General features: G+C 39.5%; 3 protein-coding genes and 1 long non-coding RNA gene across 4 annotated transcripts in view; 2 read left to right on the top strand and 2 right to left on the bottom strand.

Moving 5' to 3' along the window:
- The first annotated feature begins 19,282 nt into the window (after positions 1-19,282).
- Positions 19,283-20,578, top strand: LOC115693690 ((-)-germacrene D synthase-like). Its single transcript, XM_030620738.2, has 4 exons — positions 19,283-19,328; positions 19,557-19,695; positions 19,781-20,029; positions 20,128-20,578. The coding sequence occupies exons 2-4, from the start codon at positions 19,594-19,596 to the stop codon at positions 20,419-20,421; spliced, it is 645 nt and encodes a 214-aa protein (XP_030476598.1). The 5' UTR covers positions 19,283-19,328; positions 19,557-19,593; the 3' UTR covers positions 20,422-20,578.
- Positions 20,579-24,087: 3,509 nt separating this feature from the next.
- On the bottom strand, positions 24,088-26,954 carry LOC115693691 (chalcone--flavanone isomerase-like). Its single transcript, XM_030620739.2, has 4 exons — positions 26,809-26,954; positions 26,517-26,675; positions 24,578-24,804; positions 24,088-24,385 (listed from the first exon to the last, which is right to left on the bottom strand). Exons 1-4 carry the CDS (start codon positions 26,918-26,920, stop codon positions 24,194-24,196), a joined length of 690 nt encoding a protein of 229 aa, XP_030476599.2. The 5' UTR covers positions 26,921-26,954; the 3' UTR covers positions 24,088-24,193.
- Positions 26,955-38,836: 11,882 nt separating this feature from the next.
- On the top strand, positions 38,837-39,312 carry LOC130138135 (uncharacterized). Its single transcript, XR_008816545.1, has 2 exons — positions 38,837-38,892; positions 39,149-39,312. It is a non-coding gene; the product is annotated as an uncharacterized LOC130138135 (long non-coding RNA).
- A 32,702-nt stretch (positions 39,313-72,014) lies between these two features.
- The window catches only part of LOC115693697 (protein RALF-like 22), a 357-nt gene continuing 282 nt past the window's right edge, over positions 72,015-72,089 (bottom strand). Inside the window, exon 1 of the mRNA XM_030620746.2 lies at positions 72,015-72,089. This exon is cut by the window's right edge and continues 282 nt beyond it. Within this exon, the coding sequence (XP_030476606.1) occupies positions 72,015-72,089 (75 nt within the window).

Below are 72,089 nucleotides of genomic sequence, written 5' to 3'. Positions count from 1 at the left end.
GAAGTTGCTATGCTCAAATCCTTTAGATGAAGCAACAATTAAGAGACTTCAATGTCAAAGACTCAACTGTGGAGATCAAGTGTGACAATACCAGCGCCATTAATTTGACCAAGAATCCTATTCTGCATTGAAGAGCTAAGCATATCAATATTAAGCATAATTTTATCCGTGATCATGTTCTAAAAGGAGATATTAATGTTCAATTCATAGACACTAAACAGCAATTAGCTGACATTTTTACAAAACCTCTAGAAAAGAAAAGTTTCGAGCTTATTAGAGATAAACTAAACATTATTAACCCGCTTTATTGAGCTGTGTAGTATAAACTCTCATTGCATCTGATGACTTATTTGATCAAGCACATATTTGAAGCGTTTGATTTTGGCGCGCAATTCATCTCATAAAAGGTATGTATCTCTCATATATTTGAATGATATGATTGTTTGCAATAAGTTGTATTGAATGATACCATTTAGGAATTAAAATCCCAAAATTTTTGGAATACAATTTCCGAAATTTCCATTAACTATCAATTGACAGTTTCCAAAAAGGGTTTTATAAGAACCCGAATATTGTATTTCTCGATTTAAACCCTTCTTCTTCTTTCTCGTTTTCACTCTTTCCGAACACACGATTTCCTCACTAAAAATCCCATCTTTCTTTTCCGAAACCTAAAATTTCTTCAATGGCGCCTAAGTCGACCTCTAAATCGAAGAAAGGAACCAAGGGCTCTAGAAGATCAAATCGTCTCGCTGGAATGATCACTAGGGCAAAACACGATGGAGAACCAGAGAAGATCGACATCTTCGATACGGGTTCTGACAAGGAGTCGTCTGAAGGTAAGAAATCTCCGAGAATCCCTGTCCATGAGCATGATCGTTTTGGGAGGGCAAGGCAACTAATAAAGGCCATCAAAATACTTCGAGAAAACCGAAGTGATCAGAGCACGATCAATGCGGTATGTAAGACACTAGATTTTCTGACTGAACAAGAAGTTGTGGAATAATATGAAAGGGGTATGAGGAGTGGAAAAACACCTGTTGCTGAAAAGGGTATTGTACTTAAAGAGACATCTACTGATAAGAAAACCCCTACGACGGAGAAGAAAGGGATCTCTAGAAAAGGAAAAGAGAAAATAGGGGAACAGTCGAATGTTTATGTAGATGAATTTGTTGGGGAGGAGGAACTACAGACTGGAGAGAAAAGCAAGAACATTGACTCCAGAAAGGAAGACAATGATGAAAAATTATACACTGAGTTCGTGCCTATTTCTGGCATTCCCCCTGATGATAACAAAAGAGATAGTTTGTTCAAAAACAAAACACATCAGATTGCTTACAACTCTCTCTTAGCCAGAGAAGTCATAAATAATAGGGTAGTAGACTTCAATTTCTTCGAAAACTTCAATATCATGATTCAAAAGCTTATTGAGAATCTTGATTTTCAAAGAATGTGTTTTCTCTCACACAAGGTTTACCCTGAACTCACTACTTACTTCTATTCCAATTTATTCTTCAATTCTCCTGCTGAGATCGAATTCTCTGTTTTTCAAAATGATTATAAGTTAACAGCCTTTGATCTTTCTGCCATCTTAGGAGTAATACATATTGAATTTTCTTTCATTCCTACTACTTCTGATTTGATATACCGATCTTTGTCTGGTAACTCATCTTTTATCAGAGGTTCAACATCTCACGTATCTCACATTCTTTTTCCTCTCAACTCCATTGTGTTGCACAAAATCATCATAAATTGTCTCAAACCCAATGGATCTTCTAAAACTGATGTCTCTAGATATGAGGCAAAGCTAATCTGGGCAATTCAAAACACCTTTTTTATTTCTTTGTCCCATTTGATCCTTCTATAGATGTACATATCTATCAAGAAGAGTAAAGGTCAACTTCCTTATAGAGCTTTGATCACTACTATTTTTGAGTACTTAAAAATTCCCATTCCTGCGAAACTTAAAGGCAAATCTCTTCAAACTATGACTGTAGGGGAACTTATGATGATCAAAATGGGATATAGGTTTGATGGAGAAAGTTGGAAGGATAAAAAGGGTAAAATTGTTCTAGTAGAGCTGATGAGTGAACGGAACAAGGGCTCTGTTAATATATTTCTCGAACCTGATGAGGAGGAGTCGATCGAACCTCTAGTGAGAAAGAGAAAAGTGAAGCAGACTGCCTTAAGATCAGACAGACCAGCAAAAAGAAGACAAGTTGTGGCCAGTGATTATGATGAAATGGAAATATTAGATGAAAAATCTGATGAGCAATCTCAAGCCGATGACCGAAGGCTTGAGGAAATAAGGTTTATGCAATGGTTACTTAATGAAGAAGCCAAGCATAAAGCTCATGTAGACAGGCATGCTGCAACTCAGCTAGAAATTCAAAGGCTGAGAAATGAGGATGAAAGCTTGATGCAATCACTTAGTGACCTTATCAACATCATTGTGATGGAGAATCAGCAAGAGCAAATGGTCACTGCACAAAAAGAAACTGAAGATATTCAGTTCTTCAAAGAAGAAACCTCCATGAGACAAGGGGAAGCTTGAGCATGAAAATGTTATAGAGGCTAAAAGGCAGAAATGGTATGAGCAAGATAATACTCAAAATGTCAAGGAAAATAACTTTGAACTGGCTGACATTTAGGAGGAGCAAATTTAGAGTGAACAAGAGGCAGACCCTTCAGAAGCAACATTTGCAGATTTCCCTCTTGAAGGAGATGAACATGAAAATGTTCCATATGAAGCTCAACAAAAAGGAAAAGAGAAGCAAATAGAATCTGTTGACATTCAGACTACCAACACTCCCTCTGGATATAATATCTCATCATCTCTGTCAGATCATGCAGTTATTACAGATCTGAGATGGAGGCAAGCAGCTGTTCAGAATGAAATCAGGGAACTCAGAAATGAACTTAAAGAAGGAATCCAGGAGCTGAAGGACTTGATGGAAGCAAGAATCAGCAATCTGAAGATACAAGTCAGAACTGATGTACAAATTGCAGCAATTCACACTGCAAACATTGAAGGAAAGATTAATCAGCTCTCATCAAATATCGAGCAATGATTGAATCAACTTTCTTACTTCAGTATAGTAGAAGTGCCTTTCCTACCTGCACCTTTTGGACCTTCATCATCTGAACCCTCTAGACCATCAGCCCATCCAGCAAATCAGCCAAACTGATCAGATATCTTCCAATCAATTAGTCTTTTTGAGTTATTTGTTTCTGTGTTTGATATTTGTTTTTGATATGTTGAGATTTGGTGTCCATTTTGACATTTTGATGTTGAACTATGATTCGAAACTGGTAGTTGAACTCTTATATTCAACTCTTATTGAACTCTTGTTGATTATGTTATTATCTTATACTAATTCTTTCTGCTGATGTCAAAAAGGGGGAGAAGTATTATATAGATTATGAATGTAAATGTGGCATGAGCGGCAGAATGAACTGTTATACTGGAATATTATGCCGGTTTCAGAAATTAACACTGCTTTATATGCTTTGAATGTCATATCCTCTGAATAGAGTATTTTGTTCACATAAATATTTTTTAAAGCTATTGGATAGTTTTGTCATCATCAAAAAGGAGGAAAATGTTGAGGAAAATCCCTAATTAGTTTTGAAGAAAGACAAAACAATCCTTTTTTTACCACAATTACACTTAAGTTATTTTATGCAGGAAATACTGAGTCATCAGACTTAGTCGATGAAAGGACTTTGTTATCAGACTCATTTACTCATGTTAGTCATATAGATGAAGAAGATCTAGGAGCGAAGAGCACAAAGGCCATCTTCCATTAAAAGAAAAGAAAATTTTGATCACGGATTTTTTCCATACACAGGATTCAAAGGAGAGAGCTGGGAGATTACGGTCAGCTAGCGAAGGATCTTTATGGACGGTACATAGTATGGAACAGAAGAAAGAAGGCATATTAATTGGTGAACATCAAAATGGTAGACGCAGAGAAGGGCGTCGATGAGTAGTGCCAGCAAAATCCACCATACTATTGTTGCTTGGTGGACAATCTTTACCTCTTCTGTCTCCAATGCTGCATCGGTACACGCTCTGAAGGCTCTTTGCTCTCGTTCTCGACTTCTCCGTCTCCATTGCCGATGCCATCCTCATCTCCCAAGAGATTTTCACCACCACCTTCATGGAACCGGCCCCTTCTCATCCTTGCTTTTGCTTATAATATGTATGTGATCCTGAATGTGTAATACAAGTGAACCTATTTTCCTCTTTTGCTCAAGAAGCTAGGCTCTCCAAAGGACTACCAGACATGGAATAAGTGATGAGATTCGCTTCACTTTCATCAGTTGCCCTAGCTAGAGTGGTGGATATCTTAAACAGTGCTGTTAAATATGATTTGATCTTGTATACTTGAAGTAAGTAAGGCTGTTTGTTTCCTGTTATGATCTCATTCTCATTGGTTTGTTGGAGTGTTTCTCATTATCTTTCTGATAAAAGAACTTGATCTAATTCGTACGTATACATATGTATGCATTTGTATATGTAGGGTCATTACTACTACTTCTGTTTCCTACTTATAGTCAATATGAAGAAGATCATTCTAAACGAACAGACCTAATCAATACAGAGAAATACCATCCATTAATGGTTGGGGCCATCAATGCTACTCTCTTTTGTTCACACAAAATTTTAGTGACTCATCACTGACGTTATCATAGAAATACAGTTACATAACAATAAGGTATATTCGTTGCTGTACATTTAACATAATCAATTGTACATGTGAAATAGACTTTAATCAATGGGCAAAATATTTCCCAATTCTCGTTCGTGATCGAAAGAAATTCAACTTTTTCATGCAAACTAAACTGCGTGGCTTATGTGGGCTAGAGCGAGTAATGACTACGTGGGGAGGGGAGGCTGCGCCTAAAAACTTGTTGACCCTGATGCCCCTATTCATAATCACAATTGATCGGGTCTAGTTAGATGAGCTAAGGCCCAAAAAGGGAAAGCTTTGCCATGCCTAGTGTTTCTCGTGGAAAAATTATCCAAAAAACTGACGGATAGAATTAGCAGTTGGTAGTCAAGAGTGGAAATTTTCTTTTGATAGCTTTTCATCAACAGGTTGACCAATGAGCGGTTAACGCAGGTGTCCTAAGATGAGCTCAACGAGAACAGAAATCTCATGTAGAACAAAAGGGTAAAAGCTCGTTTGATTCTGATTTCCAGTACGAATACGAACCGTGAAAGCGTGGCTTATCGATCCTTTAGATCTTCGGAATTTGAAACTAGAGGTGTCAGAAAAGTTACCATAGAGATAACTGGCTTATGGCAGCCAAGCGTTCATATCGACATTGCTTTTTTATCCTTCGATGTCGGCTCTTCCTATCATTGTGAAGCAGAATTCACCAAGTGTTGGATTGTTCAACCACCAATAGGGAACATGAACTGGGTTTAGACCATCGTGAGACAGGTTAGTTTTACCCTACTGATGATAGTGTCACAATAGTAATTCAATCTAGTACGAGAGGAACCGTTGATTCGCACAATTGGTTATCGCGCTTGGTTGAAAAGCCAGTGGCGCGAAGCTACCGTGCGCTGGATTATGATTGAATGCCTCTAAGTCAGAATCCGGGCTAGAAGTGATGCATGCGCTCATCGCTTGATTGCCAACCTGCAGTAGGGGACTTGTTCCCCCAAGGGCACATGTCGTTGGTGAAGTCCTCACGGTGGATGAACCGTGCGGGCCGCCTTGAAGCACAATTACTATTGAGCGACAAGTAGAATCTTTTGCAGACAACTTAAATACGCCACGGGGTATTGTAAGTGGTAGAGTGGCCTTGCTGCCACGATCCACTGAGATTCGGTTCTTATCGCTTCGATTTGTCCCTCCCCCTAAATCCTAACTCCACAAACAAACCAATAAATTTCTCTTCCCCAAACTAACATTGAGGGTCGCTGTCCATAACGTGGCACTTGGGACTAAGTACAAGTTCCGAGCGTATGCATCGATCGTGCCCACCATGACTTGTGCCAAGGCGCAATAGGAAATGGTTCGGGGAACTTGGTCCGACCTAAGTGGACATGGATCGTGTGCCTAGTGTGACGTAAGTCATGTTGTACCAAGGCACATGAGGAAATGCTCTGAGCAACTTGGATGATTCGGACGGCAATGTGCCTATGGAATGTGAATGGTGTGCTTGATCATGTGCCTTGGTCCGTGTGGACCTTGTGCCTAATTAAGTAGTCAGCGTGTCTAGTGGATGTGGATCGTGTGCCTTGGTCATGTGCCTTGGTCACACACAAACAAAACGTGACTCGAGAGGATGCATCATAAGTCATGTTGTATCAAAACAAAAGAGGAAAATGCTCCAAGGAACTTGGTTGGTTCAGCCGACAATGTGCTTATGGAATGTGAATGGTGCGCTTGGTCGTGTGCCGATTGGATGTGGATCATGTGCCTAGTGCATGAGGATCGTGTGCCTTGGTCCGTGTGGACCGTGTGCCACCATGTGCCACCGTGTGCCTAAGTAGTCAGTTGTTTTGATAAAGCGAAATGAAAATGCTCCGAGTAACTTGGTTCGACCAACATGCCAACTCTTGACATGACTCGAGTGCAAAAGAAAAAGTCGCGTTTTCATAAGCGACCCCTGTATCCATTGTAAATGGCAATTTCCGCAATCCTTTGACTAATGATGGTGGTGTGGTAGCTCATGATATGCTAAGTTGTATGTTTCGACCATATGCCATGACTTGTGTGCATAAGAAGAAGTCACGTACAACAAACAAATGCCAACTCTTCACATAGCCTGGTCGTGCGCTTGAACTGTGTCTCAGTGCCTCGCATCTTGCCCGGGCATCATGATGTCCCGGGTTCATGGCCGACCATCTTGCCCGTGCGTCGTGTCCCTAATATTCCTGCGTGGTGCCCGCGGTGCCCGTCCGTCAGGCCGAGGTGAGCTTGGATCAAAACAATGTGCCATTCGTTGGGTCCCTGTGCCACTCTCGAGACAAGTCCCTTAGCCGTGCATCGCGTACGTGCATTGTTCGTGGCCGTGTGTTATGCCGGTGTGCTTCGTGCCTGTGCATCGTTCATGGCCGTGCGTCGTGCCCGTGTACATCGTGCCGTGCATTGTTCGTGGCCGTGCGTCGTGCCCGTGTGCATCGTTCGTGGCCGTGCGTCGTGCCCGTGCATCGTTCGTGGCCGAGCTTCGTGCTCGTGCATCATTCGTGCCCATGCGTCATGCCCGTGCATCGTTCGTGGCCGTGCGTCGTGCCCATGCATCGTGTCGTGCATCGTTTGTTATGCATTGGTGGGCGAGTGATTCCGGAACGGGTATTTTCTTTTTGGAATTTTCTAGGTAAGTGTATGGAATGGAGTGTATGAGGATGGAACTGAAGGGAAAAATGCAGAAATAAAATAATATAGAACGATCTCCTTCCAAGGTATAAAGGCCACACCACCAACCAAGGATGAGGATCGGGATCTACGAAGTTCACCACCAAGGCCTAAAGATTTCACCAGCCGAGGATAAAGGACTTCGGGATAGAAGAAGCTCACCACCAAGGCCTAAAGATACCACCAACCAAGGATAAAGGGCTTCTTGGCTCACCACCAAGGAGTAATCCACGCTCCAAGGATAAAAAGACCGAAAGGAGTTATCCACTCTCCGAAGATATTCACTCACGCAGAGGAAATTTCACAAATTTTCATTCATAAAAAATCATCCCCTTACAATGGAGAATCGTCCTCTATTTATAGGAGAAACAACACCTAGGAATCAACCGAAATATTAAAAGAAAACCTCGTAACTAAGAAACATAATAAAGCACCTAGGTTCTACAAACTTTGACTCTTGAAACTTGTAAAATAGTAAAGACACCTAGGAACTTAGAAATGCAATTAATAGCATGGGAACTTGCATTCTTGAGTCTTCATCTTTGCAAAATTCGTGCTCCCCCTTTGACCAGAAGATAACCTTGTTGAAAACTCTTCAAATGCTCTTTGAAATAGTCCATAATAGCCTCTCATCGATATGTCATCGATATACTTCAAGTTATCGACATTCTTCATCGTTTCGATATGTTATCGCTAGGTTTTGTTTCATTCAGAATCGTTGGAAATGACCCATCGAAGCACATGATGCCCAATTTCTTTATTGGCTTGAATAAGCATCGATGGTTCCGAATTGTTCGATGGAGCTAAGTCGGATGCTCCCGCATCATCCTCTCTGGGTTGTTTGAGATTTGTCCTCAAATCTGAGAAGTCTTCATCTTCCAAGTAAGGAGAAAGGTCTCCCACATTGAAAGTTGCCGGAACTCCAAACTCTCCAGGAAGATCAATCTTGTAAGCATTGTCCCCAATTCGCTCGATAACTTTAAACGGACCATCAGCTCTTGGCATGAGCTTGTTCTTGCATCGAGATGGAAATCTCTCCTTCCTTAAGTGAAGCCACACAAGATCACCCGGTTGAAATTGGGCCTTCTTCCGAAACTGATTTGCTTTCTTCTGGTAAGACTCATTGGCCTTCTCGATCTTTGATCGAATTTGCTCATGAAGCTTCTTCATCGATTCAGCTCTATCTTTGCCATCAAAGCTTACTTGAGAGTTAGATGGAATTGGAATCAAATCGATGGGTGTGAGAGGATTAATTCCATAAACAACTTCAAATGGTGATCGACCAGTAGTGTAACTTGGTGATCGATTGTAAGCAAATTCAGCATGCGCAAGCTTCAAATCCCAATCTTTCAAAGATTTACTCACCATGCCACGAAGAAGAGTGGTAAGAGTACGATTGGTTACCTCCGTTTGGCCATTGGTTTAAGGATGACAAGCAGTACTGAATAAGAGTTTGGTACTAAGCATTCTCCATAGTGTCTTCCAGAAGTAGCTTAAGAACTTGGAATCACGATCCGACACAATGGTCTTCGGTACTCCATGGAGATGAATAATCTCTTTGAAATATAAGTCAGCAACATGAGATGCATCATCGGTTTTGTGACATGGTACAAAATGAGCCATTTTAGAGAACCGATCAACAACCACCATGATGGCATCTTTTCCCCTTTGAGTTCTTGGTAGAGCCACAATGAAATCCATGGTAACATCTTCCCAGGGCTGCAATGGAACTGGAAGTGGAGTATACAACGCTTGATGGAAATGACTTTTTGCTTTTTGACAAGTTGCACACCTCGAGATAATAGTATGCACATCTCTATTCATCTTTGGCCAATAGAAATGTTCTTGAAGAACCTCAAGAGTTTTGTTAACTCCAAAATGACCAGCCATTCCACCACCATGCGCTTCTCGAATTAGCAACTCGCGAAAAGAACTCTTCGGCACACATAATCGATTTCCTTTAAAAAGAAACCCATCTTGTAAGGAATATGTACCTTGAACTCCTCTCTTACAGTTGTCGATGGTTGATCAGAACTCAGCATCTTCAGAATAAAGTTCTTTCATCAATTGAAATCCAAGAATCCTAGAGTCAAAAACAGCAAGCATAGAATATCTCCTCGATAAAGCATCTGCTACAACATTAGTGTGTCCAGGTTTATACTTTGAGACAAAAGAAAAGGATTGAAGAAATTCTACCCATTTTGCATGTCTCGAATTAAGCTTGCGTTGGCCGCTAATGAATTTGAGAGTTTCATGATCAGAATGAAGGACAAATTGCTTTGGCTTCAAATAATGACTCCAATGATCAAGAGCTCAGACAATGGCATAGAACTCTTTATCATAAGTTGAATAATTCTTCTTCGAATCCGTCAGCTTCTCGCTGAAATACGCCAAAGGTTTTTGTACTTGCACAAGAACAGCACCAATGCCATCTCCACTTGCATCACACTCAACTTCAAATACTTTATCAAAATCAGGAAGGGCAAGAATAGGGGACTCACAAAGTTTTTGCTTGATTACCTCAAAAGCATTTTGAGCAGCTTTTGTCCATTCAAAAACTCTCTTCTTCATGCATTCAGTTATAGGAGCCATGATGGTACTGAAATTTTTAACAAACCGTCGATAGAAAGAAACAAGTCCATGAAAACTTCTTACATCAGAAATGGATTTCGGAACCGGCCAAGTCTTCATAGCTTCCACCTTGGATTGATCGACGGAAATTCCATCTTTGGAAACTACATAACCAAGAAACACAATGCTTGGAGAGAAGAACTCACATTTCTCCATTTTGGCATAGAGTTTCTGTTCTCTCAAGACATTAAAGACCTGTTTTAAATGAGAGATATGCTCCTCCTCGTTCCTGCTATAAACAAGAATATCGTCGAAATAAACAACGACAAATCGACCAATAAAGGAACGAAGAACCTCGTTCATAAGTCTCATGAAGGTACTTGGAGCATTCGATAACCCGAATGGCATTACCAACCACTCATAAAGGCCTCCCTTGGTTTTGAAAGCCGTCTTCCATTCATCACCTTCTCGCATTCTGATTTGGTGATAACCACTCCGTAAATCTATCTTTGAGAAGACAATAGAACCATACAATTCATCAAGCATATCATCAAGTCTAGGTATAGGGTACCTATACTTAGTGGTGATGTTGTTGATGGCTCGGCTATCGACGCACATTCTGAATGAACCATCTTTCTTGGACACGAGTAGAGCCGGAACAGAACATGGACTCATGCTTTCTCGAACATGAACATGGACTCATGCTTTCTCGAACATATCCTCTGTCGATAAGTTCATCGACTTGTCTTTGCAACTCCTTTGTTTCCTCCGGATTGCATCGATAAGCTGGTTTGTTCGGTAGAGGAGCGCCGGGGATCAAATCAATTTGATGTTCAATACCTCTTATGGGAGGTAATCCAGGTGGCAAATCCTCCGGGAACACATCTGCAAAATCTTCCAACAAGCGATGCATCTTTGGATGAATGGGTCTCTCTATCTCACTCTTTTTCTCTACCATAAGCAAAGCAAATACATTCTTTTGTTTGCTAATGGCTCTCTCAACCTGTGTTTCATTTAAGAACAAACTTTCCTTACCAGTGTTTCCCTCCCCAGGTTGATTTCGATGTATCAATGAAGGATTCAAGGGTAAAAGGGTGATGCATTTTTGTTCCATCCGAAAAGAGTATGTGTTCTTACGACCATCATGCACAGCATTCATATCATATTACCAAGGTCTTCCTAATAACAAGTAACATGCATCCATGGGAATCACATCACACAGAACTTGATCTCGATAGTTCTTCCCAATCGAAAACGATATAAGAGCTCGTTTGGTTACCTTGAGATCATTTCCTTGATTGAGCCATTGGAGCTTGTACGGTTGAGGATGTTTTGTTGTTGGAAGCTTCAGCTTGTCGACAAGGGTTGTCGAAGCAACATTGGTGCAACTCCCACCATCGATAATCACCGAACATACCTTCCCGTTAATAGTGCAACGGGTGTGAAAGATGTTCTCCCTTTGCTCATTATCAAGAGAAACTTCAGCATGCAATGCTCTTCGTATGATCAACATTTCGCCATCATCTGCTTTCTCCACAACTTCTTCTTCCTTTTCAGATTCGGAACCATTTTGGTCCGGATTGATTTCAGCCTCTTGAAGTGCCGAATTGATCTCCTCAATTTCTTGAAGAGTCATAACTCGCCGATTTGGACAATTTGCTTGAAAATGCCCAAAACCATGGCACTTAAAGCATTTCCTCGCATCGCCTTCAGGTTTCTTCTAGAATTCTTTGGAAGGCTCTACACTCTTCTCCTTTCCTTTGTCTTTGGTCGACGTGCTCTCGACCTTGCTTGAGGAAGCACCCTTAAAATAGGATGTCGCCTTGGTTGAGGTTCTGGAGGAAAACCTCTTGCCTTTCAATTGCTTCTCAACTTTATGGCTAGCTTACAAACGTCTTCAAAGGACCAATACGGTTGAAGTTCAACCATATCAGCAATTTCTCTATTCATGCCACCAAGGAAACGAGCGACGGTTTGCTCCGGAACTTCTGGAATGTCGCATCTCATTTTGAGTTGTTCAAACTCATGGATGTATTCTTCAATACTCATCCCTTGTTGTCTTAGGGAATTCAGTTTTAGGAAAAGATCTTTCCTATAGTTGTCGGGCAAGAACCTCTTCTTCATCAACTTCTTGAGTTTTTCCCAAGACTTGATTCGGCCTTTTCCTTCTCTTGCTCGCTGATGCTTTAGATTCTCCCACCATAGAGAAGCATACTTTGTCAACTTTAGGATAACAACCTTGCACCTCTTCTCGTCCGAGTAGGACTTGAAGTCAAAAATCCGTTCGATTGTGTGTAGCCAATCCACAAAGTCGTCGGGATTGAGACTACCTTCAAATTCAGGGACCTCCACTTTGATGTCTCGATCATTCTTCTTATGCCTCCCTCTTCATCTTCGGATATGAGAATCGGAATCACTAGAGTTGCCCCCAGTGGAATTGGAATCGCCACTAGAACTTTGACAAGATTCTGAATTGTCACGTCGACATCGATCATTCGGACGCCTCTCCGGTTGGCCTTGTCTCGCCGGATCCTCTAGAAGATTGAGGACTCGCTCCATTTGTTGCTGAAGGTTTTGGATAGCTCGATCCCGCCTTTCATTGTGCGCTTGTTCCAAAGTCAAGCCTCTTGGAACCCGATCATCCATGTTGAATAAGGATTGGAAAATAGAAAGGAATCACTCAAACAAGTTCAACCTTGAGCTATGATACCAATTTGATGCATTGGTGGGCGAGTGATTTCGGAACGGGTATTTTCTTTTTGGAATTTTCTAGGTAAGTGTATGGAATGGAGTGTATGAGGATGGAACTGAAGGGAAAAATGAAGAAATAAAATAATATAGAACGATCTCCTTCCAAGGTATAAAGGCCACGCCACCAACCAAGGATGAGGATCGGGATCTACGAAGTTCACCACCAAGGCCTAAAGATTTCACCAGCCAAGGATAAAGGATTTCGGGATAGGAGAAGCTCACCACCAAGGCCTAAAGATACCACCAACCAAGGATAAAGGGCTTCTTGGCTCACCACCAAGGAGTAATCCACGCTCCAAGGATAAAGAGACCGAAAGGAGTTATCCACTCTCCGAAGATATTCACTCACGCAGAGGAAATTTCACAAATTTTCATTCATAAAAAATCATCCCCTTACAATGGAGAATTGTCCTCTATTTATAGGAGAAACGAAACCTAGGAATCAACTGAAACATTAAAAGAAAACCTCGGAACTAAGAAACATAATAAAACACCTAGGTTCTACAAACTTTGACTCTTGAAACTTGAAAAATAGTAAAGACACCTAGGAACTTAGAAATGCAATTAATAGCATGGGAACTTGCATTCTTGAGTCTTCATCTTTACAAAATTCGTGCTCCCCCTTTGACCAGAAGATAACCTTGTTGAAAACTCTTCAAATGCTCTTTGAAATAGTCCATAATAGCCTCCCCATCGATATGTCATCGATATACTTCAAGTTATCGACATTCTTCATTGTTTCGATATATTATCGATAGGTTTTGTTTCATTCAAAATCGTTAGAAATGACCCATTGAAGCACATGATGCCCAATTTCTTTATTGGCTTGAATAAGCATCGATGGTTCCGAATTGTTCGATGGAGCTAAGTCGGATGCTCCCGCATCAGTTTGTGGCCAAGCTTCGTGCTCGTGTATTGTGTCCGTGCGTCGTGCCCGTGCATCGTGCCATGCATCGTTCGTGGCTGTGCGTCCTGCCCGTGTGCATCGTTCGTGGCCGTGCTCGTGCCCATGCCGATCTGATCGTTGAGCCTCAACCCAAGTTGGCCGATAAAAGTCATTGTATCCGACTCGATTTATATCGGAAATAACCCGAACATGAAGAATTTGAATCAGTCAGCCTAAGCTCGGCCCCAACCCAACGTGGCCCAAGCCCATGCAAACCCAAACTCGGCTCAAACCCGAAAACGAAGAGAATCGAATCCGAACCCAACGTGGCCCAAACCCATGCAAGCCCAAAAGCTAAACCAAAATTTTGCAATCGAAGTGGCTTGTATGCAAATATGGCCCGAAATTGAATTTGATCCTATCGAAATTGATCCGACCCATCCGTTGTTGTCTTCACTGATGTCGAAACTAAAATGAGCTTATATCTTAACTATCTGGAACTCAAGAGAATCCAAGACTAGTAATGACTCGAACCACATTGGGATAGTGGACAACTCGAAACAGATCGATCCTGAAATGGTCCAAATTTGACCAATCCCCGTGCTAGAAATTTTTTAATGAAAATGACATGTATCCTATACGAGCGGAGATTGAATTAGCCGTACCAAAGCTGATCCGACCTATCCATTTACCAAAAGCTGATGGGTTCTTAAGATCTTCCCATTAGAAGTTCGGAGTCATCGAACTAATCGATACTTTAAGTCGATCTAGTGTTACTACGCAATGGGGAATTTACTATTTGCTCCTCTAAATTTGTGGGAATTCTCAATTTGCCCCTCATTTTTTTCATTTCATTTCAATGTCACCTTTGCAAGGGTGGATCTGCCCTCGTCGAGTTGGCGTAGCCTAGGCAAAGGCGGATCTACCTTCGCCTCGGTCACACCACCTCAGCGAGTAAAGACGGATCATGCGTTCGTAATTTATACTTCCATAAATTTTCTCCTTAAAAAGAAGAATTTACTTGGAGTTTGGATTCTTTCGATTATATCAAACTTTCCATTTAATAAAATAACTAATTATTTGAATATTTCTATGATAATTTGAAATTTCTAATTTAAATTGAGGAAGATGCAGATGTAGAACAACTAAAATCAATCGCCATATGGCCGGCAGCACTGATAGCTACCACCACAATATCATACCTTGACCCTTCCCCACTCTGTTTTCAGCATGTTTATCTCTTTCAATTTTCTATTTTCCCCCATTATTAAGATCTATTTTTTTTTAACAATTATATGTCCAGGACACATTGCATCAAAGTTCAAAAGATTATGGAAATACTGTTAAAACTAAAACATCAGGTTAGGAGGCGAGGGGAGACATTAAGAAAAATCGAAAGGAAAATTTTAACTCTTATAATCATCGGGCAAATTCTCTCTCAACAGTTAACTTTAACCGGCCACGCGATAGCACGTGATGTTGATTCGATTTTGTGAAATTAGGGGCAACATGAAAAAAAATTCGAAGTCATGGGGCAAATTGAGAATCCACAGAAAACTTGAGGGGCAAATAGTAATTTTGCACACGCTATTTAATTCGGTTTATGACTAGGCCGGTTAGATACTTCAAACCTTAAGTTATACAGAAAAGCTATCTACCAATGTGTATGTAAGGTTTGGTTGGGATAATACCTAGTGTAAACCCAAGACTCTATTTGCGATTCGAGCGAAGGAGTTTTTGAATTTCTATGGTCTGATCAAAACTTCGTCGCCTCTGACCCTATGATTTTTCACTAACAAATATCGACGTCTCTGATAACAAGTTGCATCATTAACATTTTACAAATGATAAGTGCCGTGTTGGTTGATAGCTCGATGATTAAGAGGCAATTGAACGACATCTTACGTCGGGGTAGAATTGAAACAAAAATGAGATACGATGATATGTTTTTTAAACTTATCAATGCTTTTTAAGGATATTAATTAACAAAACTTTGATATAAAAGTAAGCATTTATTAGAAAGGACAGGATGTGATGCCCACTTCCTTTGAATTGCCAGTTGGTGGACACCTCCTAAAATCAGACAATTCAGTGCTTGTGTGATGAAAATGTCAACCTATGTTTGGAGAAATGACTGGGCTCAGTAGGTGAAATATTCCCATTGAGGGTGAAACATTTATTAAACGTATTTTTCGTAAACTTCATATAGCCGAATATTTACGATCGAACATTTAAATCATGAAAAAACATAATAAAAGAATGTTTCCATTATTAAAATTTAATTAGCATAATGAGAAAAAAAATATATTGAGAACAGCAAATTTTTCTTATCTGATTATTAGGCAAACTTATTAATCATTTCCTATTTATATTTATAATCTTTTAAGAATTCGGACTTCCACATTAATAACTTTTAGGGATAATGACACAAATAGTCCATGAATTTTTGCCCGATGTGTAATATAATCCCTAAACTTTTAATTTGTTCAATGTGGTTCCTGAACTTTAACCCAATGTGCAATGTGGTTTGTAAATTTTTAATTTGTTTAATGTGATCATTCGTCTTTTGGTACATATTCAACTTCGTCCCTGAAATATATGAAAATATTTAATATTATCCTTCTATTAATTCAAGTTCAGGGACAATATTGAACATTTTCATATATTATAGGGACTAAGTTAAACATGTATCAAAAGTCCAATAAAAGTCTAGGGACTACATTGCACATTAGGCTACAGTTCATATAACATATTGAATAAATTAAAAATTTAGGAACAATATTAAGAGACTATTTATGTTATTATCTCTCTCTTTTATTAAACATCGTAACAGTATGTACAGTGGATTTGGTTCTTTCCATGGGCACCACTTGTCATCACGTGAGTGGAGCTCTATTTTGATCTTTGCCTTTTTTTACTCTTTTTATACTTCTCCCCTTTTAATATTTTTTATGCGTAATGATATTTCGATTTTTTTAATATATGTCATCAATGCAAAATTACAAATAAAGTCATTTTTGTTCTGATTATTCGAGAGCTTTACGTATCTATTTATGATGAATATCTTGATTCACCCAATTGTAGCACATCAATTCTGTTTCTTTTCTTTCCTTTTCTTACGAGCACGAAAGTGATATTCATTTTATTTTGAATGATGGTTCCATGTTCCGATGCAGAGAATTAGTCGAAATAGTCATCATTTCTCCGACCCATATCTCTTCAAACTAGCCATGAAGTAAAATATATGGGAATGTTATGGTAATGTGATGTGAAAATGGGGGACAAGTTGGCTGATCTATAGAACAATCAAAAATATATTTTAGCATTTATAATTTTTAAATTAGTAAACAGGTTAGAGATTACTCAGGAAAATTATCTAATCAGTCTTAAACATATTATATGTCAATTCAGTTATAAACTTTTTAATTTTCATTATTTACTTCCAAACCTTTGTACGAAGTTTTGATATGGTCTTTCCGATCAATTTTCGTAGATATATCATGTAAGAAAACTAGCGATGACTAAACCGACACTTCAACGATTTCCGACGAAAATTTATCAGAAGGATTATATTGAAATTTCAAGCAAAGGCTGAGGACTATTTTGGAAAAAATTAAAAGTTTTAACAGAATTGGCATCCGCACAATATATTTATGACTGATTGGTAATTTTCCTGAGATTACCCTAATATACAGGACGAAGGAGGTTGTTCTTTGTTTTTTATTTTAAGCGACAATCTTTCCTCATGTGCGAAGCTCTCATAACGCCTACCACTACCCCTAATCAACCATCGGCTCTAATACAATTTTTTAGAAGTACAATAAAAGCTCAATTGATCACATAAATTCAAGTCCGTCAACACATCCAGTTGAATCCATTTTTAATCAAGAGTTTAAACCAATAAATAATGGACCGACTAAGATATGTTAACTAATCTACAATATACCGATTCATCGACGTATGATTTTTCCAACACAACTCACACGTATATCTCGACATGCTTTCTACTTTTTTCCCCCACTTTCAACCCTTCTATTTCAAGCAGATTGCGAGATAAACCAACATGCTTATGAGAAAATCCCTATCAGTAGCTATTCCAATCGAACCACATATAAAATTTATTAAAAAAAAAGCGGAGGAAAAAGAAAAGGTGTGATGGGTCATGTCCGTGCCAAAGCAAAAGAAAAACAAACCTAGAAAGAGAAAAGAGAAACTGATTATAATAAAGGAGATAATAATAATAATAATAATAATCCGATGAAGTGGTAATAATGGCCACCCATAAGCAGGGACAAAATGAAATGATGACACCTCCCCCCCTCCGCTGCCCTATTTCTCCAACTCAGCTGTCCAATAACAAAAAAAAGAAAATAAAAAGAAAAATAAAAAAGAAAGAAGAGAGATCATATGTCACGTACTATAGTTTTCCAGGGGCTCTTGTTGCTTCTGCCGTAGATAATCATGAATGTCGTTCTCCTTTTGTCCGTCTCACCGTGACGTCATGGCCACGCAAGCCCCACGCAAGCCCTTGATCTTGCCATTAGCTCCCCCTAAACTACATAAGTCAAGAAAATATAAACTCATATTATTATAAGCTTCTTCTTTTTTTGGCCCAACTGAGACTGACATTATTAGAAGATACTTTCACCCTTTAAAGCTAATGTTTTTTATTGGTGAACTTTTGTTATATAATAACATCAACCAAAAGGATTACGTGTAGGAGAGAATTGATGAACTCGTATCGTCGATGTTTAAATTTAAAGGTGAATACCTGACACATTTTTCAAGAATTAATTCTCATTCTACAAGAAAATCCCAGATTGGTACCTCACGAAACATTTACCTCAAACTTATTTAAGTCTCACAAAAAAAAAAAACCTAAACTGATACCGTGATCCGGATTTAACTACTTTATCATTCCGTCCAATTTCCCTTTTAAGATGTATACGTGTCTACACAAGTGGCAGACGACTGCAAGACGGATCTAAAGTGAAGAATGGCAAATCCGATATGGAAATCCACGCGGATTGACACGTATGCATTTAAGTCAAGGTTACCAGTTTGGACATTTTTGTGAGATTAAAATTAGTTTGGGATAAATGTATCATAGGCATCATATAAGGAATTCCCGTGAGATGAAAATTAGCTTTGATTTAAATGTGTCTTAGGGGCACCAATTTGGGATTTAATGGGATGAAAATTAATTTGGGGTGACTATGCCATTCACCAGTTTGGGATTTTCAATTGTATTGACTCTAAATTTTAATAGTGATTAAACTGATATATGATCTTATAACTATGTGCTAATCGATAAAATGATCGAATGCGAATAAGTTCATTCATTGATGAGACAAATTGCTCGAGTTGAAATCAAGCAAACATAAGGAAAAGTAGCTAGAAATATCATAAGGTCATCTATTCTTAGTGTAAAAATAAATTTTACACCGTCACTATTCAATAATTGTCGTATGTGCGAGGAAGGATTCAATTAAGTAAGTAATTAAATTCAATTAATACAAATATTAATCAATTTGATAATCAGACAGCAACAGCTGGTCTTTGCAAGTCAACCTAATTCAGCTTGTGGAAAAGCACTTCAGCCACCGCATGCAATTGCGAGCATCATCAATTGTCCCGATTAAGTTGGTTGACTGGGGTTCGTGGACTTCTTGTTTCGGCATAATTAAGTATGTCTATGGAACCTATGAAGAGCTAGAGCTCTTTACTCAAGCTGTTCAAAGGTCAGATTGGCACAGTAGATGGGTCTTATTTCAAGTAGATTTTGTTACATGTATATTCGCATGACATACAAGATGTGGAAAAATGTATTAATTGGCAACTCTTAGTACTGAAAGATGATGGGGTTGGTAGATTAACCTTGTCATAGTTCTCGGACAATATTGTGATTAGCAAATCCTCGTGCAATATAAGGTTTTTGAAATATCATGTAATGTATATGATAATTTCAGGTGGGACATTGATTGCATAAATGATCTTCCAGAGTACATGCAAGTGTTCTACAAAGCACTTATCGATGTCTACGTTGAAATTGGAGAAATACTGGCTTGCAAAGGAAGATCGTATGGCCTCCACTATGCGAAAGAAGCAGTAAGATCGTACCACCTCTACTGTATTCTACAATCATAGTGTTGTTATTCTCGATTGATAGGAATAAAATGCTTTGCATATTCAGATGAAAAGGCAAGCAAGATACTACTTTGCTGAAGCAAATTGGCTGCACCAACAACACAAGCCCACGATGGATGAGTACATGTCCATTGCAGTAGTATCGAGGGGTTACCCCTTGTTAGCGATTACGACCTTTGTTGGAATGCAAGATATGGTAACAAAAGACGATTTAGATTGGTTGTTCAACAACCCAAAGATAGTGAAGGCTTCAACAGTTATTTGCAGGCTCATGGATGATTTGGCCACTCATAAGGTACCTTTTTTACTTGCACTTGTTAAATGAAGATATAGACCCAACCCAACTGCTATGAAACATCGGATCTCGTTTATATGTTATACATATCTTTGCAGTTTGAGCAAGGAAGAGAACACGCGGACTCGGCCGTGCAATGTTACATGAAGCAATTCGGTGTCACGGAACGAGAAGCGGAAAATGACCTTCGCAAGAAAGTCGATGACGCGTGGAAGGACATGAATGAGGAGTGTCTTCGCCCCGCTGCCATCCCGATGCCGCTTCTCATGGGAATTCTCAACCTCACACGAGTGATGGACGTGCTGTACAAGGACGGAGGAGATCATTACACCAATCCTCATATTACGCTGAAAGAATACATACGTTCGGTGCTCATGGACCCAGTGCAATAGTTTTGATATACAACAATGAACTAGACGTTCATCAGCTGGACATTGGAAACTAGACCGATTATTCTATCGATGATGCATATATGTGTGTGTGTGTAAAGTGTTAATGAGATAGGCTTGCGAATAAGACGTGGGATACATATGTTAGTTGGGGTACTAATTCTTTGTAACCCAATGTGACCTGATCTAGCATGCCAAATACTTACATCAATTTTTCCATTACTAGAAGATGCAATCAAGGAAAAATAACCATCAAGATTAACATTGAACACATTATAGTCAATGTCTAAAACCATAAAACCATTAGTATATGACTAGAACCATAATAAACTGTTCCATACTTAATATCAACATAATCACCATGGACATTCAAAACATAACCTAAGCTTAGATGTTTTATTTTCCGGCGATCACATCAGCCCCGGTTGTCCACGTAGGACGGCTGACGCTGATTAGGTATCCCACGTTAGACTTTTCCGGGCAATAGGATTGAATTAGACAATATGCCAAAGGTTTAGGCTTGAATTGGCCAAATTGAAATGTTTATGACTGAATTGGCACAAATGCAATAGGTTTAGAACTTTTTTGGTAATTTTTCCGCAAAGTTGAACGGCATGTTGAACCTTGTATCCATGACAAAATGACGGCATTTCGTATACGTCGCCACCCGAATTTTCGCTTAGACGACATGTCACTTGTACCCGGCATCACCGTTTGCCATGCTAATTATCAAAACAGCTTAACTGTATGGAAGAGTTAAGTTGCGGATAATTTTGTCTTAAGGTAAAAGCCACTAAAATCCTAAATTATGCCCACCGTGACTCATTTACCATATGCTGTTTTCTGTGACATCAAAAATAAAAATTTTGTAATTGTGAGACACATTTACCCTCCGTCAAAGATCTGTCAATGAAAACTTTTAAAAATCTGTGTACATGGACGTTATAAAGCAAATAGTATTAACATAACGTCCACATAGATTAATTGAAATAAAAACGAGGTTGTTTTGATTAAAAATTATCTAAGGAAACCTTGACGAAGGGTAAATGTGTCGCATAGGTATAAGTTTGGGGTTATTTATGTCACAAAAAAAAAGTTTAGGTTAAATGTGCCACAATGGGCATTGTTTGAGATTTTTCTTACAAAGGGAAATAGGAAAAAGAAAAAAAAGGAAAGAAAAAAATAAAAAATAAATAAATAAATCGAGAAAATTATCAACATCAGCGTCGGTTGTGCCACGTAATTGTCGGCCAAAGTTGACTGGAAGGATTACATTGACAAATTGAGAAAATGTCTTTAGGACTAAATTGATTAAAGTGAAAAGTTGAAGACTGAATCGGCATCCATAATAGGTTTATGACTCTTTTTTTTGGTAATTTTCTCAAGAAGTATGCTTCACAATTGGCACCATCTGATTTGTTCACGATTGCTAGTGCCTAGAACTTGTTAAGACTGGAGGGAGAAGCTCGAAGGTGCTACGGAGAAAATTGATCTAGTTCAACCCTTAGTATTCCTCAACATTGCTTTATTGCATGGTTGGCTGTGCATAATCGACTGGGCACAGGAGATGGATTGTTGATTGTTGAAGTGCCTAGAACATTCAGGTTTTACCTCTTTGTTGGCTGTGTAACTTTGACACTGAAGAAAGGAACCATCTGTTTCTCGATTGCCCTTTTTCTCTTCAAGCTTGAAAGAACATTTTGCTGCTTCATCGTATATTGACAGAGTTCCTGGAGATTGCATAAGTCAAGTCACTTGGGCTTGTTTGGTTTTCAAGGGCAAAGCATTCCCTCATCTGTCGTTCAAGCTCTCTCACTGCACTGCCAGTCTTCGTTGTCTTCACAATTCCTCTGTTGCTAGTAGCTCCAGCTCAATCCTTCATCCAATTAAGAGGCTGATTAGAGATAAGCTTGGTACTTGCTTGAATGTGCACAAGAAAGTGTCTGTGTGAAGGCATAGAACTCCGTGTTGTGACCGGGGCCTCGGTGACTGGGTCTCTTTGGTTGATTTTGCACTGAGCTTAAGGCAGGTTTGCTAATCCTGCTTTGTGATCCTTGGGAAAAATTATGACTTATCGGAAAAAACAAAAGAATTGATCTTTGTCGCGGCCCTTGTGAGGCTAGCCCCAAGGGGTTTAATGGATTATTAGGTGGGAGAAGGCGCTTATGCTTCACACGGGTTCTACTAAACCTTACCAATCACAACTTGAATTGTAACAATTTAGTTCTAAACATTTTGACGATTTTCTAATATAGTCATTTCTGCCAATTTTGGCTTGAAATCGGTGTTGTGGACACTTTGTAATTTTTTTTCTTAATTTTTTAGAAATTTTAGAATTTTTTCCTTTTATTTTGTTTTTTTCGTTCTTTTCATTTTTCTTTGTGGCCGGCGAGGGCTATGGCGCCCTCGCCCAAGCTCACTTGTGGCTGGTGAGGGCGACCCTCGCCTATTGCTAGCAGCGTGGCCCTCGCCTGTGGATGGCCTACACAGAAAAAGAAAAAGAAAAGGAAAAAAGAAAATAATTGCAAATCCACATCAAGGTTGGCCATGTCGCGTAAGATGGCCGGCGTCTACATCAGTGATTTCCGGCCAAAATTTGCCAAAAAGAGTGAATTGGCACAACTGAAAAGTTTAGGACTAAATTGACAGATTGTCAAAAGGTTTTGGACTAAATTGACACAATTCAAAGATTTTATGACTGAATTGGTTGCTTTATGATTTTTTGGATAATTTTCCCGTTATTTATAAATCCCGATTCTATACGACTGCCTAAATAAGTGCATGCAAAATGGGTAATTATGCTATACATTACTTCTAACCATGTGTGATATGACATAGATGTGGAATGCAATGAAATGCCATTTTTAGATTTTTAAGATCTTACATATGGTTTTTTATGATTAAAAATGCATGGAAATAATCAAGATTCTGTCCTAAGCATGTTGCAAAACTCAAATAAAAATTCAGACCTATCGCTAATGCCCATCTCTATCCTAAGCACGCTTTCCTTTTCTCCTCTTTCTCCCACGAATTTTTTTTGCACGAATTTGTTTTTTGTGTTTTCTTTCTGTATCTCCTATATCAAGACCCTTAAAAAATATCTTTTACATCCTTCTTAGTAAATCTAAAAGTCCCTTTAAATGCAATAATCACTTCCCTCTTTCATAAATTCCTAAAAATAATGGAGATCGAATGTGCACTATATAGGAAAGAGTGGATGTGCAAAATTTGTGTCAAAACACTCCTCATTCAGCATGTGATTTTTTGCCAAAAAAAAAGGAAGAGAAGAGAAAGAGATGGCCGGAGCTGGCGAAGGCCTTGTCGCAATTGGGCCATGGCCCGGCGGTGGCTGGGCCATTGCCGGGTGGTTTGTCCGGCGCCAAGGTCCGGACAAACTTGGAAGATTCACATGTATTAAACTCACATGCACCGCATACATGCAAGATTCGCTCCCCCTTTGATACTTTCACCTAATACACGGAGAACTTGTTCCATTTAGTAACAGGTGTAAGTGCACATGTACATTATTCGCTCCCAAGGCACAAACGAGGCCCAAGCATAAACATATCCATTAGTTGTAATCGAAATTAGCTATGTCTGGCCAAGGTGGGCAGATTATTTGAAGTATTATGCATCATGTTTGAGCACCTTAAGCCAGTCTTGCTTTTTTTTTTCTGCTGCTATTGTATCTGCACCTTATACAACACCAGGTCCCAGTCCCACCTTGTCTTCCACTTCTTTCTCTTCAATTGCTCTGGCGATTTGGAGACACTTTCTAGTCGGCTTGGCGTGCCTTCGTCTTGCCATCCTTGAGGAGTGCACAAATCCTCGCTGCTATGCTCATCCTAGCTTGAGGACATACGCCTTGCTCGTCAATCAGCGTCCCCAGCACCAACCCCCCGAGTTGTCTGTTCTCAATTACTGCATTCGGTGCTTCGGGTATAGATCCATCTTCAGAGAAGGTAATCTGTAACCCAGAGGATTAAATGGCAGCATTAAAGAAGATTGATCATATAAGTGAATTATGCCTCAAAAGAGCTACTTGCGTTAATTGGCAGCAATCAAGAGAGACTAGCTGAGCTACTACTTAGCTAACAATGGATGCTCTCAAGACTTCCGTATTCATAAAACTGAGTCAGATTTCAACAGCCTCACTGACCGTCAATGGCCCATTTGGCGTCTGTGCGTATAGGATCGAGGCACCGGGTCGGAAGGATTGATCCTTGAAAGCCTCTCGAAATTTCTCAACTGCAGTGGCGTCGGCATCAGTGTATGTTCCACCATAAAAATGCCAGTCTTTGACACAATTCCCAGCGGCCTTCTCCATGTATTGAGGACCCGTCAATGGCAATATCATGGATACCCACCAGAACTTCTCGAACGGACCTGCGGCGGGAAACAGTCATGCTAATTTATCAATCCAGCTGAAACCGAACAACAAAATATGAGGACACTACTCCATAAGCAATCTGTTTTGAGTCTCTGTGTGAATTTCTTATTCAATGTCAAATTCTCTAGCTTTATCGGATGAGGCAACTGCAGCAAATTTTCCTCTGCAATTCATATAGTAGTCTGCCCGTCCCCTCTTTTACAATCTATTAATTCTCACTCTCACATTAGGGAACTACCGAACTCAAGCTCTTCTGTGCAAATTTGATATACGAATTGCTAACGCAAAATATGAAGAGCAAATTAGTTTAACAAAGAGTAGTAAGCTTCAACTAAGCCAGGGTGAATAATGAAGATGAAGACCAAGGGCAACCAAAAAGCGACTGATATCAGTATTTCATATTCATCTTGCGAGTTGCAATAGGTTGGAGAACGTGGATTGTAATGCCCCATCTGTATCTTCTAATCATTAGGTCTACTCCATCAGGCGGGCGCTGCCCTCAAGCCTGGTAAAGCCGTTTCCTTCACATTCAAAGTAGCATTGGCGCTCTGACCAAAAAAAAAAAAGCAGCATTGGCGCTACCTATAGAAATCGTCTTCACGAGAAGGCTACAGACTGATACAAGCATGATCGCTGAAAGAACACAAGCTCATCCGATGCCTCAAATCATTGGCAAGTTCTTCGTGACATTTATGAGGCCGACAACACTTGCTTGCACGGAATGTTGGACAGCTAACTGTGCATCAGTGCATGCCAACAAAACCAAAAGCAGCAAACCTATGCGTAAAGAGTTCGCTCAACAGCAGCAAGATTGCTCCTCTAGAAAAAGTTGATGTCATCCTAAAACGTGAGAGATCACTAGTTCGAACCAGCACTTTGAAACCAGGGCTCCAAGGACCACCCCCACCAATGGGACCAAGAACCGGTTCGTGGTCTAGTTCAGTCTAGACCAAGAACCGCATTGAACCGACGGCCACGGGAACCTGCGTGGACACAAAGTGTCGATGGCTGGTGTGGGGAAAACGCAATGGATCGCGAATGTGACCACACATCTTTTGATTCAAACAGGTCTAGCCAATTATCTCAGTCACACTTCTCACGAAAATTAGGCAAGTAGCAGTAATACGTATCTTCCTCTGAAATCAGCACATAAGCGAAAACAACAACAGAAGAAAATTTTTTATCATAGAGGAAAACAGTAGAAGGAAAAAAATGCATACGCTTAAAACGAAAGCGAAAAGTTACATTCGGGAGTTTTGGATTAATAAACAAATCAAAATTTGTGAGTTGCATCAGCCAACAAAAAATTGCTTCGTATCGGGTCATGCGAGTAATTATTTTGGGTAACAAAACGTATCATGTATACGTAATACCCTCTATGCCAAACACACAGTCGCATCATTGGACCGCTTAAATATTTCCAGAAACTTGTACTTTTGATAATGTCTTATTAATATAAACGAGTGTCTTAAAACAACTAATAAAATATAATTTTTTTGAAATATATTGATTCTACATGTCATAAAAACAGCTAATGCATTGAAAGTTGTAAAAAAAAAATTTAGTTATTTATCAAGTGTGGATAAGAAGACATTTTTCAAGAAACTCCATTTTAAAAACAACTCAGACTGTCATTCCAAAGTTTGAAATTCAACAAAATTAGAGGATCACACCGATGCGTGAAAGCATTTCTCAGCAGGACACAGACCCGTGATGATGTCTCTAAAAAACTCGACGGACTCCGCCAGCATCTCCGTGCTCTTGCCGCTCCACTTGCCGGCGAGCAGCGGCAGCACTGCATCCTCCAGGTAGATGCCGATCGCAGTGACCTTGATCAACTTCCCCTCGATCTCCACATCTCTCAATCCTATGCCCCAACCACAAAAAAGAAAAAGAACGATGAACTTTCCTTCTGAAAATGAATAAACAAAATAACAATGACAGCGCCAACGAAAACCGGAAACTCATGGAGGGTTGAAGATCTAGCGACGAGAGAGGACCTGCGCCTGCAAGGGAGAGGGCTTTGGCGGAGCCCGGCGGCTTCACGTAAGGAGGTAACTTGACAGACTCGACCTGGACCACACTGACGGCAGTAGAAGGCGACCGCGTCATTGTTGCCGGTTCTTTGCTTTGGTGCAGTCTTGCAACGTCCGGAGGCGGGAACGTGTACTCTCGGCGACAATGCGGTGGTGTCTTGGAGCCGGTTCGGGCCTTTTTAAACGGGAGGGAGGGAGAGCCGGAGAGGGATGCACCGGCGACAAAGATTCATAGCTTAGCCCTATAATCTCGATACAGCACCGACGTAGAAGCTACAACCATAAACACCAAGCCGTCCTAATCAGTAATAATTGATACTAAAGCTGGATGTCTTCGTTGACAGACACGAGTTTTCATAACTTTCGCTTGTACCATCTAGACATTCTTAAGTCTAATCTCATGTTGTGCGGTACGAAAGAAGTCCTACCATGAATCTAAGTGAAATTGTTCTGAGAGAAGAAGAGAACAGCTTTTCTGCCGACTCCCCGTGTGAACTGAGTGATCCCTTCTACTTTTGTGAAAGATCAATGTTCGGCATCTTGGTGCCACATTAAATCTATGAAATCGTGATGAAAGTTGAGACTGAAAAGGATTATTTCACTGATACAGAAAGAATAAAGTACAAGGATCACTTACTCAAAGTTTAATTAGTTTTAAAAGAATTTCTAGGCATTGCATGCTCGGTATGTTTGTAATAAAGTTGTCACATAGTTGAATATCCCCGTATCTATTGATAAAACGGTGACTCATGGATAAGAATTTCTACGGCTGACGAATCCGTAAAAGCCATACATATATACAAATGTATTTTCTATATCTTTCCATGGACTTTGTGGAAATTGATCGTTACATTTATTACTTAACGATTATTTCGTTATCCTTGTTAATTTTTGTTCAATTTATTCCATATGAATACTTATTTTTAGGCAAAAGAACACTACAAGTGCCATAACTTGTGTACGGCGCTCACTTTGGTGCCATAAGTTTTTTTTGGATCACTTTAGTGCTAAAATTTTTGAAAAACGATCACTTAAGTGCTAAAATTTTTGAAAAACGATCACTTAAGTGCTAACTCCAGTGCCGTACACAATTTTTTCGCGGAAATCGACGTGGCATTTTTTATTAATTTACGGAGCCGACGTGGCTTGCCGGAGATTGGCACTTAAGTGATCGTTTTCAAAAATTTTAGCACTTAAATGATCGTTTTTAAAAAATGTTAGCACTTAAGTGATCGTTTTCAAAAATTTTAGCATGAAGTGATCCAAAAAAAACTTATGACACTTAAGTGATCGTTTTTCCTCCGACTTGGCACCAAAGTGATCTCCGTACACAAGTTATGGCACTTATAGTGTCCTTTTGCCCTTATTTTTATATGAAATCAATTAGTTGGATCAACTGGTTGGTTATGGAAAATTTTACATACATGGGCTCCGTTCGTTTCCCGAAAAATGCGAAATTTCTAGAAAATATTTTACAGAAAGTTATTTTTTAGGAAAATGACAATGTTTTCCGGTATTTGGCCGAGACATAAAAATGAATTGGAAAATGCTTTCCACCATTTGGTATCCGATTTGATTTTCTAGGGAAAATTACCAAAAAATCCAAAAATTTTAATTAATTTTAATTTTCTTTTCTTTCTCTCTTTTTTTTTTTTGTCTCATATCCTCCAAGACCTGATAGTATTGTCAACATAGGTGCGGCAGTCAACTTATGCTTCAGCTCTTGAAAACTCCTTTCGCAGTTGTCCGTCCATTCGAACCTTGTTTCCTTCTTTAGTAAACGTGTTAAAGGAATGGCTATTGCGAAAACCTTTCCACAAATCTTCTATAATAGCCCGCAAGTCCTATAAAGTTTCGAACCTCTGTAACTGCTGTAGGTCTCAGCCAATTTGTGACTGTTTCGACATTAGTCGAGTCTACTGAAATTTCATCTCCGGAGATCATATGTCCAAGAAATGCCACTTGATCCAGCCAGAACTCGTACTTACTAAATTTGGCATAGAGTGTGTGTTCTCTTGAAGTCCGTAGAACCATTCTTAGATGTTGCTCATGTTCCTCAGGGCTCTTCGAATACACCAAGATGTCGTCGATGAATACGATAACAAACTGATCCAAGAATTCCTTAAACACCCAATTCATTAAGTCCATAAAGGCGGCTGGGGTGTTAGTCAATCCAAACGGCATTACGGTAAACTCATAATGTCCATATTTTGTACGATATGCCGTCTTCGGTATATCCTCCTTCTTGATCCATAGTTGATGGTAGCCCGTTCTCAAGTTTATCTTGGAGAATACCGATGCCCCTTGCAGTTGATTGAACAAGTCATTTATTCTTGGTAATGGATACTTGTTCTTGACGGTCACTTGGTTCAACTGCCGATAGTCAATGCATAAGCGCAACGACTCATCCTTTTTCCTCACAAACAATACTGATGCTCCCCATGGTGATGCACTCGGATGAATAAACCCCTTATCTAGTAGTTCTTACATCTGAACCTTTAATTCTTTCAACTCTGATAATGCCATTATGTAGGCGCTCTATAGATCAGTTTTGTCCTAGGTGCCAATTCAATTACAAATTCCACTTCCCTTTCAGGTGGCAATCTCGGCAATTCCTAAGGAAAGGCATAGGGAAAATTGCACACCTCGGCTATGTCCTCTAGCCTTGGCTCCTCGATTGAAGAATCAACCATAGTCGCTAAGTAACCTTGGCATCCTTCATCTAACAGCTTAGTCACCTCAAGCGACAAAACCCAAGGGATTGAGATTCCTCCTCAGTTTCTCACAAATTCATATCTAGAGTGATCAATCGGATTAAATTGAATCACCCTGCTGCCACAATCCATCACAGCCCTCTGTCTAACCAATCAATCCAAACCAATAATAACATCGAAATCAAACATAGCCAAGACAGTCGGATCAATCAAGTTCTCCTTACCAGCAATAACAATCTTACAGTCTAGGCATCCTAATGAAATCATCACTTTATCCATAAGAGGGGTGGTAACACACAATATTACTTCTAACGGTTTCGACTTAATACCAGTCAATTTAACAAACTACTCAGACACAAACGAATGCAACGTTCCGAGATTAAATAAGGCATAAGCAGCATGATCACATAAAGAGACCGTACCTGTGATCATGACAGGCACATCCTCTGCCTCTTTGCGAGCCATAGCGTAAATCCTTCCTTGAGCTGGGGGTCGTTTCTAATTATTCTGCGGGGCGACTCCAGCCTGATTTCCTACTTGGGGTGGCTGCGGTTGTACTAGCGGCCTTACTTGGCGGTTCGGGTAGTTTCTCACTTGGTGACCATGTTGGCCACATCCAAAACATGCTCTAGGCCCACCTGGGCAAGAGCCACTCCCGTGCCTCCTTCCACAAGACCGACATGCGGCGTTGGAGTAATGGTTCGGCTTTCCAATGTTTTTTTCTTATCGGAGGAACAAATCTCCTATTCCCGGTCATAGGCTTCTTAACAAAGTTCCGATTATCCCTAAACAGAGCATACCATGATCCAGAAGCGGCAACCCTTTCTGTCATATCCTGCTCAACCATCTAAGCCTGCTCGTAAAGTTCATTATAGTCCCTCAAATTCATAGGTATCAACTAACTGCGAAGTTCCGATTTTAGACCATCCTAGAATCTCCCTGCCTTATCCAAACGATTCTCGACCATCCTCGGCGCGAACTTAGATAATCTTGTAAACTTCACCTCGTACTGATCCACAGTCATCTGATTCTGGCGAAGCTGTAGAAACTCTGCCATTTTCTATTCTTAGGCACTCTCACAAAAGTATTTCGCATTAAAGGTTTCAACAAAGGCATCCTAGTTTGGAGCCGTGCCTTCTGGAAGGATCCTACCTCGGGTTGCTTTCTACCAATCACTTGCGTTTCCTTGAATTTGATACACTGCTAAAGTCACTTTTTCCTCTTTCGTGCACCCCAGAAGTTCAAAAGCTTTTTCCAATTCCTCAACCTAACGGGTGACAGCCTCAGGATCTCCTTTCCCTTCAAACTTAGTTGGCTTTAGCTTTAAGAATTGCTCCACCAGTTGGTGCATCTAGCGATTTCCATTTCCATTATAACCATTGTTCCCATTAGCCCCATTAGCGGCGACAACCGCGGCCTCAGCAGCCTGAGCAACAGTGGCAGCTTGCTCTTGAGCTTGCCTTCCCATCAGATTTCCGATTTCCTCTAAACTCTTATGACCCCATCTACTTGCGGGCCTTCCATCACTCCGGCCTGAGAACCAGATTGACCTCTTGTCCCCATTCCTTGCCTACTCATCCTTACAGGGTTCTCACAACACACCTAAACCTGCTATAATTCTGTCAAGGAATTAAAGATCTAAGCCAACTACTCAAGTCTAACATTCTTAAGCAGCAAATCACAATAGCAATTATAGGGCAAGCATCCACAGAGCAAGCATAAGGAACACACAATTAACGGAGTTCCAATCTTACTTTACTCCTTGCAGCACTTGCAATTTAGCATACTCACAACAAACAAATCATCCAGCACTCACAAGCATACGAACGTTAAGCATACATGAAACATTCTAGCTTGTGATCACAAGAGATCTCCTTAATCACTACCTCAAAGTCATCGCTCCTTATCACTTCAAGTCTCGACCAAACTCGGATCGAGCTAAGCTTGCTCTGATACCAATTAAACGGGGATGTCACGTCCCAATCCCCACGAGCACGCAACATCCCGTCATGGTCGGTAAGAATGCGACATCCCAGGACTTGTCGCCAACCTAAACAAACGGACTAAAGAGCAACACACACGGAAGCAATTCGAACTCTCTATACAACAAACAATTAAACGGAGTAATAAAGAGACAATGAAATCACATCAACAAAACACTTTTATAGACAAAGCATTATTTACAATTACACATCATACAAGCCTTATTATAGGCCATCAGTACAAACCACGCACATTCAAAAAGGGTCGGATGGTTGGGTTAGCCTAACTTCTCTGCCAAAAACTGTACACGAAGGACGGGAATACTAAGCCTATCAGTCACCTCCATGATACACAGGCGGCATCACCGGATCTTCCATAGCTTCATAAGGCTCATAAGTTTGAAAGGTTTAGGGAAAATAACAATGAGAATAATCTCAATAAGTCACTTTCTAAACCTCGCTTAGGCTAACACGTATCGCTGGACAGTTCGAAGCATGCAATTCCAACAATCAACGTGTCACATCAATCATAGGCGACCTTACCTCGCCTTGGCACATACACCAGCCCTGCACGTTAGCAAAACCACCACAATATGACAACCACTCAACGAACATCACAACCTGAATCGGGGCAAGAACGTGCATAGCACACTTAATAATCCAAACATGTCCAATAACATTATCAACATGGTATACCACAATGCATATCGCACTCACAAAGTCCAGATTATTAGCGGTCCCTCGAGCTCCCTGAACCCGCATAAAACGCATCAGGTTATCGAGTTTCCGGCATCACTTGGTATCGTCCCGCTACGTCGGTGATGGCATCGTCTCGCGTCACACGCATCAAGACGGCATTCCATGAGGAGCATCAATCCGGCCTCCACCGCGATTGACATCTAGGCTCTCGCTGGGCATCTGATAAATCGGGCATCGTCTCGTGTAAAATGCACCAAGATGGGTTACAACCCCGCTTAATACCCCTGAGGGTATTATGTGATCATATAGGCGTTCAACACTCAAATCAATTCTCATCTTTTTGATTAGCCAATTGCCATGCAACCATACTCAACTAGCAACTATCCGTGCCCCTCACGTGCAACAACAACATCGAATAGATCCCGGGAGAGAGAAAACCAAGTTGGATAGAACCGGGGCAAAAAAATAAGCAATTGTGCAGTGACCGACATCTTTTCGAAATAAATAGTAATTCAACTCCAAAAATTATGAATTTTGGATATGTCCTAGAAAAGATCATGATAAACATTTTTCATGAAGAACACGAAACCCAGTTCCAACTGTAAATAGCTCTTTTTGTCACCCAAATTCAAACCGAAATTTGACCACTAGGACAAACCGTTCGTCCTTCAAAATCCATTTCAATCAGTACCCAAATATACTTGGAAAACCTTAAAACTTTTATATGTCATAGAAACAAGTGTCATTGACAACTTTTGTGAAGAAAGTTTATTGAAATAAGGTCTGGAAAATTTTATAAAAATTCCGAAAGACAAGCTGTATGGGTGAACAGTAAATCTGGCAGAATTGAGACGGTCCAAAAATGGACTTACGAATGCCCCCAAACGGTCTCCGAAAATTCCAGGTTTAATATATGATATACTTCAATATGTTAGGGACAACTTTCATGCGGAACACCTCCTCAAATTCGGCCCACACTGATCTCCACAAAAATAACAAAACAACGGGGCACAGTAGCAATCAATCCGAGATTCCATCAATCAACAATCAATCATTAACCAAGCTCAACCAGCCATCAAACCAACTCTAATAAGCCCCTAATCAGCCCCTAAACATGTTATTGATAACTCATTATCCTAATCAAGGCTTAGAGAGTACTTACTAGGAGCTTAAGTCAAGCCGAGCAAAACTAAGCCAAGCCGAGCAGCTGCTGCTCCGGTGGCCTAACGGGAAGATCGGCGGTGGCCCCGGTCACGACGGTTCATGGCTGGTACAAACACAGGCTGGTGGTCACGGTGAGGTATGGTGTTGGTCTTGGTGGTGGCTGGTGGTGTTCGAAAATGGTGAGGAAAAAGAGGGAAAAAGAGATGTGTGGCGGTGGTGAGCAGCAGTGGCGCCGGCGGCTGTCACAGCGGGGCTCCGGCGGCATCACGGCGTCTGGACGGTGGCTGGAGTGGCTGATCGATCGGGCAAGGTGAGGGGGAAAGATGGTTTGGCCAAATGAGGGAGGACAAGGGAAGAGAGAGAGAGTGTGTGAGGAAGAGAGAATGAAGGAGAGAGAGGGAGACATGATCTTGATCTCACTAACCCCACTCACATAAAATCCCACTACTAAATTGATATATAGAAATTGATTTGGTCAAACGACTTTTTTGGTAATTGATTTAGGCCACAACGGTCGAATTGGTGAGGAGAGTTCATGGCCGAGAGAGAGAGAGCACATGAGATAGAGAGAGAAGGAAGAGAGAAGAGAGAAACCAGATCTGAAAATGAGAGTACCACCCAATTTTTTGAGGGAAGAAGCTTATATACCTCCCCCAACTTTGGATCATATCCCTTTGATCAATTCAAGGGCTCTAAATGTTCCCTTAATGATTTAGAATATTCCTTAGAGGCTAAGGATAAGTGACATGACACTATGGATAGCCATGATCTATTGTAAATGAATGGCCAATATTGATATGCTTAATCGCTAAGTAATTTGCTTAACCCTTAAGTAAGGGCATTTTAGTAATTTTCACCTATGGGGCATTTTTGTAATTTCATTCAAGGGCATATTTGTCAATTTGGGCACAAAGGAATGTGGCTAGCCGAAATGGACTGCTGGTTGCCAGATTTTTTTATAGAAAAATGGCCGGCCGGATCTGACTGGTTCCATTCCAGTCAAACCGAGTTGAACCGGTTGGACTGGTTTAACCCGAGTTTGACTGGGTTGAACAGGTTCAATTCTCGGCCCAATTTGTTCTAATTTTGTACAAATTGATCCCTATTGTAATTGATGGACCCAACTAAATTGAATTTGATTAAATTGGATTGAACCAATTTCAATTTCAAGCACGAATTGATCAAATTTAGCTTGTTTAGCCCAATTGCTCTTCAATTTGAGTTAAATTGCATGGCCAAGCTAGACTAATGAATTTAATTGAAGTCCAATTAGCCAAATTGAGCTTCAATTCATTAAATTGGATGTTAGTCTAAAATGGGTCAAAATTGAATTACACTAATTGGATTAATTATTCTTAGATTTCACAATCATTAGACCACTAAATTGATCAAATTGGCTCAAATTTATGTGAATCTTCCAAAACTTATTTTGGATTTAAATTTGCATAGAAGAAATTAGGCTCGTTTGTATCTCAATTGCGCAAATTATGAAGAACCGATCGGAATCACTGATTATGGCCTGAATTGGGGGTTTTTGCCCTTGTCTTGGAATTAAAAAATTGGCTTCAAAATTGAAATGCAAAAACATAGAAAATGAATGGCTAATGCTAATTCAAATGTTAAAGGACTCTTTTTGGCAAAAGTACACCACAAGTGCCATAACTTGTGTACGGCGATCACTTTGGTGCCATAACTTTTTTTCGGATCACTTTAGTGCCAAGTCGGAGGAAAAGAGATCACTTTAGTGCCAATTTGGCTGGAAATCCGACGTGGCATTTTTTATTAATTTTTGACGCCGACGTGGCTCGCCGGAGGCTGAGTCAGCGTGTACAGTCAGCATTTTTAATTTTAAATATTTTTTTCCTTTTTTTTCTTCTTTCCTTTTTCTTTTCTTTTCTTTTTTTTCTTTTCTCCCCTCGCCGGCTGGTTGCCGGTGGCCGGCCGACCACCGGCGAAGCCCGAGAAGGGCTGGGCGAGGGCGACCTTGCCCATGACAGGCGAGGGGCGGCCGACCCTCGCAGGCGACAGGCGAGGCCGCCCCTCGCCGGCCATGGGCAAGGTCGCCCTCGCCCAGCCCTTCCCGGGCTTCGCCGGTGGCCGACCGGCAACCGGCCGGCGAGAGGAGAAAAGAAAAAAAAGAAAAGAAAAGAAAAGGAAAGAAGATAAAAAAAAAGGAAAACAAATATTTAAAATTAAAAATGCTGACAGTACACGCTAAAAAAAATTTTAAAATAAAAAATATTGACTGTACACGCTGACTCAGCCTCCGGCGAGCCACATTGGCGTCAAAAATTAATAAAAAATGCCACGTCAGATTTCCGGCCAAATTGGCACTAAAGTGATTTCTTTTCCTCCGACTTGGCACCAAAGTGATCCGAAAAAAAGTTATGGCACCAAAGTGATCGCCGTACACAAGTTATGGCACTTGTGGTGTACTTTTGCCGACTCTTTTTGGTTGAAGATTGGGTTCTGTGATGATTATAAACCCTAGTCTAAAGATTTTTTTACTTTTATAACACGTCGGTTAAAAATCATGTGTCAACGCTCAATACCCTCGTCGATCTCTGAGCTCTAAAATCTCGAAGTCCTTAACGTTGCTAGAAACCACTTCAGTGGTACAGCCATGCTGGACGGCTTTCTTAAAATAAAAAAATTAGAGATATTGCAATTATCATATAACATGATATCCGTATACACGAAAATTAGCATATATGTTACTCATCCCCGTCTTGCTGATTTAGAACTTGCCACATGCGATTTGGGGGAGTTTCTATATTCCTGTAAAACCAAAGGATATCTGTGGCTTAGACATGTCACAACAAAATATTAGGGGAGAAGTACCTATCACGACCCGCACCTCGAGGGCCGACCTAAGGGCACGGGTTTAAAGGTAATTGTTCATAAAACGGTCTGAATGGCACATCATAAAAGACAGCTCACCAAAGTGTCGATCTTTTGTTTATCCATAAGGTCCATTAATCATGAAGGTGGATTCTCCCTCAATCCATACCTCGTGTGACACGGCATTAATTTTATCTTATTTTAACAAATAGAGTCCCCCCTAGCTTTTGTTAGGGTCGGCTAGATTACCCAATCGAAAAGTGAGAATTTCGTTTCGATTTCTACGAAAACCAGTAATCATGGGTTCGGGGACTAGCTTATGTTTATAATTCCACTAACACCCTTTTGGTACCGCTAAACTTAATGTGGTTATTATCTAAGTTGTCATATATTTGTTTTTATCATTTTCATGCCAAAGCCCAAATCCACTAAGTGACGCTACATCTTGTTTTTGTGTTTTCCGTTTATGATTTTAAACTAATCCTATCCTAATCTAGAAAAGAAAACAAACAAACAATTGTATTAAAAAGTGGTGCCTAAAGTAAACACCCAACGAAATTGAAATGGCAACCTAATCTAAGAACAAGAAATGAAAACCCGCAACTTGTTAGGTATTCGTTACAATACGAATGGAAAACCCAAGACATGGTCAAGTGTTGAATGAGATATGGTCGGGTGTTGAATGAGTTTCAAAATGAGATCGGATTGGACATCGGTCTTTTGTCGTCGTCTTCACGTCTTTTGGAAACTTTCACCATGGATTGCCCCGTGGGTATCGATTTTACATTCACATCATACATTTCGTACAAGTTATATGCAAAAATTCAAGCAAATCATACTGAACATCAATTCGAGAACGAGCCTTGGGATCGGCCTTTGAATTTCATGCATTGCGATCACCCAACCACCTAATCAACCATGATTGATTGATTAGTGGTTAATGATAGTCGGCCACCATTTACATTCACAAAACGGTGATCGATGTCAATTAACCCCTAAAGTCGGTTCTAAATGTTCCGCGAGGACTACTCGCCGCATATGTATAGAGCCTCATTCATCTCACAAACATATACATAAGCGATGAATTGAACATGTGTGTAGGACAAATGACCTTATTTCTCAATCAAACAAGCAATGGAAAGTGAGCCTTGAGAGGATCACTTAATTCAACTAAAATTTGTCAAATTCGGACACATTATGTTTAAATGCAATTAACCCACCAAACGATGTCCAAATGACGTGAATTAGGTGCCATTAGAAATCTTAGGTCGTGAGGATCAAAGTTCAATTTCCTACTCAATTTTTTAAAAAATTGGGATTTGACCTGGATACCCTTGACCCAACCCGATTTTGGCCAAGAATTTAAAAAAATACAGGAAAAATAACAAACATTATCCAAATCTTGCCAAATTTTGCGGGTAGTTAGGAAAACATGTGACGAACACTTTAATGTTTTGAGTTTTTGCCAAAACCCCCTCATCTTTCTTTAAAAAATTGGTTTTCACTTGGGACTCAGTTGCAAACCGTTTTCCAAAAACAAATTGACCTTATCCGAGTTTTTTTATGAAATTGACTCCCCCAAATGTTGCAATCAGGTCCTCAAACTTTGAGCTCCTCAAATAAAGACCCCAATGAACAACTTTGAAGTTTTGAAATTTTGCAAAAGAGGTTATCAAGTTTGACGAAATTGCAAAAACACGGGTGAATACTTATAGGCTTAAATTTTCGGATCTACACACATGATCCAATCAACACAATGATCAAATTAGGGACCAAATGCAACGTTATTTTCTAGGCATGTATAAAAAAAGTTCTAGTTTTTTCAAATAAATTCAATGGAATCCTTCATACATATAATATAGTATTTAAAGGATAAAACGATGTGCTAATGACTCCAAAGACAAAAAAAAAGTAAAAAAATCTTTAGTAGCTTTGGGTACTTCCCCAAGGAGCTCCGCTAATGACTAGTATCAGATAATTTGTTAAGGATTAAGCTAAATTTATTTAAAAAATTAAGGCCCATTAAAAAGGAACTTATCAATGAGATTAAATTTGACAAGTACCCACGTATAACAAGAAATTCTTACAATAGTTGGCAACATATTGTCACCTTTGCAATGAACCTAAAATTTGGTTAGAAATCCATATCATTCAACTAAATGATATATATCATTAAATGAAAAGGATCCCCTTTCTCCTCTACCTTTCTAGTCATCAACTCATTCAACAACTTGAATGAATTTCTGAGTATATAATTGTACTACTCTAGTTCATCTCAACACATCACTGCACTAGGTCACAAAGCTGTCAAGGCTCTTTGAGAGAGAGAGAGAGAGAGCGAGAGAGGCCAAGTACAGTTTAGGTGGGAATAGCCATGGTGGTAATAGCATCCAAGAGAATGGGCTTAATGATGCTTGTGGCGACTCTCATACTGTGCTCGTCCATTGGTGTCGACGCCGACGCGCACATACTTTTGTCGCGCAAGTGGAGATGTGTAATTTCATGTGCCTTTTCACCTCCCGTAATTCCATGCGTGCTCAAATGCCTCATTATTCCTCCCAAACCGTCCCCACCGTCCTCGACGTACGCGGAATCGCAACACTGCGATGTCGGTTGTTTCTTGTCTACTTGCCTTGACTATCATCAAGGTAAAAATCTTCACATCAAGATCGAAAAAATCGTAGCTTCTTGTGAGATCCGTGAAACCAAGGAAGTCATTATATAATCTTATTTTCTTTATAAATGTCTCATTGATATATTTTAAATATGAGAGCATGGTTGCGTACCAAATCATTTCATTTCCTTCGACTTCCATATATACACGCTCTTGTTAAAAGAAATTCAATTTCCATTTTAATTTGAGTGACTTTTTTAATCACTTGTTTCATATTCGAACTTATGTAGACACCGAGAAAGTTGGAATGGACGTGAACAAGGCTGGAGCTTGTGCAGATTCATGCTCTCGGAGTTGCCGGAAGACCTATCCATTGCACTGAAGTCATTGAACTTTTGTAATGCCTTTGTGGTTTCATTGCTCAAGAAATAAAAAGTGTCTTTTTAATATTCAACTTGTCCATGAGATATAAATACAAAAGAAAAGGTAACCCCTACAATATAACGAAGTTGGCTTTGTCATGCCTCTACTGATTCGTATCGAAACATGATTGTATGTTTTCACACAGTTAAAGTTTTACGGTGTGCATAAGATTGTTAGCCTCTGGAACGACATCACATAAGTGTATCACTTGGTGGTATTGCCAAAAAGTCGAATGAAATGATATGTATGAGCACTTGTTAAGGCAAGAAAAAAAAAGAATTATATATATCATTCACCGAAAGTTAACTTTGTGAAATACGGTTGTCTCTTCTTACCGGCTGATACACGCATGCATACCCACTATAACAAAGGTTGGGTTACGCCTAACTCGCTATTGATTCATCTTCCAAAAAGTTCCTTAAAAAAGTTCCATTCCCCAAAAGCACTTGGTCATTCCCAAGTTTGGTCGATTGACTAGGCCTCGTCCGCGGCAATCCTGGGTGCCAGTCCGTTGGCACCACCGAATGGGCTATTAAACCCACAGAGGGGTCCAATCAGTCTGCCATCCTCGGTCCACTCATACCAAGCCTCGAACACATGTAGGATATTTTGCTCAAGGCCTTCATTAACCATGACTTGGGAGATGACCTTGCGGTAGGCTCTCCCTCCGGCCGCATCAATCACGTCGATCACATTTACTAGCAACTCTATGAGGGTTCCAAAACGCACTGGATGAGCGGCCATCCTATGGTTCTGAGGGAAAAATAACGAGGGTAAGTCGAGAACTCAGTAAGTAAAATTCACCAAGTAAAATTAGGAGGAATCAATCGTCATTAGACATAGGTTCAACCTTACCACCCTGGTGTCGACGGCAAATCAATAGCAAAGATGTGTTTACTGTCCACACATCACTTATGATGTAACGCAATTATCAAACAAATATGAAACATGGTGTTTTTATGATGCATGCATCAACAAACGCAAAGTATTTGTTTGGTTCATTGTGCACAAGGCATATTTTCCCTTTTTCTCGTCTAAGCTATGTCTCGAATCATGCTTTGCTTATATTGGCAACCATACAAACAAAACCCGCATTAAATCAAGTCCAAGCATGGTTCGGGGTCAAACACTTAGCCAATAACGTATTGGATCATCCTATCTCGATATTAAAGAATCTATTTACTCTACTCGACGAAGCGAGATTTTGTGGGGACCAAATGGTGACGTGAGAATGAAGTGGTGATTGGCGTGAGAAGGAGATGGTGGTATGAGCAAGAGAGAACCGGTTGGTGGGGTAGGCGTGAATGGTGACGGTGTGAAGAAAAAGGAGACTAAGGGGGACCCAAGTCTATTTATAGTATGGTCCATTGATAGTCCTAATAAGCTAAGGCCAAAATCCATTAATGAAGGGGCCCTTAAAGTCTAAGCTTCATTATGATAAGGCCTTGAAAGTCTATGGCCATAATTAAGCTTCTTATGCAAGCCTTGAATTGATGCCACACATCTTTCAACTTGGTTTCCAAGTTTCTACCTGAGAGTCATCAAGCCCTGTAAACTCCTTTAAGGCATAAATAAATCATGATAATCTCTCTCTCTCTCTCTCTCTCTCTCTCTCTCTCTTCTCTTTGGCCGAGAGCCTTCTTGTTAGGCGTAAGTGATAGTCTTGGTCCTCAAGACTCAATTATAGAAGTCTTCCACAAGATTACTATCTCTATTATTAAGGTCTTATTGGTCAAGCTTTATCATTGACAACTTTCTAAGGAAGTTGTCAATTATTAGTGCTATATTTCAATTATGAGACAACTTCCAAAAAAGTTGCTAATTTGTCCTCTAGTCCATAGCTTCTCCCTTGGGCGTGAATCACTTTCTCGAGGTCATAATTATTGGCTCATGCAAGAGGGCAAAATATCGAGGTACTTCAACACCATGGAATCGTATATAGAATATTATCGAAAGTTGGTTGGCAAATTATCAAGGTACTTCAACACCATGGAATTGTATATAGAATGATCCTATCAAGTTGGTTGACTGGGGTTCATGAAGTTTAATCTAATGTGCAATGTAATCCTTGAACTTTTAATTTGTTTAATATCATCTATAAACTTTTGGTACATGTTCAATTTAGTCCCTGAACTATATGAAAATATTCAATGCAATCCTTTCCATTAACTCAAGTTTAGGGAGTACATTGAACATTTTCATATAATTTAGGGACTGAATTGAACATGTATTAAATATATCAACTGATTGCGGAGTTTCGATTTTAGACCATCCTAGAATCTCTCTGCCTTATCCAAACGATTCTCGACCATCCTCGGCGCGAACTTAGACAATCTTGCAAACTCCGCCTCGCACTGATCCACAGTCATCTGATTCTGGCGAAGCTGTAGAAACTCTGCCATTTTATGTTCTTGGGCACTCTCACAAAAGTATTTCGCATTAAAATTTTCAACAAAGGCATCCTAGTTTGGAGCCGTGCCTTCTGGAAGGATCCTACCTCGGGTTGTTTTCCACCAATCACTTGCGTTTCCTTGAAGTTGATACACCGCTAGGGTCACTTTTTCCTCTTCTGTGCACCCCAGAAGTTCAAAAGCTTTTTCCAATTCCTTAACCTAACGAGTGGCAGCCTCGGGATCTCCTTTCCCTTCAAACTTAGTTGGCTTTAACTTTAAGAATTGCTCCACCAGTTGGTGCATCGAGCGACTTCCATTTCCATTATTACCATTGTTCCCATTAGCCCCATTAGTGGCGGCAACCGCAGCCTCAGCAGCCTGAGCAACAGTGGCAGCTTGCTCTTAAGCTTACCTTCCCATCAGATTTCCGATTTCCTCTAAACTCTTATGACCCCATCTACTCGCGGGCCTTCCACCACTCCAGCCTGAGAACCAGATTGGCCTCTTGTCCCCATTCCTCGCCTACTCATCCTCATAGGGTTCTCACAACACACCTAAACCTGCTATAATTCTGTCCAGGAATTAGAGATCTACGCCAACTACTCAAGTCTAACATTCCTAAGCAGCAAATCACAATAGCAATTATAGGGCAAGCATCCACAGAGCAAGCATGAGGAACACACAATTAATGGAGTTCCAATCTTACTTTACTCCTTGCAGCACTTGCAATTTAGCATACTCACAACAAACAAATCATCCAGCACTCACAAGCATACGAACGTTAAGCATACATGAAACATTCTAGCTTGTGATCACAAAAGATCTCCTTAATCACTACCTCAAAGTCATCGCTCCTTATCACTTCAAGTCTCAACCAAACTCGGATCGAGCTAAGCTTGCTCTGATACCAATTAAACGGGGATGTCACGTCCCGATCCCCACGAGCACTCAACATCCCGCCACGATCGGTAAGAATGCGACATCCCAGGACTTGTCGCCAACCTAAACAAACGGACTAAAGAGCAACACACACGGAAGCAATTCGAACTCTCTATACAACAAACAATTAAACGGAGTAATAAAGAGACAATGGAATCACATCAACAAAACACTTTTATAGACAAAGCGTTAATTACAATTGCACATCATACAAGCCTTACTATAGGCCATCACTACAAACCATGCACATTCAAAAAGGGTCGGATGGTTGGGTTAGCCTAACTTCTCTGCCAAAAGTTGTACACGAAGGACGGGAATACTAAGCCTATCAGTCACCTCCATGATACCCAGGCGGCATCACCGGATCTTCCATAGCTTCATAAGGCTCATAAGTTTGAAAGTTTTAGGGAAAATAACAATGAGAATAATTTCAATAAGTTACTATCTAAACCTCGCTTAGGCTAACACGTACCGCTGGATAGTTCAAAGCATGCAATTCCAACAATTAACGTGTCACATCAATCATAGGTGACCTTACCTCATCTTGGCACATACATCAGCCCTGCACGTTAGCAAAACCACCACAATATGGCAACCACTCAACAAACATCACAGCCTGAATCGGGACAAGAACATGCATAGCACACTTAATAATCTAGACATGCCCAATAACATTCTCAACATGGTATACCACAATGCATATCGCACTCACAAAGTCCAGATTATTAGCGGTCCCTCGAGCTCCCTGAACCCACGTAAAATGCATCAGGTTATCGAGCTGGCATTACCGGGTATTGTCCGGCTACGTCAGCGATGGCATCGTCCCGCGTCACACGCATCAAGACGGCATTCTAGGAGGAGTATCAATCCGGCCTCCACCGCGATTGGCATCCAGGCTCCTGCTGGGCATCTGATAAATCGGGCATCATCTCGTGTAAAATGCATCAAGATGGGTTACAACCCCGCGTAATACGCCTGAGGGTATTATGTGATCATATAGGCGTTCAACACTCAAATCAATTCTCATCTTTTTGATTAGCCAATTGCCATGCAACCATACTCAACTAGCAACTATCCGTGCCCCTCACGTGCAACAACAACATCGAATAGATCCCGGGAGAGAGAAAACCAAGTTGGATAGAACCCGGGCAAAAAAATAAGCAATTGTGCAGTGACCGAAATCTTTTCGAAATAAATAGTTATTCAACTCCAAAAATTATGAATTTTGGATATGTCCTAGAAAAAATCTTGATAAACATTTTTCATGAAGAACACGAAACCCAGTTCCAACTGTAAACAGCTCTTTTTGTCACCCAAATTCAAACCAAAATTTGCTCGCTAGGACAAACTGTTCGTCCTTCAAAATCCATTTCAATCAGTACCCAACTATCCTTGGAAAATCTTGAAACTTTTATATGTCATAGAAACAAGTGTCCTTGACAACTTTCGTGAAGAAAGTTTATTGAAATGGGGTCTGGAAAATTTTATAAAAATTCCGAAAGACAAGCTGTGTGGGTGAATAGTAAACCCGGCAGAATTGAGACGGTCCAAAAATGGACTTACGAATGCCCCCAAACGGTCTCCAAAAATTCTAGGTTTAATATATGATATACTTCAATATGTTAGAGACAACTTTTACGCGGAACACCTCCTCAAATTCGGCCCACACTCATCTTCACAAAAATAACAAAACAACAGGGCACAGTAGCAACCAATCCGAGATTCCATCAATCAATAACCAATCATTAACCAAGCTCAACCAGCCATCAAACCAACTCTAATAAGCCCCTAATAAGCCCCTAAACATGTCATTGGTAACTCATTATCCTAATCAAGGCTTAGAGAGTACTTACTAGGAGCTTAAGTCAAGCCGAGCAGCTGCTGTTCCGGCGGCCTGACGGGAAGATCGGCAGTGGCTCCGGCCACGACGGTTCATGGCTGGTACAAACACAGGCTGGTGGTCACGGTGAGGGATGGTGTTGGTCTCGGTATTAGTACTTATGTACTAAAATGTCAATTAATGGGTCAAACTTTGAATTTTTTGAAAATTGATTGTGCCAAAGTGAAATTGACACTATTTTGGGGTTTTTCATGCAAAAAACAAAATTTTGACTTTTGATTAAAGTTTGATAAAAAAAGTCAACTCTTTGACTTTTTGAAATTGACATGCAAAAACATAGAAAATGAATGGCTAATGCTAATTCAAATGTTAAAGGACTCTTTTTGGTTGAAGATTGGGTTCTATCATGATTATAAACCCTAGTCTAAAGATTTTTTTTTACTTTTATAACACTTCGGTTAAAAATCATGTGTCAACGCTCAATACCCTCGTCGATCTCTGAGCTCTGAAATCTCGAAGTCCTTAACGTTGCTAGAAATCACTTTAGTGGTACAGCCATGCTGGACGGCTTTCTTAAGATAAAAAAATTAGAGATATTGCAATTATCATATAACATGATATCCGTATACACGAAAATTAGCATAGATGCTACTCTTCCCAGTCTTGCTGATTTAGAACTTGCCACATGCGATTTGGGGGAGTTTCTATATTCCTGTAAAACCAAAGGATATCTGTGGCTTAGACCTATCACAAGAAAATATCAAGGGAGAAGTACCTATCACGACCCGCACCTCAAGGGTCGACCTAAAGGCACAGGTTTAGAGGTAATTGTTCATAAAATGGTCCGAATGGCACATCATAAAAGAAAGCTCACCAAAGTGTCGATTTTTTGTTCATCCATAAGGTCCATTAATCATGAAGGTAGATTCTCCCTCAATCCATACCTCGTGTGACACGGCATTAATTTTATCTTATTTTAACAAATAGAGTCCCCGCTAGCCTTTGTTGGGGTCGGCTAGATTACCCAGTCGAGAAGCGAGAATTTTGTTTAGATTTCTACGAAAACCAGTTATCATGGGTTCGGGGACTAGCTTATGTTTATAATTCCACTAACAATGTTTTGGTACCTCTAAACTTAATGTAGTTATTATCTAAGTTGTCATACATTTGTTTTTATCATTTTCATGCCACAGCCCAAATCCACTAAGTGACGATGCATCTTGTTTTTGTGTTTTCCGTTTATGATTTTAAACTAATCCTATCCTAATCTAAAAAAGAAAACAAACAAACAATTGTATTAAAAAGTGGTGCCTAAAGTAAACACCCAACGAAATTGAAATGGCAACCTAATCTAAGAACAAGAAATGAAAACCAGCAACTTGTCAGGTATTCGTTACAATACGAATGGAAAACCCAAGACATGGTCAAGTGTTGAATGAGATATGGTCGGGTGTTGAATGAGTTCCAAAATGAGATCGGATTGGACATCGGTCTTTTGTCGTCGTCTTCACGTCTTTTGGAAACTTTCACCATGGATTGCCCCGTGGGTATCGATTTTACATTCACATCATACATTTCGTACAAGTTATATGCAAACATTCAAGCAAATCATCCTGAACATCAATTCGAGAACGAGCCTTGGGATCGGCCTTTGAATTTCATGCATTGCGATCACCCAACCACCTAATCAACTATGATTGATTGATTAGTGGTTAATGATAGTCGGCCACCATTTACATTCACAAAATGGTGATGGATATCAATTAACCCCTAAAGTCGGTTCTAAATGTTCCGCAGGGACTACCCGCCGCATATGTATAGAGCCTCTTTCATCTCACAAACATATGCATAAGCGATGAATTGAACATGTGTGTAGGACAAATGACCTTATTTCTCAATCAAACAAGCAATGGAAAGTGAGCCTTGAGAGGATCACTTAATTCAACTAAAATTTGTCAAATTCGGACACATTATGTTTAAATGCAATTAACCCACCAAACGATGTCCAAATGACGTGAATTAGGTGCCATTAGAAATCTTAGGTCGTGAGGATCAAAGTTCAATTTCCTACTCAATTTTTAAAAAAAATTGGGATTTGACCTGGATACCCTTGACCCAACCCGATTTTGGCCAAGAATTTAAAAAAATACAGGAAAAATAACAAACATTATCCAAATCTTGCCAAATTTTGCGGGTAGTTAGGAAAACATGTGACGAACACTTTAATGTTTTGAGTTTTTGCCAAAACCCCCTCATCTTTCTTTAAAAAATTGATTTTCACTTGGGACTCAGTTGCAAACCGTTTTTCAAAAACAAATTGACCTTATCCGAGTTTTTTTTATGAAATTGACTCCCCCAAATGTTGCAATCAGGTCCTCAAACTTTGAGCTCCTCAAATAATGATCGCAATGAACAACTTTGAAGTTTTGAAATTTTGCAAAAGAGGTTATCAAGTTTGACGAAATTGCAAAAACACGTGTGAATACTTATAGGCTTAAATTTTCGGATCTAAACACATGATCCAATCAACACAATGATCATATTAGGGACCAAATGCAACGTTATTTTCTAGGCATGTACAAAAAAGTCCTAGTTTTTTCAAATAAATTCAATGGAATCCTTCATACATATAATATAGTATTTAAAGGATAAAACAATGTGTTAATGACTCCAAAGACAAAAAAAAAAAGTAAAAAAATCTTTAGTAGATTTGGGTACTTCCCCAAGGAGCTCCGTTAATGACTAGTATCAGATAATTTGTTAAGGATTAAGCTAAATTTATTTAAAAAATTAAGGCCCATTAAAAAGGAACTTATTGATAAGATTAAATTTGACAAGTACCCACGTATAACAAGAAATTCTTACAATAGCGGGCAACATATTGTCACCTTTGCAATGGACCTAAAATTTGGTTAGAAATCCATATCATTTAACTAAATGATATATACCATTAAATGAAAAGGATCCCCTTTCTCCTCTACCTTTCTAGTCATCAACTCATTCAACAACTTGAATGAATTTCTGAGTATATAATGGTACTACTCTAGTTCATCTCAACACATCACTGCACTAGGTCACAAAGCTGTCAAGGCTCTTTGAGAGAGAGAGAGAGAAAGAGCGAGAGAGGCCAAGTACAGTCTAGGTGGGAATAGCCATGGTGGTAATAGCATCCAAGAGAATGGGCTTAATGATGCTTGTGGCGACTCTCATACTGTGCTCGTCCATTGGTGTCGACGCCGACGCGCACATACTTTTGTCGCGCAAGTGGAGATGTGTAATTTCATGTGCCTTTTCACCTCCCGTAATTCCATGCGTGCTCAAATGCCTCATTATTCCTCCCAAACCGTCCCCACCATCCTCGACGTACGCGGAATCGCAACACTGCGATGTCGGTTGTTTCTTGTCTACTTGCCTTGACTATCATCAAGGTAAAAATCTTCACATCGAGATCGAAAAAATCGTAGCTTCTTGTGAGATCCGTGAAACCAAGGAAGTCATTATATAATCTTATTTTCTTTATAAATGTCTCATTGATATATTTTAAATATGAGAGCATGGTTGCGTACCAAATCATTTCATTTCCTTCGACTTCCATATATACACGCTCTTGTTAAAAGAAATTCAATTTCCATTTTAATTTGAGTGACTTTTTTAATCACTTGTTTCATATTCGAACTTATGTAGACACCGAGAAAGTTGGAATGGATGTGAACAAGGCTGGAGCTTGTGCAGATTCATGCTCTCGGAGTTGCCGGAAGACCTATCCATTGCACTGAAGTCATTGAACTTTTGTAATGCCTTTGTGGTTTCATTGCTCAAGAAATAAAAAGTGCCTTTTTAATATTCAACTTGTCCATGAGGTATAAATACAAAAGAAAAGGTAACAACCCTTATAATATAACGAAGTTGGCTTTTTCATGCCTCTACTGATTCATATCGAAACATGATTGTATGTTTTCACACAGTTAAAGTTTTACGGTGTGCATAAGATTGTTAGCCTCTGGAACGACATCACATAAGTGTATCACTTGGTGGTATTGCCAAAAAGTTGAATGAAATGATATGTATGAGCACTTGTTAAGGCAAGAAAAAAAAAGAATTTTATATATCATTCACCGAAAGTTAACTTTGTGAAATACGGTTGTCTCTTCTTACCGGCTGATACACGCATGCATACCCGCTATAAGAAAGGTTGGGTTACGCCTAACTCGCTATTGATTCATCTTCTAAAAAGTTCCTTCAAAAAGTTCCATTCCCCAAAAACGCTTAGTCATTCCCAAGTTTGGTCGATCGACTAGGCCTCGTCCGCAGCAATCCCGGGTGCCGGTCCATTGGCACCACCGAATGGGCCATTAAACCCACGAAGGGGTCCAATCAGTCTGCCATCCTCCGTCCACTCATACCAAGCCTCGAACACATGTGGGACATTTTGCTCAAGGCCTTCATTAACCATGACTTAGGAGATGACCTTGCGGTAGGCTCTCCCTCCGGCCACATCAATCATGTCGGTCACATCTAGTAGCAACTCTATGGGGGTTGCAAAACGGACTGGATGAGTTGCCATCCTATGGTTCTGAGGGAAAAATAACGGGGGTGAGTCGAGAACTCAGTAAGTAAAATTCACTAAGTAAAATTAGGAGGAATCAATCGTCATTAGACATACGTTCAACCATACCACCCTGGAATCGACGGCAGATCAATAGCAAAGTTGTGCTTACCGTCCAAACATCACTTATGATGTAACGTAATTACCAAACAAATATGAAACATGGTGTTTTTATGATGCATGCATCAACAAACACAAAGAATTCGTTTGGTTCATTGTGCACAAGGCATATTTCCCCTTTTTCTCGTCCAAGCTATGTCTCGACTCATGCTTTGCTTATATAGGCAACCATACAAACAAAACCCACATTAAATCAAGTCCAAGCATGGGTCGGGATCAAACACTTAGCCAATAACTTATTGGATCATCCTATCTCAATGTTAAAGAATCTATTTACTCTACTCGTCAAAGCGAGATTTTGTGGGGACCAAATGGTGACGTGAGAATGAAGTGGTGATTGGCGTGAGAAGGAGATGGTGGTGTGAGCAAGAGAGAACCGGTTGGTGGGGTAGGCGTGAATGGTGACGGTGTGAAGAAAAAGGAGACTAAGGGGGACCCAAGTCTATTTATAGTATGGTCCACTGATAGTCCTAATGAGCTAAGGCCAAAATCCATTAATGAAGGGGTCCTTAAAGTCTAAGCTTCGTTATGATAAGGCCTTGAAAGTCTATGGCCATAATTAAGCTTCATATGCAAGTCTTGAATTGATGCCACACATCTCTTAACTTGGTTTCCAAGTTTCTACCTGAGGGTCATCAGGCCCTGCTAACTCCTTTAAGGCCTAAATAAATCTCTCTCTCTCTCTCTCTCTCTCTCTCTCTCTCTCTCTCTCTCTCTCTCTTCCCTTTGGCCGAGAGCCTTCTTGTTAGGCGTGAGTGATAGTCTTGGTCCTCAAGACTCAACTATAGAAGTCTTCCACAAGATTACTATCTCTATTATTAAGGTCTTATTGGTCAAGCTTTATCATTGACAACTTTCTAAGGAAGTTGTCAATTATTGATGCTATATTTCAATTATGATACAACTTCCAAAAAAGTTGCTAATTTGTCCTCTATTCCATAGCTTCTCCCTTGGGCGTGAATCACTTTCTAGAGGCCACAATGATTGGCTCATGTAAGAGGGCAAAATATCAAGGTACTTCAACACTATGGAATCGTATATAGAATATTATCGACAGTTGGTTGGCAAAATATCAAGGTACTTCAACACCATGAAATTGTATATAGAATGAACCTATCAAGTTGGTTGACTGGGGTTCGTGAAGTTTAATCTAATGTGCAATGTAATCCTTGAACTTTAATTTGTTCAATATCATCTATGAACTTTTGGTATATGTTCAATTTAGTCCCTGAACTATATGAAAATGTTCAATGCAATCCTTTCCATTAACTCATGTTCGGGGAGTACATTGAACATTTTCATATAGTTTAGGAACTGAATTGAACATGCATTAAAAGTTCAAGAATGACATTGAACAAATTAAAAGTTCAGAAATCACATTAAATATTAGCCCAAAGTTAAGGAACTACATTAAATAAATTAAAAGTTCAGGACCAAATTGCATATTGTCAAAGTTCAGGTACTGTCTATTTCATTATCCCTTAAAAAAAACCTTTTGAAAACCAGTACAACTTCCGTTACATCCGTTCAAAATTTAAACTGGAAAATTGTATTAACACCGAAAGTTGACTTTGAACAGACTAGGTTTAATTCTTCTACACTAACGTTTTGCTTGTTTCTTTTATTTAGTCCTCCAACGTTTTTCTGTCTGCTTTGTCCGTTTAAATTTTTCTATCACCTGCACCAGCCTAAGGTGGTGAGGGAAATTCTAGAGTCCAGTCCATCAATTTTCTGCGTCTAAGATTGATGGGATCAAAAGGAAAAGAATTCCAAACGTTGGATGATTTTAAAAGGTAGGAACTTATCAACAGTAAAGGAAAATTATCGATTATAAGATTACCCATAAAAATGATAGTCGAGGAAAAGTACCACGAATGAGGAAAATTACTCATTGACGGAAGGGAAAATTCTAAATAAGAGTTTGAAGTGCCCTCGAAGGGCCTGAAGTGAATATTGTTTCAAATAAGGGCTTGAAGTGCTCTCATTTTTCTCAAATAAAAGTTTGAAGTGGCTATATTATTCTCAAATAAGAACGTGACCTTGCTGGTTGAAGGGCATTTTCGTCTTTACTTTTTTTTTTACTTTTTTTTCCTTTTTTCTTTCTTTTTTCCTTTTTCTGGTTTTTTTCTTTTCCTTTTCTTTTCTTTTTCTTTTTTCTTTTCCCTCTCCCTTCGGGTTGCCCGACGTCGGTGAGGGCAACCCTCGCCTCACCTGGGTTGGTGAGGCTAAAGGTCGCCCTTGCCAACCCAAGCGATGCCCTCGCCGGATATGGGGAGGAACGCCCTCGCCGACGTCGGAAAGGACAACCCTTGCCCTTGCCTAGGTTGGCGAGGCTTGGTGGCCGACGAGGACAGCCCTCACCTGAGGCCAGTGGAGGTCACAGTGATGGCTGAGGGAGGGAAAAAGGGAAAAAAAAAAGAAAAAAAGAAAAAGTAAAAGTAAAAAAAATCATAAAATCAAAAAATTAAAAAAATACTTTAAATTTTTTTAGCTAAAATACCCTTTCTCCAACAGCTAGAATAGTCACCGATCCGCCAAAGTCCTTATTTGAGACGATTAGGCCATTTCAGGCCCTTATTTAGAATTTTCCCTAATTGAATCATTAAATTTACGAATCATGAAGGAATGTTACCATTATAGAGGTAGGTTACTTCAGATAGGAAAAATATATTTAATAGGAAAAATATATTTACGAAAATTAAGGCTGTTTAGGATATTTCATGGAAAGTTATGAATTCGAGGACATTCAACTTTATGAGACTTTGAAGTAAATTACAACATATGAAGGATGGTTACTAACTTGTCATTTACAACGGCTTACTGGAAATTTACAAATGTTGAGGACTATTGCTGAGCATAGGTACCATTACTTACGATAATTTGAGGTACTTTACCATGAATTGGTTAATTACTAAGTGCTAGCATTTCCATAATGTGGACTCTACGGTGAAATTACCCTTTACAAAGGTAAATTACTAGTTAGGAGTTCAAACGAGTTATGATCATTATAGGCAAGCTATGACCCATAAAGTTAGGTCACTAACAAAAACAGCCACTGACCTTATGATAGTTTCAATAAAAAAACTGGACAGATCCCCTTCTTCGGCCCATGGGTTGCTTCGGCACTTAATTGGCACCACTTGAGTAAAACAGTAGCGCGTGGTTGATTAGCCATTAGTGAAGGTTCGACCTCACCGGAGCTCCGATGAGGTTATCAGGACCATTGCCAGGAGCGCTCTCTCAACTCTCTCAATAGCATAGTTGGACCGAGACCTAGAAGTAGAAGGTCGCTCTGATTATGTCGCGCAACCCACGGGACCTTGTTGCATTTTCTTTGCAAATTACAAAAAAAAGAAGCATAATCTATGGTCACCGTGACAAATTCAACATGATAAACGTACCAACAAAATGCACAATTTTTAAAACTTCATCCTCCGCTATTCTGTCTATTCTCCCTGACTCTCATTGCGTTTAGGGTTAATACCACGAAAAATCCAAAACTGGTACACCTGTAACAAATTTACTCCAAATTAATTTTTTGATCGCCAAAAATCCCAAACTGGTACACCTGTGACAGATTGACCCCAAACTAATTTTTTTACCACCAAAAATCTAAACTGGTATATTTTGACAAATTTACCCTCCGTTAAATTAAATTAATACAAAAAAAAGTCACAAACTAGTATACATGTGACCAACAGAGGGTAAAACCCCAAAAATGATACATTCGCATCATTTAACTTAGCAATTTGACAGTAAAATTTAACGAAAACTAACGTAAGGTAAATTTGTCATAGATGTACCAGTTTGGAGTTTTTGATGGTCAAAAACTTAATTTGGGGTTCAATTGTCACATGTGTACTAGTTTGGAGTATTTCGTGTTAATAATTCTTGCGTTTATGGGTATTAACTGCCTCTTATAAGGCCATCTCCATCCAAATATCAATTTATTAATCTCTTCGTCACTGAAATCACATTATCCTTCTCTAAAAGAGAATCGAAATTTTTTCTTTTTTCTCTGTTTACTACTACAGGCCCTTTTGGAAAGGTTCAGACCTTTTGGTTTTGAATGAAATACTAACGGTTGCTTTTTTTACCGTACATGCTAAACCTCGTGCTTTGCTTTGCTTTTCTTTTCCGGGCGTCGATTTCCTGCTTTTTCTTCTCTGATCTAATCTAGAAGTCCTTTTTTTCTCTCATTTGGTGTCTTCTTTGGCTCATTGATGTTTCTTTTCTTTACTCGTCGTGGTGAATAAATCTGCTTGTCTACTTGCAGCTGAATACTTTGTGAGAGCATCGTCACTAGTCCAACCGGTAGGATGTGTTTCTATGACTTCTCCAAGATTTGGCAGAAGTTCTCCTCTCCTGACTTAGGTCTAAATTTAAATATGAAAGCTTTTCTCTTGATCTAAATTTTGATCTAGGAGTTCATTAGAGACATTCGATTTATGGTGGTTTAACATGTTTTTGTTGTCTTGTATAGCAATGGTGTTGAGGGTGTCGAACTTATATCTACATAGCATGCCATAGTTTCTAGAAGGGAAGGTCTCGGCATGTGCCCATGACTTATTATTCCGGTGATCGGCCACCGATTTTTTTTTGATGTTGTGACAGATTTGGTCATTTGGGATAAGACCGTATTTATAACTGCAGATTGTACTACATTGTTTTTTGGGTTTTGTTTTGTTTTGTTTTGTTTTGCACCTCTTTGGCATTTGTTTTGCTCGGAAGCTTTCTATATTGCTCTCATGTTTGATCTTGACGAACAAATGAAGTTTTCTTTTGACCAAAAAAACAAAAAATAAACAATGCAGCTAAGTCAATTTTAATCTGATGATTTTATACCTTAATTCGCCAACTCAAAATCCTAACTGAACTTCACAATTTGCTTGAACTCTATAAATGCTCAAAATCAATTATTTGAAATCTGCACCATCCACTTTGCCAATTCAATTTGGATTTAAACAATTTCTGTCTCGGTTATCTGAAAAGAACGAGCTCAAACTCAACTCCAATGACGTCTTCTTTGTTTCAAAAGAAACACCATTGACTTGGCTCAGCCGACGTGCCATTATAGACGTCACCGCCATTAGCCAAGAGGGATGCCAATAAGCTTCTTTGGGATGAAAAATAATGGTGCATATTTTTGTCCCTCGAGCAAACTTGTGATTTTTTTTTAATTGAATGAGTTTTTTTTTTTTGTCCCGCGACTATAAGTTGAGACTTTGTTTTGTTGGATCGCGTGCATTTTTGGATTTGACCTTTTGTAAAATGATACATTAAAACCAGTATCTAAAATTTATAATCTTCAATTGTGCATTGCAAGGGTTAACCACTACTTTAGGAAAAAAAAAAAGGGAAAATACTACAAAAAACTCCACACTATGCCTCCCGTGATACATTTAATCTTAACTTTTTTTTGTGACATCAAAAACTCCAAACTATCCCCATTATAACACATTTACCTTAAACTTTTTTCTTGTGACATAAAAAACTCCAAACTTGTACATATTTGACACATTTACCCTCTATCAAGGTTCCATTAGATGATTTTTTAGTCAAAACAATAGTATTTTTATTTCACTTAAGTCATGTGCCCGTCATGTTAAGACTGCTTGCTTTCTGGCATTCATATAGTGAGATTTTTAATGGTTGTCATTAACAGAACTTTGACAAAAAGTAAATACGTCATACAGGTATAAGTTTGAGATTTTTTGCATCACAGAAAAAAGTTTAGGATAGATGTATCACACTGGACATAGTTTAGAAATTTTGGTGGCTTTTATCCTAAAAAGAATGCTAACAGTCCTGTCATAAGTTTGAAGGTTTTGAGTAAGGATACATTCCTGTGGATGGGCATTATAGCCAGTAGCTAGAAACAACTTTTCATATGCCAGTAAGAAATAGCGGTGCTCGACACTGCATGATTTTGTTGATGATGCCATTTGAGGTAATTGCAGTTAGATGGGCTAAAGGCGGTGCCGTTCTCCCACTTGCCTTTCTGTCTCGGACGCACCGGCGGCATTCCCTTGTTGTTGAAGCTGGCGCTCACTGGCCATATTCCCGTGTCGAAGCATATATCAATGATGAAACCTTCCCATACGAGCTGGCGGGACAAAGTTCAGAGCTGTGCTTTAGGCCGAGGAACTTGCGGCTGTGGGTTGTGAACAGCGTGCCAAACGGACTCTTTAATTGCCGCTCGACGTGCAGCAGATTCTCAATCTCGGTTAGCTTGGACGGAATGAGCTGGTGCTAAAGCCATGCACTACATGGCTATAGGAATGACCAACATGTCCTTGGCATCTCTAAGAGACGAGGATAACGAGTCGAGAGTGAAAAAACGCCCGTTCCTGCGAATGGTCCATGTGGATGATGTATGTCTGGCGCACTTCCAATGTCGACCTCACAAAGCTTATCACTGTAGACAACAGAATCAGCCATTAAACGTATTCTATGAAACTGGAATAGGTGGACTTGCCATCCTATCAGTCATCTCTAAAGAAAGACGGGGTAAAGAAGAGTTGAGAGACGTAAGCTGCCTGTACAGTTGAAGTGTATGATGGTTGTTAACACCTGATTTTTGGTCCATTCTTCAAATTTTCCTAAAAATCACAAAATTAGGATTAGGAACCTTGGCCAAGCTTAGGAACCTATTTCTAAATCAAAAATAATTTTTTTATAATTTTCCTGAATTTTTCCTTAATTTCTTTGGACCAAATAAGATAGAAAATCAAGAAAAATATCAAATGGAGTTAAAAAAAATTCCATAAAAATATCCATTAGTCTTATTTTAAATCTAATTTCAGCTGGGGATATGTTTTCCCAAAATTGGGTAAATTCATACCCAAATTGAGCCAAAAATCACTACAAAAAAACAAGAGTTTTCAAACGAATTTTCCAACGAAAAATTTGGCAAAATTCGTTGGAAAACCAATTTCCAACGAAAAAAAATTCGTTGGAAATTCGTCGTTGCAAATTTTTCCAACGAAAAATTTAAATTTTCGTTGGTAAGCAACGAAATTTTTTCGTCGGAAAATTCGTTGGAAAAAATCGTTGGCAAATTCATTGGAAAATTCGTGGCAAAATTCGTGGCAAAATTAGTTGGAAAATTCGTTGGAAAGTTCGTTGGAATATCGTTGGAAAATTCATTGGTAATTATTCGTTGCAAAAATCGTGGCAAAATTCGTTGGTAATTATTCGTGGTAAAACGAATTTCCGACGAAAAAAATTCGTCGGTAATTCGGCGTTGGAAATTTTTCCGAAAAAAAAATTTAATTTTTCATTGGTAAATTCCGACGCAAAAAATTTGTTGGAAAATTCGTTGCTAATTCTTCGTTGGAAACGTTGTAGCAAAATTCGTTGGTAATTTCCAACGAAATTAGCGACGAACAAAAATTTGAATTTTCGTTGGTAATTTGAGACGAAAATTTATTCGTGGCAAAGTTCGTTGCAAAATTTCGTTCCAAAATTCGCGCTAACAATTCGTTGGAAAAATTCGTTGGTAATTATTAGTTGCAAAAATCGTGGGAAATCTGCGAATTTTTCCAACAAAAAATTGCAATTTTCATTGGTAATTTTCGACGAAAACAAAATTCGTGGGAAAATCGCGAATTTTTCCGATAAAAAATTACAATTTTCGTTGGTAATTTCCGACGAAAACTAAACTCGTGGGTAAATTCGTTGGAAAAATCGTATATAAATTCGTCCTTGATTATTCGTTGCAAAAATCGTTGGAAATCGCGAATTTTTCCAACAAAAATTACAATTTTCGTTGATAATTTCCGACGAAAACTAAATTCGTGGGAAAATCGTGAATTTTTTCGACAAAAAATTACAATTTTCGTTGGTAATTTCCGACGAAAACTAAACTCGTGGGTAAATTCGTTGGAAAAATCGTATAGAAATTTGTCCTTGATTGTTCGTTGCAAAAATCGTTGGAAATCATGAATTTTTCCAACCAAAATTACAATTTTCGTTGGTAATTTCCGACGAAAAAAAAATTCGTGGGAAAATCGTGAATTTTTCCGACAAAAAATTACAATTTTCGTTGGTAATTTCCGACGAAAACTAAACTCGTGGGTAAATTCGTTGGAAAAATCGTATATAAATTCGTCCTTGATTATTCGTTGCAAAAATCGTTGGAAATCGCGAATTTTTCCAACAAAAATTACAATTTTCGTTGGTAATTTCCGATGAAAAAAAATTCGTGAGAAATGTCGAATTTTGCCGACAAAAAATTACAATTTTCGTTGGAAATTTCCGATGAAAAATAAATTCGTCAGAAAATTCGTTGCAAAATTTGGCACTAATTATTCGTTGCAAAAATCATTGGAAATTCGATATTTTTTCCTACAAAAAATTCAATTTTCGTTGGTAATTTCCTACGAAAACAAAATTCGTTGCAAAATTTGGCGCTAATTATTCATTGCAAAAATCGTTGGAAATTCGATTTTTTTCCGACAAAAAATTTCAATTTTCTTTGGTAATTTCCAACGAAAACAAAATTCGTTGGAAAGTTCGTTGCAAAATTTGTCGCTAATTATTCGTTGCAAAAATCGTGAGAAATCGTGAATTTTTTCGACAAAATTTCAATTTTCGTTGGTAATTTGCAACGAAATCTATTCGTGACAAAATTCGTCGCTAAGTTTGCGACGAATTTTGTTTAGCGACAATTTCAATTTTAAATCTAATTATTAGCAATATTAATTTTTTTTTTGGGTAAGAAAGCAATATTAATTTCTACAATGCATAAGTTGCAAAGCCTCACATGATGATATTCGATATTCAATCTCAGAATACAAAGAGGAAGCTAAGCACTAATGAGCATCAGGTGATACATTCAAAACATTGAAAGAACGCGGGACAACCATAAAACGTTGGCAGCTTTGGTACTCGAGAATGAACTAGGAAGGACTGACAATAAAATCATCAGCATCATCATCATCATCACCAATCGCCGCATCATTGTGTGGCTCAGCATTATACCCATCATCAATTGGATTAATATGAGGTAGAGGAGGAACCTCATTGCGATCGATGTCGAGATGTCGCATGACAATTTGCATTTGTTGTTGCATCACCCTTATTTGTTCGTCCTTCTGTCCAAGTAAATGCTTCATTTCTTCGTCCTTCTATACAAGCAACTGTTTCAGTTGGCTCAATTCTTGGGTTATATGCTCCTCATGTCGTGTCCTCCTTGAAACAGCTGCATTGGAGGATGAAGTTGCAGCAACCTTCGTTTTGTACATCCTTGACAATGATTCCATCCCAAATATTTTTCCTCCCTTCATCCCACCCACTGCCTCCACCCATAATGCCATACTATCAACCGATGGCTCAGACACAGCAACACCATCACCACCACCACCATCACCACCATCACCACCATCACCACTAGCAGTGCTCATTAAAAGTTCATCATATTTTTCCTATATTAACATTATAGATGGAAATAAAATAAATGCATATATATTACCATAAATATTAAAAACATTCATGATTTTCATTCTAGTTTCCATAAAGTCTGAACTATAACCTTACATACCTTAATAGCCTTTGCTCGAGCGCCAGTCCATGTCTTATCCTTTTTTTGGAATGTGCGTTCAAATGTAGCTGTAAAAGTGGGTTCCGTCCCCAATTCATCTGCCTACAAAATATAAACATAAATGAGTAATCATTGAATTAAATGCACTGACATGTATAAACAGACTTACCATTCTTCTTTTATGCTCCCCGATGCTGATAGAGCCCCCAGCATATGTGGCAGACGCAGACCCGTCACTAGAACTAGAAGCTCGATTCTTCTTGTTCTGTTCACACATTTGCTTATGCTTCTCAGTTTCCCAAGTTCTCGTAATTTCCGTCCAATTGTCAGTTGTAAAAAATGTCGGCTTTTCTTTTCTTCTATTCGCTCTATTTATCACATATCGCATGTGATCACTGATTTTCTTCTTGAAAATTCTTCTAACCTCATCCTCTTCCATTTCATCCCACGTGAACTTACGCTACAACCAATAGAAAAGCAACTGAAAGTTATCTACTAGGGTCACATGTCACATATCCATTACAATGTACCAAACAATTCGTGACAAAATTCATTATTGACCATCAGTATGCTACACCGAACTTAGTTTGTGAAGAAAAACAACACTAACCTTGAACTCATTCCACCACAATGTCTTTACCTCTGCGGGAGTGCTGCTGAAAGTAATAAACTGGCCCATCCAACAGTTATTGACTATTTTATTAAGTTCCCTCACAACATGCGTAGAATCCGTGAATCTGAAAACATGTTATAATAATATGGACAATGAGACAATGAAGCATACGGATAATTCGCAACACGGACAATTTTATTTACATCGATAATTTATATATACATAAAAAAATGAAGTACTTACGAATCTCCAGATGGGCATATAATGAATCGGGTATCTTCTTCATCATTCGAGTGTTGCACTGAAGAAGAAAGTGGAACCGAAGGAGATGGAATCGGAGATGGAACTGAAGTAAATTCAGTTCGCATGTCCATGAACATGTTGTGGTTGAGGGTTACATGAAAGGGCAGGGGCAGGAGAAGAGGACAGGGTCGGGGACGAGGATGAGGCAGCGGAAGGGGCTGATCTTCTTTGTGAACCCGAACCACGCATGATACCTCCACGTTTAAACTGACAAGTAGAAAGGTTAGACAAATATATTTAAAAATATGAACATGTATTAGGGACTGAAACTGACGTTATTCATTTTGCTTACCATTTTTGTTTCAGAGAACAATAAATAAACTCGACAAATTGAAACAAACCGACTATCGCCTCAGATAAATAGCAATCTTTGGCCCTCGTCGAAGCAACCTATTGAAATTTGGACCACATCAGATTCCACGAAAAATAAAATGAAGCATATTAAATATGCAGAACGAATTACAACAAGTATCAACTCTGATGCCACATTTGTACAAATTTATGCCCAAAATATGCTATTTCGCAAAGTTCTAGTACAAACCTAGAAAAAAGATCACAAATTACGTTCAACAAGTAAATTTATCACGAATGCAACACATTAATTTGTTCCATTTTTAAGCTTTATTTTACCTAAGTTTATATGTTAGCACAAAAATCATTAAAAAAAAATCGACAACCGTGCCGAAATCACGGCCGCGAGCCCCCCCACTGGCGAGGTCGCCGGCCACCCCCCCTCCCCCCCTCCGGCGAGCTCGTCGGCGACCCCCCCTCCCCCCACGGCCAGCTCGCCGGCGATACCCCTACAACCAGCTCGCCGGCGACCCCCCCCTCCCACGGCCAACTCGCCGGCGACCCCCCCCACGGCCAGCTCGTCGGCGGCCCCCCCCACGGCCAGCCGCCCGCATGACCCCACCCGGCCCGGCTCGCCGGCGACCCCCCACACGGCCCAGCTCGCCGGCGAACCCCCCACGGCCGGCTCGCCGGCGACCCCCCCACGGCCGGTCGCCGCGACCCCCCCCACGCCAGCACGCCCGCGACCCCCTCCGGCCCCCTCGGTTGCGACCCACGGCCTTCGGCCAACTCGGCGGCCACCCCCCACCGGCCAACTCCGCCGCGACCCCCCCTCCGGCCAACTCCGCGGCCACCCCCACGACCCCCTCACGGTCAATCCGCGACACCATTTTATTCAAGGAATAGTTTAGGGTTACCTACTGGGCTGGGCAAAGTCGACGGCGAGGACGCCGGCGTCGAGGGCGAGGTGGACGGCGAAGGCGGCGACGACGAGGAGGACGGAGACGAGGACGGCGCTGAGGAGATTTGTGGCGATGGTGTTTTTGCAACAAAAGTGAAGTCTCGGCGAAAATAGACTATAGTGTAATATTTCCAACGAATTTTCCCACGAATTTCAAATTAGTCCGCCATTGCCAAAAATTTGAAATTCGTGGGAAAATTCGTTGGAAATTTCCAAAGCATTTTCCAACGAATTTGAAATTCGTTGGAAATATTGCATTATTGACTATTTTCGTGGGAAAACTCGTTGGAAATTTCCAACGAATTTAAAATTCGTGGGAAATTTCCAACGAGTTTTCCAACAAATTTCAAATTAGTCCGCCATTTTTTCGAAAATTTTAAATTCGTAATTTCCAACGAATTTTCCAACGAAAGTAGTCTATAGTGCAATATTTTACAAAGAATTTGAAATTCATGGGAAATTTCCCATGAATTTAAAATTCGTTGGAAATTTCCCGCGAATTTCAAATTCGTGGCAAAATATTTGCCGACAGACGATTTTCGTGGAAAAATATTGCACGATTTTCTTGACAAAATATTGCACTATAGACCATGTCGTTGGAAAATTCGTGGGAAATTTCCCACGAATTGCAAATTCGTTGGAAATTTCCCACGAATTTCAAATTTGTTGGAAATTACGAATTTAAAATTTTCGGAAAAATGGCGGACTAATTTGAAATTCGTTGGAAAACTCGTTGGAAATTTCCCATGAATTTGAAATTCGTGGGAAATTTCCCACGAAATTTAAGTTCGTTGGAAATTCCCCACGAATTTTAAATTCGTGGGAAATTTCTCACGAATTTTAAATTCGTTGAAAATTTCCCACGAATTTTCCAACGACATAGTCTATAGGGCAATATTTTTTCAAGAATTTGAAATTCGTTGGAAAAATCGTGGGAAATTTCCAACGAATTTTAAGTTCGTGGGAAATTTCCAACGAACTTACAATTCGTTGGAAATTTCCCACGAACTTAAAATTCGTTGGAAATTTCCCACGATTTTTCCAACGACATAGTCTATAGTGCAATATTTTGTCAAGAATTTGAAATTCGTTAGAAAATTCGTGGGAAATTTCCAACGAATTTTAAGTTCATGGGAAATTTTCAACGAATTTTAAATTCGTGGGAAATTTCCCACGAACTTAAAATTCGTTGGAAATTTCCCACGTATTTTCCAACGACATAATCTATAGTATAATATTTTGTCAAGAATTTAAAATTCGTTGGAAAATTCATGGGAAATTTCCCACGAATTTTCCAACGACATAGTTTATAGTACAATATTTTGTCAAGAATTTGAGATTCGTTGGAAATTTCCCACGAATTTTAAGTTCGTGGGAAATTTCCAACGAATTTTAAATTCGTGGGAAATTTCCCATGAATTTTGAATTCGTGGGAAATTTCCCATGAATTTTAAGTTCGTTGGAAATTCCCCACGAATTTTAAATTCGTAGGAAATTTCCAACGAATTCTAAGTTTGTTGGAAATTTCCCACGAATTTTCCAACGCAATAGTCTATAGTGTAATATTTTCCCACGAATCAGAAATTCGTTGGAAAATTCGTGGGAAATTTCCAACGAATTTGATGTTTGTTGGAAATTTCCCACGAATTGTCCAACGAATTTCGGATTCGTGGGAAATTTCCAACGAATTTTAAATTCGTGGGAAATTTCCCAGGAATTTTCCCACGAATTTGAAAATTCTAATATTTTTCCCGACTATTTCAATTCCGTCGCTAAATCTGAAGCTAATTAGCCACGAATTCTAATTATAACAACAATGACGACAACAACAATAATAATTACGACAACAACAATAACAAAAATTTATGAGGAAAAAAAACACATGTCGCAATAATAATAATAATTGCACATAAATAGTAAAAAGTCTCAAAAATCATATTCTTCATCTTCATTTTCATCTTCGTCTTCAGCTTCGTCTTCGTCTTCATCTTCGTCTTCGTCTTCTTCATGTGCATCATCTTCATCCTCTGTCTCATAATCAAGTTCTATACCAACATCAAAATTTGATTCGCGAATTTCAGTTGGATCCACATCGATCATCGCTCCACATGGATCTCGTAAAGTTGGAATGGTATATTCATGAGTTTCAATCGTGTGACGAACTTTCTCTTGTTGATATGCTGTGTCCTTCCAGTGTTCCTTGATTTTTTTTCGTGCTTTGGTTTTACATACAGCCCACCAATCGGCTTTGTCACGTTTCAAACTAGGATATGATGCATAATATACTTGAATTGCTTGTTGTGCCAAGACAAATGGTTCATATTTCATATATCTTTTCTTGTGATTTATTTCAACCAAATTAAACTTCGTATGCACATTCATTCCTTTGACGGGGTCGAACCACATGCACTTAAATAGCACAACCCGCAAAATTAATGGTCCATGGTACTCTATCTCTACGATTTCATCCAATAAGCCATAAAAATCATCTTTCGAACTGCAACCATTGGATGACTGAACACACACACCACTATTCATTGTGGCTTTTCTCATTCCATATTTTCGAGTGTGAAAATTGTACCCGTTTATGAAATATGCTGGCCAAGTTCGTACTATGGACTTTGGACCCCACGCCAGATGATATAGCAATCATTGCTCTGTCGCATGATCATGATTACTGTGAACCTAAGGTCACATACGCAATGTCAATAATATATATTTTAATATATGATGTATAAAAAATTCGAATAACTTGGATTTCGTCCACATACAACTTACATATGTTGTGAACCATATTGCAAATTGTTCCTCGCACAAACGGTCAAACTCATTTGGTGGTAGTCCAAACATTGAATTTTGGAAAATCCTATTAACAAATACCATTTATATATTAGCAAATGTTTGACACACAATACATATACTAACAAATGTACACTTACTTGAAGTATGGCTCAACTTCTGGACAGTTCAGTAAAATATATGTATGGGCTGCCTGCTTTTCTTCACATGCTAAGTGCCGAAACTTACTTGCGCCGCTTGGTCGACCCAGAGAATGATTTGCAATTGGGATCAATGGGGCCCTCATCATTTCTTCCTGCTCTCCGCCTCTTGCACTGCACGTGCGGCTCAAAATAGTATGATGCAAATGTTGTCACTTCTTCCACAATATATGCATTACAAATTGAAGCTTCGACACATGCCTTATTCTTCACTTTTTTCTTCAAATGATATAAGAATCTAATTACAATAGAAAAAAAATTTATCGAAACATAATATATAATGAAGTAATTTTAAATTTATTTAACAAAAAACTTACCTCTCAAATGGATACATCCATCGAAATTGGACGGGACCTGCAACTTTGGCCTCATAAGGCAAGTGAACTAAGAGATGCTCCATTGAATCAAAGAACGATGGAGGAAATATCATTTCTAAGTTGCAAAGAATAATTGGAATATCTCTCTCTAGTTTCTCCATGTGTGATGTTTTCAACGCTGTTGAGCAAATATCATGCAGGAAATTACTTAACTCTGTAATGGCGCCCCAAACAAAGTTTGGTAGAAGTTCCTTGAAGGCTATTGGAATTAGTCTTTCCATAAATACGTGACAATCATGACTCTTCAGACCTGTCAACTTGTATTCATTCAAATCAACGCATCTCCCTAGATTCGAAGCATATCCATCAGGAAATCGCACCTATTTCAACCATTGGCAAACGACCCATCTCTACTCCTTGTCCAATGTATAAACTGCTTTTGGTTTTGGTCCCCTGCTGCTTGCATCCACATCTAGTGTTGGCCGATCGCAAATATCCCTCATATCTTTTCTTGTGTTCAAGTTGTCTTTTGTTTTTCCAGTGACATCCATCACAGTATTTATGACATTATCGAAAACGTTTTTCTCTATGTGCATGACGTCAAGATTATGATGAATAAGATGGGCCTTCCAATATGGTAGATCCCAAAATATACTGTGTTTAGTCCACTTATGTGTACTTCCGTACCCAATAGTTGTGCCGTGAGGGTTTTCAACAACTGTTGGAAACTCCTGCACTCGCTCCCAAATTTGATCACCAGTCAACCTCAATGGTGGATGTGTTCTTTCAATCCTATTATTGAAAAACTCTTTTTTATTCCTTCTGAATGTATGCTTTAGCGGCAAAAATTGCCTATGACAGTCAAAATAGCTGGGCTTCTTACCGTGCTTTAATCGGAATGACTTTGATCTCTCCATACATATCGGACATCCTAAGATCCCAGCTGTACTCCATCTAGATAATATTCCATAAGCTGGAAAGTCATTTCTCGTCCAAAGAAGAGCAGCCTTCGTTACAAATGTTTGATCGGTAAAAACGTCATACGTAGGGACACCTTCATCCCATAGCCGTTGTAACTCTTCAATCAATGGTTGCATATAAACATCTATCAACTTTTTCGGATTTTGCGGGCCAGTCACGATCAATGTCAAAAACATATAAGGTGTCTTCATGCACATACCGGGTGGAAGATTGTACGGAGTTAAGATAACTGGCCAACATGAATAACTTTTTCCTGATTTCCCAAATGGGGCAAATCCATCAGCACGCAGACCTAACCTGATGTTTCGAGGCTCTATCGCAAACTCGGGGTATGTTCTATCAAAATGTTTCCATGCCTCTGTATCTGAAGGATGACACATTAGACCCTCTTCTATTTCATGATTTGCATGCCAAGTCATGTGTTCAGCAGTGGCTTGAGACGCATAAAGCCTTTGCAACCTGGGGATTAAGGGCAAGTAAAACATTTACTTATATGGTCTACGCTTCTGATTACGACCCTGCCTCCTGTTAATCTTGTACCTAGGTTGGCTGCAGAATTTCCAAGATTCTGCATTTTCATCATCTCTCCAATATGACATACAACCCCTACTACATACATCAATCCTTACAACTGGAAGACCTAAGTCATCCACTAGCTTTTTCATATCGTAAAAGTCACTTGGCATGATGTTATCACGAGGCATTGTTTCCCGCATTACTTCAACAAAAGAGTTGAAGCAATCCACAGACACATTATGCTCTGCCTTGATATTTAACAGTCTTGCTGTCACTGATACCTTCGTGTGGTTGTCACAACTTGCCCATAAAGGTTCATCTAGTGTTTTCAACACATCCATAACTGATTAGATTGAAAAGTTTGATCAGACACATTCTCATCAAAACCTGTAACTCCTGCCTCATCCAATTGTGATGCATGACTAGTTCCCACTTGTTCAAGTGTAGGAGTAAAACTAGTACTTGCATGATTCGATTCTGAAACAAAATTATGACCGGCTTCATCAAACACCATCCTCTGGTATGGGTTCAATTGGTCATAATAGCTACATTCTTCCCCAACTAAAAATTGGTCGTTTTTTCGATATCCGTCATCAGATATAAATGGTTCACCATGGCAAGTCCAATTATAGTAGTTCGGAGTAAACCCAAATCTACAAAGATGTTCTCTAACTGTATCAACGTCTTGAAATTTTCCATTACTGCACTTTTTACATGGACACCTTAACTTATTTCCATCCATGAACTCATATTTACTACTAGCAAAGTCCAAAAATAGTTCCAACCCGATACGAAACTCATCGGTCAATCCTCGACGTCCAGGTAAGTTCTTATTATACATCCAACCCCTGTCTCTTTGCATTGTGTCTGTATAAAAATTAAAAAATTCTCATAAAATATAAAAAATATCATATCTATTGTTTAACATTGTTAATTAAAACCATAAATTTCTAAAAATTTAAATTTCGTTTTTAACGAAACAATTACTTTCATATTGAAAAACATGAAAAAATTACCATGTCAAGAAGACTTACCAAATATTTGACTGAAATCTTTGCAGTAGAAAGTGGCCAATTTGATGAGAATTGCAACGTTCACTTAAATTGCGAAACCTTCAAATGGACACGTACATAAAATAAAAACAAATTACTTAAGATGCATTTGGTAATTATTTTCTATTTTTTTCTCTTTCTTTTTCTTTTCCTTTTCTTTTTATTTTTTTTCCATTCTTCTTGGCCGGTCGCCGATCCGGCCACCGGCGACCAGCGACTGGCGAGCTCGCCATGGCCGTCGAGCTCGCCTGGGCAAGTTCTCGGCGAGCTCGAGTTCGCTAGCTTGCCAGTGCCGGCGAGGGCCAGCTCGCCAGTGCCGGCATGGGCCAGCTCGCCAGTGCCGGCGAGGACCGAGCTCCCCATGGCCGGCGAGCTCGGCCCGCTCGCCAGTGCCGGCGAGGGCCAGCGAGCTCGACCCTCGCCGTCAGCCCATGCGATGCTAGCCCTCGCCGGCACCGGCGAGGGCCGAGGTCGCCATGGCCGACGAGCTAGAGCTCGCCGGCCATGGCGAGGCTAGCCCATCTTAGCGTCGGCGAGGGCCGAGCCGCTGGACCTCGCCTCATGGCCGGCGATGTCTCCAGCGACTGGCCAAACCAGAAAGGAAGAGAAAAAAAAATTTCAATAACACCAAAAAATACAAATCCAATGATGAAATTAGCCACGGCACTTACCAGCGGAAAAGCTTTACCGAGATTGATTTGCGCGTGCGCAGATAGGTAAATCGAGAGAAACGAAAGAGAGAGGGAGAAAGAACATTGATGGGGATATGAGGAATCAGTGGGGATGGATATCATAAAAATTATTGTCCGTGTCGAAAGTTCGGTAGCGACAAATTTTTTCAATTCGTCGCAGTAAAAATTCGTCGGAAATTTGCAACGAAAAATTTTTCGTTGCAAATTTCCGACGAATTTTGCGACTAGAAATTTTTCATTGCAAAATTCCGACGAATTTTGCGACGAAGAATTTTTCGTCGGAAATTTCCGACTAATTTTACGACGAAGAAGTTTTCGTCGGAAATTTCCGACGAATTTTACTAACGAATAATTATTCGTCGGAAATTTCCGACGAATTTTGCGATGAAGAATTTTTCGTCGGAAATTTCCGACGAATTTTCCGACGAATAACTTTTCGTCGGAAATTTGCGACGAAAATTTGCGACAAATAACTTTTCGTCGGAAATTTCCGACGAATTTAGTTTTCGTCGTAAAAGTCGTTGGTAATTTCCGACGAAAAATTTTTCGTCGCAAAATCCTTGTTTTTTTGTAGTGAATCCAATTGAGTCATTTTTAGTCATTTTTAGGCCATAGTGTCTTCATAACAATTGATTCAGGGACCTTGAATTACATACTGGTCAATCCAATTTCATAATTTAACAAAATAATTAAAAAGCCCCAAAAATCAATTGAAAATTACGGATTTTAAGACCTAAATTGGGATCTTGTACAATTTGAAATTGTCGAACAAGGACAACACTTTCCCTAGGGTTAATAAGCCATGGGTAATTCAATTTTGGCATCGATTTTTCCCAATCAGGTCATCTAGCTATTGAATTGAACAAAAGCCCTATGAATCCGATTTCAATTTTGGGAATTTTTGGGCCTAATTGTGATAAAAATTGGTACAAATCTTATATCTGGGTACAAAATGTGCTAAGGAATCCAATTTTGGGGTTAAATTTGAAAAATTAAATCAAAATTGGGTTGAATTTACAAAATTAAACCAAACTGGGTCTGCCGGGTTGGTCAGATCGACCCAACCCGACCCGACCGAGAATGGTCTTCCTCTCCACCTGCCCAAACTTGTACGCCTGGAAAAGAGAAAAAACAGGTTCAGCCCCGCTCTTTTAACTGAACTTTTGAAGCTATTCCGGCACGTGTTAAACGGAATGGACGGCTGGAGAATCTCCAGCTATCCATCCTTATCATCTCTAACCGATTTCGAGACGGTTATGGCTGATAACCGCCTCAGGGACGAGTAAAAAAGTGCGGGAAAGTCATGATCCAAGTAGACCACTTGTTCGAGAAAGCACCAGAGAGAGAGAGAGAGAGAGAGAGAGAGAGAGAGAAGAATTGAGAGCGAGAAAGAGAGAGATTGAGCGAGCAGTTGAGTTGAAACTCTCTAAGACCGAGCGATCGGCGCTTTTCCGATCAGAAAAGCACTGGCCAATCGATTCCGAAGGTGAGTTACCTCATCAGAAAACCTGTAACGAAGCTGATTGCTGAGGTTTGAAAACGAGTCTTCAACCAGGCAATCTAGGACTTGCCCGACGAAATGGTGATCGTGAAGTTGAAGTACAAGTTCCCTAGTTTCATCTTCAAGCCTTCATCTGGCTTGGGAACTCCATTTGATCTCCATTAAAGTAGGTAAAGTTGGCTTTTAGTCACAGTTTTCACAGGATTCCAAAATAAGTGTTTGAGTTTAATCCTCTTGATCATATGATTTCCTTTGCAATTATGAGCCTGTTGATGTCTAAGATGAGCTTATGATCACGTTTTTATTATTTGATTGCATTTTAAACCATTGGAATTGCATTAAACCGAGTTGGCCGTCCATGGAAACCCACGCCGAAGTTCCCGAACCTCGTCGGAGTGCCTCCTATGGTCATAGGCCACTCAAGTTAGTAGTTTTTAACATTGCTTGATATTTTGATGATGATTTTGATCAATTTAGACGGCTAGGGCGATTAGTATAGTGATTTGAACACTTGAGAGGCCAAATTGATCAGTTTTTAGGTTAGGTTTTTTAGATCGGTTTTTCGTCAGCCGGTGGTGGTCCGGCGGCAAATCAGTGAGCTAGGTTGATGGAGGGAAACATGGATTCAACATTAAACCAAATGGAATGGTTAAAATCTCGTCGAAAGGTCATCAGAGGTGAGTTTGAACCAGAAGCCTCGATAGTACTTGAACCAGAAATCATGCCCACCAACTGCTCGGCAAAATGCTAAAATAAAGAATGAGTGAAATGGCGTTGTGCCCACCGAGGCGATGGCCGTCACCGGTGCCGACCGGTTGGACTTGGTTGGACCGGTCTGAACCGGTTCAACCCGTTTCAATCGCTAGCGGAAAAATTTAAAAATAATAAATAAATATAAATACTAAAAAAATCCGAAAATCAAATAAAAAATCTAGAAAATCGTAAAAAATAAAAAATTTCAGAAAAATCCAGAAATCATAAAAAAAATTTAATTAGAAAATTTTTGGGAAAATCAGAAAATTCACAAAAATCAGAAAATTTCCGAAAATCCATAAAAGTCTGAAAAATTCTCAGAAAATCCATAAAAAGTTGAAAAATCCCAAAATCCACAAAAATTGAATTTTTTTTCAGAAAATGTAAAATAAAAAAAAAGATTTCGGGAAAGTAAAAATTCTCAGAAAAAAATTTTCCCAAAAAAAATCAAAAATCAAAAATTTCAAAAATTCATAAAATGACCCAAAAACCCTATGGCCACCCTTTACAAGTGAAATTTGAATTTTCTGAGGTGTCTAAATGGCATTTTTGAAGACCCTTTAGTTTGGGAGTTAAAAGGGGACTAAACCCCCAAAAAAACTCTAAAACAACACAATTCATTGAACAAACAAGCCATTAGAGCTTCATTAGGCATTGAATGTTTTGAATTGTCTTCCTTTTAAAGACATTTTAGGATTGTCTTGATTGATTGATATTGATTGTGCAATTACTGATTGATTGATTTTCTTCTATTAGAACGGTTAGAGTTAGTAGGTAGATCTCGAAAACTCATGTGACATGTTAGGCACATTATATCGTTTTAGGTACCGAAAGGGCATTAGTGATTACAATTTGGGATCATTAACGTAATCAAGTCCTCTTACTCAGAATTTCTGGTTTCACAGAATCATGGTATTTCTCCCGTACCTTGATTAGGTTTCTAGTCAACCTATCAATAATGAGTAGTGGCGACTCCAAATTAAAATCCAAACTAAATAGAAAGATAAAAAAGCTATAACCCGCTGTCACGTGAAGTATGGTATGAGAGACACCCTCGTTTGTCTAGTAATGGGATGTCCGTGAAACGTTTGAGAAAAATATCTGTTTCGGACCTTAGTAGCTCATTCGGGGACAGTTTCCTCATTCGTGACAAATTAAAGTACCTCACACTGTATATAATTCTTTTGTTAGCTTTTGTTTTTAGGAAATTGAAAAGACCGAAGTTTCTATGCCTCTTGAAAACTTCTTTTACCAAAACTGCTTGGGCAATAATCAATCGGCTATCGTTACAGGATGTTTTCTCTTTGCCCTCCCGTCTAGTCCGTATGGTCGATCGAAGTCCTCCGACGCACCTGAAGGCCTACAGACGTGATTTCTTAACATCAAATTCCTTGAGAACTAAAAACATGCTGATTATGTGTTTATATGGTTTGGTTTCTCTAGTTGTCTCATTTGACCGATTCATGACCCTTGCAAGCTATTTCAATGTAATGACACAATGAAATTTACCCAAAGAAGAAAGCATATTGCTGAGTTACAATGCACCGGAGTGAACGTGTTCACAGGTCTACTGAATCTCATAAGATATGTATGAGTACATGTGAGTTCATAATTCATATGCTTGTGCTAGAACCTGATAAATTACATTTGGACTTGTAGTTTTTGAGTATGCTATGATCATTCATCAAATTAAACCCTCAGAACATAGCCAACTTTTTACAAGATTTTTTGTTATTGAATAGGGACAGATAGACGCTCTTGTGAAGTTCAATCAAATTTCATTTGTCCCTGGAATGCATAGCCATTCTGGAGAGATCCTATCCATAAGGAATTCAATCCTTCCGTCGCCTGCAGACTTGTTATTTGCTTGACTAATTCTTTGATGTGACATTATGAGGGTGATGATCATGTACATGCAGAATTCGCCGCGTACTTGGCCTCATGTGAGTAAAATACAAGAAAGAGATGTGTACGCGCACGTGTGGTTGAGTGGCCATCGGCACCGACCTGAACCTTCACTGGAGCACAGGAGAGGATCATGCAACCCAGTAAAAATCTCGATAACGTTTTCGCAAGCGAAATTCAACCATAGTCTCCTCTCTATTTTGGAGTACAATCATACAAAGTGAAATAAACGGGATAAAGAGAGACGTATCTTTGAGACTGTAAGATGGGACTACAGCAAAACCAAAACTTTAAGCCCCAGCTATTAGAGCAAAAAGGAGCACGGTGCGAGATAAAGAATGCAAGTGAAATGCAGAGATTGGCACTTTCATGGCACTGAGCAACTCGTGCTCCTCTCTCTCTCTCTCTTATCTCCGGCACTTCGCGATCCTGGAGCAGCTCCGGCTGTACGGATGGACTGGCCCCTGTGCCCTGTCGCAGTT

The sequence above is a fragment of the Syzygium oleosum genome, unplaced genomic scaffold (genome assembly GCF_021117445.2).
Source record: "Syzygium oleosum isolate NSW1041296 unplaced genomic scaffold, Sole_v2.1 Sole_v2.05, whole genome shotgun sequence".
In the NCBI taxonomy this organism is placed as follows: Eukaryota; Viridiplantae; Streptophyta; class Magnoliopsida; order Myrtales; family Myrtaceae; genus Syzygium; species Syzygium oleosum.
Note: the sequence above shows the minus strand (reverse complement) of the source record. Positions and strands in the feature narration are given on the sequence as shown.

Bases quoted from the DNA above. Each gene is read 5' to 3' on its own strand.
- LOC115693690 (XM_030620738.2), top strand. From the start codon at position 19,594: ATGCAAGTGTTCTACAAAGCACTTATCGATGTCTACGTTGAAATTGGA. The intron at 19,696-19,780 runs GTAAGATCGTAC...TTGCATATTCAG, and splicing joins TCCACTATGCGAAAGAAGCA to ATGAAAAGGCAAGCAAGATA. The intron at 20,030-20,127 runs GTACCTTTTTTA...ATATCTTTGCAG, and splicing joins ATGATTTGGCCACTCATAAG to TTTGAGCAAGGAAGAGAACA.
- LOC115693691 (XM_030620739.2), bottom strand. From the start codon at position 26,920: ATGACGCGGTCGCCTTCTACTGCCGTCAGTGTGGTCCAGGTCGAGTCT. The intron at 26,676-26,808 runs GTCCTCTCTCGT...GTTGGGGCATAG, and splicing joins CCTCTCCCTTGCAGGCGCAG to GATTGAGAGATGTGGAGATC. The intron at 24,386-24,577 runs GTCAGTGAGGCT...TCTGGGTTACAG, and splicing joins CGCCAAATGGGCCATTGACG to ATTACCTTCTCTGAAGATGG.